General features: G+C 42.2%; 1 protein-coding gene across 1 annotated transcript; it reads right to left on the minus strand.

Moving 5' to 3' along the window:
* Window positions 1-20,883: 20,883 nt before the first annotated feature.
* gtpbp8 (GTP binding protein 8) lies at window positions 20,884-50,092 on the minus strand. Its single transcript, XM_075478934.1, has 8 exons — window positions 49,964-50,092; window positions 49,324-49,512; window positions 49,071-49,224; window positions 31,180-31,278; window positions 28,908-29,038; window positions 23,836-23,935; window positions 21,552-21,670; window positions 20,884-21,093 (listed from the first exon to the last, which is right to left on the minus strand). Exons 2-8 carry the CDS (start codon window positions 49,485-49,487, stop codon window positions 21,000-21,002), a joined length of 861 nt encoding a protein of 286 aa, XP_075335049.1. The 5' UTR covers window positions 49,488-49,512; window positions 49,964-50,092; the 3' UTR covers window positions 20,884-20,999.
* Between the last annotated feature and the right edge of the window lie 21,997 nt (window positions 50,093-72,089).

Consider the following 72,089-nt stretch of genomic DNA (forward strand, 5'->3'; position numbering starts at 1 on the left):
CATATCTGGGATGTTTGCGAAAAGCACCAAATATAAAACTGACCGGTGGAAGGAGCTGACAGGTGTTGTAACTCACTACCTGGCCAAAGAAATGGTATCGTTCAACACGGTCGAGAAGCCCACTTTCAAGGCCATGCTACACACCTTTGACAGGCAGTACGAGTTGCCAGGCCGCAAATATTTCTCTAATACGGCTGTACCCAATCTCTTCAATGAGGTGAGAAGTGGCATCGCAACCGAGCTGTGTCAGATAGAATATGTGGCCTTGACAACTGACATGTGGTCCAGCTGCAACATGATGCCATACATGTCCGTGACGGCACATTACATAAACCAAGAGTGGAGAATGCAGTCCAAATGCCTACAGACCAGCTTCATGCCAGAGATGCACTCGGCGGACAATTTAGAGGATGCTCTGCGGAGCACAATGATGGAGTGGGACATAGAGGAGAAAAAGATCGCCTGCATCACTACTGACAATGGGGCGAACATCGTCGCTGCCATCCGGCAGTTGAAATGGCCATGGCTGAGCTGCTTTGGCCACAACTTAAACTTTGCCATCAACAACTCCCTGACGCAACAGAGGGCGAATACAGACCGCACGTTTGCAGTTTGCCGAGCTGTCAACGCTGCCTTTTCCCACAGCTGGCTACGGCGAAGTGAACTTCGAAAAGCGCAGATGGAGATGAACCTCCCCGAACATTCATTGATCACGGTAATATTTTAAACAATTGTAACAACTTAAGACTATCATTTAAATTGTTATATAGCTTTTAAGATAATTAATAAATTAATGGCCAAATATAGTCTATGTTAGGCCAATTTTATCATTTTATTAAATTAATGTGCAGCTCATTGTTAGGCCAACTTAATGTGGATAACTGGGTCTGTGTCTTTACTGACAGGATTGTGCCACGCGATGGGGCTCCAAACAGCAAATGGTGGAGAGAATACTGGAGCAAGCACAAGCCATCAAACGAGTGCATGCGGAAGATAAAAGCCGCCGACCACTGCCCCAGCTGACATGGCAGGACATGAGTGTTCTCGAATCCGTGAACAAGGCGCTGAAGCCAGTGGCGGATTTCACCGACATTCTTTCTGGAGAAAACTATGTCACCGTGTCCTCCCTGGTACCCATGCTGGGCCATCTAGAAAGCGTGCTGGAGAGATGCGAGGATGATACGGAGTTGACAGCCAACCTGAAGAGTGTTGTTCTGGAGCAGATGGAGCGCAGATACGAAGAGACCACCCAGAGGATGCTGCGTAAAGCAACACTCCTTGACCCCAGGTACAGAGGCGACCACATGAGCCCCCCAGCACTTCGCTCTACAAAATCTGAGCTGATTGAAGAGCTCGTGGCTGAGATCATTCCCTTAAGGGCAACACAAGAAGGCCCGACGCATGGCGGAGAAGAGGAAGCGCTGCGGCAGTGCCCAAAAAAATGAAGCCGTCTTTGGGGAGCCTTTTAGGGAAGAGGGGGGCCAGAGAATGCACGCTCACTGACGAGCAAAGAGCGGAGGCAGAAATGGCCATCTACCTGCAGGAAAGTGCTATCGACGGGGAAGAGGATCCACTGAAATGGTGGAAAAGTAACCAGAGCAGGTTTCCTTTGATGGCAAAAATCGCTAGAAAGTATCTCTGCATATGCGCTACCAGCATGCCTTCGGAAAGAGTTTTCAGCACCGCGGGCAGTGTGATCACCTCAGTCCGCAGCTTATTAAAGCCAGACAAGGTCAATATGTTGTTTATTTTGGCCAGAAACATTGACATGTAAATATGTTGGAATAGGCTGCACACGTGTCAGCCCTCTTAACCTTTTAAGTTATTACAGTTTAGCGCGTTTCGGTACAGGCAAGTCATGCTTTATGTTTGTTTGTTTTATTATTTTTCTTAAGCTTATATTTTTATTATTCTTTCCTTTTGGTGTTCTGCTGTGATATCATAGGCCTATAGTGAAGTGCATGACGAATTATTTTAAAGCTTTTGCAGTAAAAAAAAAAAAAAGAAAGGTAAATGCCATAGCCATTGTGTTTCGGTTTGTTGTTCAACTTTTAATAAACGTGTTTATATCAACACCTTTGTGTCTATTTTATTTTGTAGCCTTTGCACTGCAAAGTTAATGCTTTAGCTGAAGTTGAACGTCATACCACATTTTCTGTTGACAATGAGCAAGTTTCCCGACGCACTACGAGCAGTTAGCGTGAATAACATGAAATGTTTGTCGTGGGAAAAACGAAGACAAGCTGTAACCTAGACATAATACCATAATAATAATAATAATAATAATAATAATAATAATAATAATAAATTATATAAGAATAAGCCAATTAGGCATATTTGTAGCATAGGCTATTTTAATTTTCATGCCTGACTAATTCATATTAATTATATATTCCTAAAAAAAAAGTGGGCGTGGCATCACGATGGTTACCATCCACCGTGATGGTGGGTCATAAATGACGATGGACGATCGGCACAACCCTACTTCAGCCAACCATACACCAGTTCTGTCTTCGGCCAGCCATGGCATTTCCAAGCCTGTGCTCCAAGATGCTTCCTTTCCCACTCCAGACCATTTTTCAGGTGTCACCAACAAATGTAGTGGCTTCCTGCTCCAGTGTTCTTTGGCAATCACTCATTCCCCACGCTTATTTTCCACTGACGCTTCCAAAGTGGAGCTTTAAGCAAGGCTTGTTTTCTTTCATCTTGGATGCGCTTCCCTTCTCTGCTAATAAGATGGCCTAAAAATTTCACTTCCTCTTTTACCCACTGTAGTTTTGAGAGTGAAACTTTGTTTCCTGTGTGGGCCAAGTGTTTGAGCAGTGAGACTGAGGTTTCTCGGCAATGTTGTTCTGTGTCTGCTGCTACCAAAATGTCATCAACATACACAAGCAATTGTGAATGAGATGGGATTGGAAAGTCTGCCAAACAGTTGTTTATGGCAGTGGAGAAGATGGTCGGGCTATCACAGAATCCCTGTGGGAGGCGTGTGCACGTGTACTTTTTGTTGTTGTACGTGAACCCAAACCATCCTCGTGACTCAGGGGACACTGGTATGGAGAAAAATGCATTACTCAAGTCTATCACTGTGAATCTGGTCTTGTCTGATTTTAGTTGATTTAGCAGTGTGTGTGGGTCAGGCACATTAGCTGCTGTGCTTTCCACTGCTTGATTCACAGCTCTAAGATCTTGTATCATTCTCCAGCTCTCAGAATCTCCTTTTCTGACTGGAAAGATTGGTGTGTTGCATGAGGCCTCTGGTGCCTCTTCCACTACCCCCGTTTTGATCATTTCTTCAATTACTGGTCTAATACCTGCCAGAGCATCTGGCTTGAGTGGGTGTTGTTTGATTCTGGGTCTGTAATGAGTTTTGGGTGTGATTATCACAGACGGCGCTGTTGTCATCAAACCCACATCTGTTTTGCCTTTTGACCACACCTCTTCAGGTACATCCTGCAGTTCAGGGTGATCAGCTAGGTCTATCACATATAATTCAGTTTGTTCATCAAGTGGATCATCCAAATGAATATGAGGTGTCAGGGTGGTAACCCATCCTAACTTTTTCCTCAGAAGGCCGTTACTCTCATTTCTCTCCCCCCTGGTGACTTTCTTTCCACCCCAGTGTTCTCTCCCCCCTGGAGACAAGTTGTTCTATGTCATGCCATGAGTCTCCTTTTGCTTTAGTTAAGGACATATGGGGAGTGCTCATCATCGGCGTCGCGAGACCCTTTTCACGGGGGCACGTGCCCCCCTGTAGATCTGAGGTGCCCCGGTATCAGTGACGTGCACAGGAGAAAAAAATAATATAGGCAAATATGATTTCATATTTCAACATGATTTTCTGTATAATTCGTCATTTTGATTGAAGTTTCCAAAAATGAAGTCTTCAGAGTCAATCATTCAGATTTACCAGACACCTGGAGATTTAGGCAAAAGGGAGGGGCGCGGGCGTTGCGGGGGGCAAGCAGCACGCTTCACTAGAAAAAAAAAAAAAACAAGCGCGCACGCGACCGGGCGGCAGAGACACTGTGGGAGTAGAGCGACTGCCCTGACTGCCTGGAAAGGTGAGCTTGAAATGTGTACACAGTGCCTAGGCTACAAGACATGATCACAATCAACTTCTCTCGAATCCAATGTCGAGTTTAGGACGTTTAGTGACCATAAATAATCTGACAGCCAGCTACTGTTTAGGTAGCAAAAAAAACACCGACAGCCAGCTAGCTTGCAGTCAACGTTTTACATGGCTCAGGTTGTTTTGTGGTAGGCTACCAAACTAAGTTACAGGCAGCTGATGACATTTCGTTTTATCAAGCAAGATGAATGATGGAAATAAAGCACAATTCGAATTATTCACCTGCATGTTGTGTTAAAATGCAGACAATTCGAAATGCCCACGGAAAAGAGAGAGAGACAACTTAAGGAGGCAGCTAATTTAGCTGCCTCCTTAAGTTGTAGTCCACTGTTGCTCCACAGCAACAGTGGAGAGGTCCTTCTCAAAGCTCAAGATTGTGAAAACCAGGCTTAGAAACCAGTGTGGGCAAGAACGGCTGTCCGACCTCCAAAGAAATAACTGCAAAAAAATTTTTGCTCGCGCGCTTTGTACACTCGCATTAGATTTCTGTGCCCCTGTTGTGCCCCTGTATAGTATTGGGTCAGCTGACGCCCCTGGTGCTCATATTCCATTGTAGTCGTTTTGACTCTTCAGGTATAAGTACACTGCAACCTGTTTTCCCCGTGCTTGCCATCTGTGTAGATTGCTCTGATGGTTACTCTTTGTGGACCTAGTTTGGAAAACTGCTTGTCAAATGTTTTATCAGGCCCTGGTGTATCTTTATACCTAATTGTGACATGAAGTTCTTCAGGTTTGTGTATGTAAGGCTCGTCCTGTACTGTCTGGGCTAGTGCTAACAGCTGTTGCCCCGTTCCTGCACTATCAGGTGATGACACGTCTAATGACCAGTAATAGTGAGGCACAGATGTGCCTTGTTGGACTAGTACTTGTTCAGGAGAGATTTCATCTGGTCCCACAGCCACCACACCATCAGTGGTTGGTACTATGGAAATCCGTCATTTTGCCATAATTTCTCTTCCTAATAAATTCACAGGGCACTGTGGTGCATACACTACATGTCCTTTTCCGCTCTGACCAGTTAATGGATCTCTGAACCATAAAGGACATGTCAAACTTTGAACATTTACTTGGCCATTTGCTGATTTTACATAAATTTTTTCGTTTGACATTCTAAATCCTACAACTTCTTGTTTAAGTACTGTTTTGTCCGCTCCTGAATCACAGAGAAATGACACTTTTTGTCCATTTACTTCAATGTCTCTTATGGGTTTTTGTTTTTGTGTGGAGAGGCTTAACATTATTTGTGGAATGTCATCCACATATAGGTCGCCTGGAGCAGGCCCTTTCGCAGTGGGCCGCTCCACCTGCTTGCTTCAGCTGGTATAATCGGGGTTGTATGGAGGCTGTGACTCAGATCCTCTGGGGTGGTCACACCCTCCTCCACTATAGCAGTCCCGTGCCAGATGACCAGGCTTATTACATTTCCAGCACTTCATTTCTCTTCTGAAACCTGGAGACTGTCTGTTCCAACCCTTTCCTCCACCCCGACCCCTGCCTCTGCCACCTGGGCGTCCCATGTAGAAAATTTGTGAATCACTTGCATCGTCTACAATGAAAGCAGCTGCTGCAGCCTTTTTCTTTTTGCCTGTTATTACATTTTGCGCATGTTGTGCCCAATTCATGCACTCTGTGACTGTGTCCGTTGAGTGATTCACGATGTGTTTTCTGATAAAATCTGAAATTGGGTGAGTAAAGCCGGCCATCAGGGTTTGCTTTAATTGTTGCTGGTAGGAGGTGTCTGCACCCCCTTCTTCTTGCAGTCCACTGTACTGCGTGAATACAGTTTCCAGGCAGCTCCTGTATTCAAATACATCCTCTGCTTCCTTTTGCTTACACTGAGTGATTTTGGTGTAGTTTGGTCGCACTCTAAATATGTCCCTCATGCGGCCATACACTGCGTCTCTCTGCTGCGTAAGTGCAGCTGCATCATGGGCTAGTGTTGTGTCATCGTTGGCTAACCCTGTAAACTCGCCCCTGACCCGAGCCCAGTCATATGTCAGACACCTCCTAAAGGTGACTTCCATTTCTGACTCGTTCAGTCTGTATGAATTACAGAACTGCCTGTGCTTGTTTATGAAATCCCCCACATTAACCCTTGCATCAGGCAAACCTTTACAAGCATCAGAACACTCAGCATCAGTCCATGGCCTAAATACATGTATGGTTCTGTTTTCATCGTCGTCCACACCAAAGTGTGGATTTGCCACTTCCATCATGGGATAAATCCCCATTGGCGGAGGGTCTGGTCGTGGCCCGCAATTGTTACAATCGTCGCCACCGTCAGCCACTCCGTATCTTTGTTTTAGCACTGTGAGGGACGGGTAGGTCCCAAACACTTCTGGCTTTGGTTTTTGCACTTTTGACCGTGTTTTCATCAAACTCTCTGGCTTACTGAATACTTCCTCTTCTTCTTCTGCCCTTCGTATTTTATGTTCATCTGAAGTGGCTCCAGTTTCATCATCAGGTTTAATTGCTACCACTGCTTGCAACGCTGTCTCATCTCTTTTTTTTTTCCTTCTCTGAGCTTGCTGGAGCCACACTGTTGCCATCTGAAGCTGCAATTTTTTTTCTCTCTCTGCTTTCCTCTCTTACTTGCTACACTCACACGGAGTTTGTCCACCAGCGCCTTACAATCGGCTTCTATCAATTTGCCCTTGAACCCATGTTTCTTTTCCCATTTGTCCAAACACATAACACTTTTATTACAGTATTGTTCCATATATTTACAATCCCCTTCTAGGGCAGGTTTGCTTGTGCCGCCCCCCATTATGTCAACTTGTCGTCTCGTACAGGCAACGTGCCTTTTTAGAGACCTAAAACATTTAATCCACTACTTTGTGTACTTCAACAGACCACGGACTTACGTTAACACCGTTAGGTTTCAGTTGGTGCTGCTGCTTCCACTAGTGGCTCATTCACTCTTTTTACTCTCCTTTACGGCGGAGATACGTGTATTAACCTCCTTCTGGCGGAGAAGCCCTTTTTACTCTCCCTTACGGCGGAGAGGCCTATTTTATCCTCTTTCTTGGCGGAGAAGCCCTTTTTTACTCTCCCTTACGGCGGAGATACCAATTTAACCTCCTTCTGGCGGAGTAGCCCTTTTTACTCTCCCTTGCGGCGGAGAGACCTGTTTTATCCTCCTTTCGTATACGTAGCCTTTCGTATACGTTTAACCGCGGTTATAGAGTCGCTCTCTTACCTTATTTCAGTGTTGTTTTGTCACTGGAGCTGTCTCTGGATTCCGTCAATCGTCATCCAACGAGGGAAGATCAGACAACTAATCACCGGCCTGGCTACGAATTCACGCCCCAGGTCTTTGTCAGGCGTCCTGGACGTTTGGCTGTCGACAGACTTCGGTGTGTCCTCTCCCTCCTCGGCAGACGGCGATGTGTTGGAATCCGGCTCGAAGGACCAAGAAATGTCGGGTCTAAAAGTTAACCAAGCTGGAACACAGTTCACTCAAGACAACCCCAGTGATCAACAAAACACACAGTGCACAAGATTGTATTTTTACTTGCAAGGGGAGCCGGACGGAGTGACAGAACTTACTCCTTCACCCGTGCTCAAACGACTCCGTCCGACTTTCCCCGTGTAGTTCTTTTTATTACACAGCTTAGTTACAATCAGCATACAGGAAACAATCTTGTGAGCAAGATGCAACAAATGTTTCACTGGGACATCTAGTTCCTCACGTGTTGAGTTGTTGCACATTCTCCTACATGGGAAGACCAGAGCACCCTGTTCCTCACAGTTCCCTTGAATTACTTTGTATCACACTAAGCAAAGTTCACACACTACATGTCTGTCTATAAAATGTTGTTTACTAAAAATGAAAATCTATATACAGTTTTCCAACATTTCCCTCCTGTTTTTCATTTTTAGTTACCACGAGTCAACATCAACCTAGTACCATTCACATAATGTGTTTTCAGTATTGGTGTCACTTAGACTGTAGCATCCTTGCCGAGCTCCTCCGGGTCATGTTGGACAAGTAAGACATAGTTAGAAAACAGCCCTGCCATCATATTGTTAATCATTGATTTAAGACAAGGAATAATGCACATTGTAAATAGGCAAAGCAGAAACATGACACAGAGAATAGGTATTGCAATTCGGATTAGGATGTGCCACCATGGTCCTGAAGTCAGCCAGGACATCAAGTCGAGACCTTGAGCATTATTGTCTTGACCTATGGCCTTTTGAAGGTTACGTAGGCCTTGCATAGCTACGGATACATTAGTTCCGATTTCGTCCGGAATGTAGGTACAACATGAAGTATTTATCATCACACAAACGCCACCAGAAGCTGCAGTTAGAAGATCTAAAGCCATTCTGTTCTGAAGAACCATTGTCCGCAAAGCATTTATTTCTCTGTTTTGACCTTCATGCACTATTGATGTAAGATTAATGAAAGCTCCGAGTCTATAGTCTATGGTTTCCAAACTGAGCACATTCTTGCCCACTCCCAGCCAGGGAAAGACAGAAAGCAAGACTTTGTTGCCCGTTGACCAATGTTTGTGTTCATCAGGGACATCTGAGCCCCAGACTGCATCATGTGGTTTGAACTCGGGAATATCTCTTTTACTTCTCGCACCCATCTTTAGTTGACCTGGAATTGCATTGATTATAATTGTATGGTCAGTCACGAATATGGGCGCGCACACGCCCGTCCAATTGGCTGGCAACATCAGACATACATCTCGTCCACACAACCACCATTCACCTTGCACCAAATAAGTGCCGTTTGAATTTGCATTTATTTTTACTGGAGCCCCTTCTCCACTGACCATAGTTTGATCACAGTCAGCAGACATATTAAGACTGCCTACAGGGACTGAACCATTCTCTTGGCAATAACACATGGCATGTTTTCCAGTTATATTCATAAACACTTTCTGTGGTCTTAGTTCCCCTTTGATGGTGTAGTTGTAATTTATCCAGAACATGGTGTCACATATGCCATTTCGTAGTCCCACTGCGTGGGAGACAGTGTCATTAATTTTGATACTTGAATGTTGATAACCCACGCCAGCAAAGCTCGCCAAACATTTACTTTGAGTTTTGTTCATTTGTTTCCCATACAATGCAGCTTGCTGAGCTGAGTGAGGCATAACTGAACACACATAACAATTGCTTCTGTTGTAAGTGCGAGTTAACACTTGCTGCAGCCCTCCTGCTCCTGACCATGTCCACAGCCTTAGGGATACACCTAAAAACAGTCCTGTAACCACCAGACAGAGTTTTCCCACCATTCTAAATGAGTGTGGATCAGTTGTTTTCTTCACTGGTTTGAGACCTAGTGTGAGCTATGTATCACACTGCCCTTTGTAGCCAGACTTCCACCACTACTCGTTGTCAGCTGGGAAATGTGTTACCATCTTGCAGTGGCTGAGATGTATCCACGTTCACTTTTCAGGACCTGGAACGGGCCTTCCCAGCGTGGACTTGACCAACACTTCCGCTTTATGACTTTTATCAGGACCCAATCTCCTGGTTTGGCATGTCGTTCCTGTGGAGAAATAACAGCATTCGGCAGATCATTTGCACTCACAATTTCTTTCTCTTGCAACATTTTGCACATCCATTCTGCCAGTGTGGTCTCTTCTACTGCTTTATTTTCGTCTGCTGCAAACACAGGTAATCGAAAGGGTCTGCCTTGGACTATTTCAAATGGAGTTAAACCATTCCCTGTGGGTGTGATTCGCATGTACAGCTTGACTAGGTCTAAACAGTCTGGCCATGCTTTCCCCGTTTGCTCCATAGTTTTCCTGAGTCTTAGTTTGATTGTCCCATTTGTTCTTTACCAGCCCAGCACTTTGTGGGTGGTAAAAACAATGATTTTTTTAATGTCATTCTCAAATGCTGTGCCATCCTGGACACAACATCATTGACAAAGTGGGTGCCATTATCACTATACAGTTTCTCAGGAATGCCATATTGAGGTACTATGGACTTACAGAGTGCCTTAGCTACTGTCAAAGCGTCCGCATGTTTGCTCGGAACTATTTCAACCCATTTAGAAAAAGGGCATATCAGGACAAGGCAATACTTGTAGTTCTGGCATTTGTTCAATTCGATAAAGTCCATATGTAGATATTGAAATGGGTGTTGAGCTTGCAGGAACTGACCACGTTTAGGTCTTACATTGCCCTGAGCATTGTGCTTACAACAAATAAGACATGCTCTGCAAAATTTATTTGAGTATGAATTAAATCCAAATGCATAAAAATGCTTCTGTATCATATTAACCATCCCTCCTGTTGAGACATGGCAAGGCCCATGGCTCAAAATGGCAGCTGTTTCATATAAATTGCGAGAAGTAAAAGAGATATTCCCGAGTTCAAACCACATGATGCAGTCTGGGGCTCAGATGTCCCTGATGAACACAAACATTGGTCAACGGGCAACAAAGTCTTGCTTTCTGTCTTTCCCTGGCTGGGAGTGGGCAAGAATATGCTCCGTTTGGAGACCATAGACTTGGAGCTTTCATTAATCTTACATCAATAGTGCATGAAGGTCAAAACAGAGAAATAAATGCTTTGGGGACAATGGTTCTTCAGAACAGAATGGCTTTAGATCTTCTAACTGCAGCTTCTGGTGGCGTTTGTGTGATGATAAATACTTCATGTTGTACCTACATTCCGGACGAAATCGGAACTAATGTATCCGTAGCTATGCAAGGCCTACGTAACCTTCAAAAGGCCATAGGTCAAGACAATAATGCTCAAGGTCTCGACTTGATGTCCTGGCTGACTTCAGGACCATGGTGGCACATCCTAATGCGAATTGCAATACCTATTCTCTGTGTCATGTTTCTGCTTTGCCTATTTACAATGTGCATTATTCCTTGTCTTAAATCAATGATTAACAATATGATGGCAGGGCTGTTTTCTAACTATGTCTTACTTGTCCAACATGACCCGGAGGAGCTCGGCAAGGATGCTACAGTCTAAGTGACACCAATACTGAAAACACATTATGTGAATGGTACTAGGTTGATGTTGACTCGTGGTAACTAAAAATGAAAAACAGGAGGGAAATGTTGGAAAACTGTATATAGATTTTCATTTTTAGTAAACAACATTTTATAGACAGACATGTAGTGTGTGAACTTTGCTTAGTGTGATACAAAGTAATTCAAGGGAACTGTGAGGAACAGGGTGCTCTGGTCTTCCCATGTAGGAGAATGTGCAACAACTCAACACGTGAGGAACTAGATGTCCCAGTGAAACATTTGTTGCATCTTGCTCACAAGATTGTTTCCTGTATGCTGATTGTAACTAAGCTGTGTAATAAAAAGAACTACACGGGGAAAGTCGGACGGAGTCGTTTGAGCACGGGTGAAGGAGTAAGTTCTGTCACTCCGTCCGGCTCCCCTTGCAAGTAAAAATACAATCTTGTGCACTGTGTGTTTTGTTGATCACTGGGGTTGTCTTGAGTGAACTGTGTTCCAGCTGGGTTAACTTTTAGACCCGACAATAATAATAATAATAATAATAATAATAAATTATATAAGAATAAGCCAATTAGGCATATTTGTAGCATAGGCTATTTTAATTTTCATGCCTGACTCTAATTCATATTAATTATATATTCCTAAAAAAAAAAAAAAAAAAAAAAAAAAAAAGTGGGCGTGGCATCATGATGGTTACCATCCATCGTGATGGTGGGTCATAAATGACGATGGACGATGATATCGTCCATCGGCACAACCCTACTTCAGCCAACCATACACCAGTTCTGTCTTCGGCCAGCCATGGCATTTCCAAGCCTGTGCTCCAAGATGCTTCCTTTCCCACTCCAGACCATTTTTCAGGTGTCACCAACAAATGTAGTGGCTTCCTGCTCCAGTGTTCTTTGGCAATCACTCATTCCCCACGCTTATTTTCCACTGACGCTTCCAATATCCCTTACATCACAGGGCTACTGAAGGATAAAGTGCTAGACTGGGCATTCTTTTGTTTTCATTCCATTGACTCTTTCACTTCTTTTCTGGAAGAGTTCAAAAGGACATTTGCAGAGACGGGGTGGCCTTCCAATGCCGTCCAGGGAGTCCTCTCAAATGCTTTAAATGATCAAATGAAGGACCAGTTAGCATCTAGGGAAGAGCCATCTTCATTTGAGAATCTTGTGATCTTGGCAATACACATGGACAGTCGGCTAGCTGAGCGAAGGAGGGAAGAACCTTTGCCTCCATCAACCACCCCCTTGGCAGCCCCACCATGACATCCTTACCTCTAACTCTGTATTACTGCCGTGACTGTTTCACCCTCTTCAGGGGAATTCCCTGAGCCCATGCAGGTGGGATGGGCAAGACTGAATTGCATCTACTGCAATTCAAAGGAGCATTTCATTGCCACTTGTCCTGTGCAGCCAAAAGACAGAGCCCACTAGTAGAGGCAGAATTACTGGTGGACGGAATACAAGAAGAAACTCCTCATCGTCTAACCCTACCGGTGACCATTCAACTAGGCAACATCACCCAGGAGCTTGTAGCTTTAGTGGACTCGGGGAGCTGAACAGAGCGTCCCGGACCCTGGTGTGTTCTCCCTGCTTCATCTTCCCCCGGAAACTCCTGCCTACTACACCCATCATGGTCTCTGCCCTAGATAGAAGTATTTTGACCACAATCACTCAAGACCAAACCTGTCCCTTTAATTGTCTCTGGAAATCATAGTGAAGTAATTGAGTTACTCCTGTTCCCCGTCTCTAGTGTTCCAATAATCCTTGGTTTTCCCTGGCTAGTTTTACATAATCCACACATCCTCTGGTCAGACCGTCGGATTGAGAACTGTGTCTCAAACTGTTTAAAATCAGCCCTCCAGTCCTCCAGACAACCCCTATTATATACTTTAGTTCCTTCGGTAGATTTATTCTTGGTTCTCACTGAATACCATGACCGGCACAGTCTAAGACAGGGCCTTATCACTACCTCCTCACCACCCCTATGACTGTGCAACAGATCTTCTAACTGATCGTCCTATCCTGAGCGCAACGCTACAGAGAGCTATATTCAAGAGTCTCTAGAGGCAGTAATTTTTAGGCCATCTTCTTCACCTGTGGGAGCTGGATTCTTCTTTTTGCAGAAGAAAGATAAGAGCCTGTGACCCTGAATTGACTAACGAGACCTTAACCAGATCACTATCAAGAATAAATATCCCATACCTCTCATCTCGTCCGCTTTTGAGCCCATCAAGGGGGCGACTATCTTTACCAAACTCGATCTCTGCAACGCTTACCACCTGGTCAGAATTCATGAGGGGTCCAATAGAAGATGGTCTTCAACCCACCCTTAGGTTACTTTGAGTACTTGGTGATGCCGCTCGGCCTCATAAATGCTCCCGCAATTTTTCAAGCCCTCATTAATGACGTTCTGAGAGATTATCTAAATCTGTTTGTCTTTGTCTATCTCAATGACATTCTGATCTTTTCCAAGTCTCCCGCAGAACACAGACAACATGTCCAGTTGGTACTTCAGAGACTCCTGGAGAACAGCCTCTACGTCAAGGCCGAGAAGTGTGATTCCACACATCCTCAGTAACCTTCCTCGGATATCTTTCAAACTTTTATTGTTGATTCATCCGTAATTAAAGCATCATCGCATCTCCACTAACCAAATTAACCTCTGTGAAAACCCCCTCTCCCTGGACCCCTGAAGCTGACTGTTGCGTTCCAACAACTGAAAGAGAGGTTCACCACTGCACCCATCCTTGTTCAACCCAACCCCAATCGGCAGTTTGTTCTGGAGGTGGAATCTTCGGACTCAGGTGTGGGGGCAGTACTATCCCAGAGGTCTGAGTCTGAGGGTAAGCTACACCCCTGTGCATTCTTCTCTCCACAACTCTCTGCAGCCGAAAATGATGACGTTGGTAACCAGGAACTACCAACATCTTTGGATGCTGTGGAGGAATGGAGGCACTGGTTGGAGGGAGCTAAAACTGACTTTTTGTTGTGTGGACCGACCATAAAAACCTCACAGAATGCTAAGAGGCTAAACTCCCATCAAGCCCGTTGGTCTTTGTTTTTTTGGACATTTCACCTTTTACATTTCTTACCACCTAGGGACTCGTAATGTTAAGCTAGACGCCCTGTCCCGACAGTTCACATCAGGTGAAGAGTCAGAAGAACCAGCCCCTCTACCTATCAAATGGGTGGGATCTCGTGGCAGATTAAGAAACAGATCTGCCAGGGGTTAGTCTCAGACCCAGATCCTGGCAGTGGACTCCTTAGTCATCTGTTTGTACCTTCTGCAGCCCTCTCAGCCGTCATCCATTGGGCCCACACCGCTAAGTTTTCTTGTCATGCAGGAGTTCATAGAACCATCACTCTCCTTCGATGCTATTTTTAATGGCCATCCCTTGAAACAGATACCAAGGGAGTATGTGGGCGACCGTGGCTCAGCGCGGGCGGTCCCGGCTCTGTGGTTAGAGTGGGTCGTCCAATAACTGGTTGGCGGTTTGATTCTCACTCCCACCGCTCAAAATATCAAAAAAGATTGGTGAACTAACAGTGGGAGGGGTGGCAGTCCACCTCCTTGCCACGGCCGAGGTGCCCTTGAGCAAAGAGCAAAGAACCGTACCCATGCTCCCTGCGCGCTGTGAATGGCTGCCCACTGCTCCAGTGTAAATGGCATCTGTTTCCATGAGTGTGTGACCATGTGCAAGTGCATGTGTGTGTTCAACAGGTGCCAACCTAGATGGGTAAATGCGGAGGGGTAATTTCGTGTATTTACATGTATCTACATGACAAATAATCTTAATCTTAGTCAATGTGTCTGCTTGCGCCGGAAATAAGAGTAGCAACCGACCACCTTCTGGACTTCTGCAACTTCTTGGTCCTGCTGTCATATATCTCTCTGGATTTCATCACTGGATTGCCTCCCTCACAAAGTAGAACTACCATACTCACCATTATCGACCGTTTTTCAAAGGCTGCTCATTTCAGTCATTTATCTTTATTGTCGTTGTAGCATGTACAACGAAATTAAAAAGTGTCATCAAGTCAGTGCATTAAAAAAAGGAAAACAGCATAGAAAAACAGAGGAATAAATAACCCACATACAAGCATACATGCAAGCATTATTGCACTGATCTAGAGTTTGCATTTAACTCTGACGAGAGTGGTTTACCAGTATGCCTAATTTGTGGTGAGAAAGGGACCTTTTTGAATTTCCCCCATTGGAGGATGAATAAAGTATTTTTCTATTCTATTCAACTCGGCGTGTTTTTTTAAATTATTATTATTTTTTTTTTTAAGAGTTCAAAATGTGTTCCATTCGATAAATATTCCATAAATAAAATTTTACTTTCTCTGTAGCACTTCATGGATTTCGTAAGCAACACACTATAGTTTTTTATACAAAGATGTCAAAAAGTATTTGTGTCCCAGTGTTTTCTTTTCCGTGGAAACTGGGTCCAAATGGCTCTTTGAGTGTTAAAGGTTGCCAACACCTACCTTAGACAAACTGCCACCATCCTCCGAGACTATGGATCTTCTGGTCAAACATGTTTTTTGGAAAACTTTTCATTAACATGTTACTTTTAATAGTACTGTGTGGACTGCTTTTATTGTAACCATCCAGCAAAACTGTTGATTCACATTAGTAAACCTGTGTTTTAGTGTGTGTGTGTTGATTTACACAAGTATAACAGTGATACTGAATGTCATCTGCTTGGTAAAATCATGGCATGACAAATGCAACATCCTCGCAGTTAGATGATATCAGGTGTCTATGGGGGCCATGGAGGAACAGCTCTGAGTTCAGGCCTCCAGCTGTTGTGGCGTACCGAGGTGGTAAGAACCATTCATCGGTTGTTGTTTCAGTCTGCTACCACAGGCAGAATAAGCACAGGTTTAAGGTACTACTTTGATTTCCTTTTCTACATATAATATATTAACAGATTAACAATGTAACAATATTAACATTAATTCATTATTTAATCAAGTATTAATCTGAAGTATTATCAGATTAAGAAAATAAGATTTAGTGTGATTTCCTAAAAAAACTGTTTAAGATCAAATTCACAAATAACAACTTGACTTCACAGGTTGGAGCCTTTCAGATTTTCAATCTGAAGAAGTTCTTTGACATCGTATAATAATATGAATATATGTTTGTGCAACAGAAGATTGTTTTCACTTTTTTTGCTGCAAATCAAACTCTTCTCATCAGCCCAACAGCAGCCTCCTCACAGTGAAACACGGTGGGGCCGTGTCATGCTTTGAGGGTGGTCTTCACCAGAAGGGCCTGGGAAATTGGATTGAATCTTAAAAATGATGGACAGAGCCATCCAAGCAAATTCTTTCAGAGAATTCAGACTGAGACAAATTTTTGACAGATCAGCGTGACAATGACCCAGAGCATATTGCTCAACCAACACTCTGGTAGTTTTAGGGGAAATATTGAAATATCTTGGAATGGGCTTGTCTAAACTGAGTTTTGAGTCTAAGAATATAAGTCCTTCAAAGAGCTAATTCCAAGCTGTAAGGCAACAAAACAGAAGAAAATGGCAAAGGAGGAGAATCCTTTTTAAAGGAACACTGAAAGCATGAACATTCAAATACAAATGATTTTAAAAACACCCCAGATCAGCCCCAACATTAAAATGCAGCATTTATAATTCAGAAGAGCGATAGCATAGCATAAATATTCCATTAGATGTAGTCGTAATTATTCATTTAATATATTAAGTTACTTAAAGGGTTTTAAAATGACACCCACTCTGGAAGGCCTCATGCAGTGATTCACCACGTATCCTTCCTTCTGTACGAGGTGACAGTAAGAGGAAGGGATCGTACCACTCTACATCTTCTGAGGGAGCCTTATCAGTCTTTACGTGTCCCAGCAGCTTTTATCGTTTTGTCTGACTTTATTCAGGCTGCAGTAAACTTTAAGTATGGTTTGCGTTATATCATGGCCATTATCTTAGAGATCTGCTTCCAGATAACAATCTGATCTGATATGTCCACATCACGCAGTGTGTCATTGCTCCACAGTAAAATAAGGAAATGGAGATAAAACATTTTGGTGAATTGTTCCACTGGCTGAAACATGTAACAGGAATAAAAACAGTGATTCAGCAAGCCTTTAAGTATAAAACCTTGATCTCCTGTCGCGTATCATCAATATAAAAGTTTATGGCAGAATGTTGATCATTTCAGTTTTCAGCTTCCACCTCCATTCAGAGCATATGTGTGCTAAAAAAAGTGCTGGATCTTCCAGCAAAGACAAAAATAACCAAGATACAAACAGCTTGTTCTGATAGAAAAAAAGAATTGGAGTGAATTATATCTAAAAACAGATCCCAAACACAACTGCTCTGTCATATCTAAACAAACTTTAGGAAATCTGACTTGTTCATTGTAATATATTTGATAAAAGAGTTTTTTTTTGTTAAGGTGAGATTATAAAGCAATTGATGCTGTCGTTTTTCTCGCTTCTGTTTAAAAATGTGGCTGATTTAACCCTCAACAAAAAGAAAACAACATGAAGACGAGTTTTCACCAAGAAGACGCATTTAAAAGTATTTAAAAGATCCCCTGCATTAAATCTATAAGTAGATCTGACAAACTACAGATCTGATTAATCACTCTGGTGGGATTCTTCATTCTGTTTTTAACAAATGAGAGAGATCACTGTGAGAAACGTCTGGTTCCAGCAGTTCAACACAGACACTTGTCCTGCTCAGAGATCCTCACCTTGTCGGTGCGGTTTAAACATAAATTCTGGAGCTGGGGGCAATTCCCCCCTAACATTGGTTGATCGAGTTCGTGAGCAACTGAGCAGTGGCAGAGGAGGAGACTTTAGTTGGGTTTATTAAAAGCAGAACACTGCAAATATACTTTAGATAGGAAACCATCTGAAGTTCAAGCACCAGCAGATAAACACCCATTTTTACTTTGATACCATTAAGATGTCAATACATTATGCATGTAATGATTAATTTTTTTATTCATATAGCGCCAAATACAACAAATGTCATCTCAAGGCACTTAGATAGTAAGTCCAATTCAAGCCAATTGGAATTCAGTTCATTGTAATCATAATTATTCATAAAATAATCCAATTCGTTCATATAGAGCCAATTCAAAAACAATTTCCTAGCTAAGGAAACCAACAGATTGCACTGAAACTTTTGTTTTTCGGTCCAATCTCCCGGCCTGAGCGTGCCTGAGGCGACTGTGGAGAGAAACGACTCCCTTTTAACAGGAAGAAACCTCTGGCAGAACCAGACTCAGGAAGGGTGGCCATCCGCCTCGACCAGCTGGGGTTTGAGAGGACAGAAAGGGGGGGAGGGGGCGGCGGCGGCACTGTAACACCATTCAAAGGATATCTGTTGGAACAGGGAAACACGAGTTAATGACCACAATAATATCACATATACATAAAGAGAGTAAAGTGAGGAAAGGTGTGACAGATGAGGCCCCCCAGCAGTCTAGGCCTATAGCAGCTTAACTATGGGATGTTTCAGGATTACCTGAGCCATCCCTATTCAAGGTAAACACAAGAAACTTGTGCTAACGAAAAAATAAATAAATAAATAAAGGACCAGACTCAGTGAGTAATTCCCTATACTCCCTATATAGATCTGCTCCTCACACCACAACAACCATCTTTTTACAGCCACAAGCTACCTCAGCCTCTCACCAACTGCACACCAGTCACAGCGGGGTGGGGATGCAAACCCTGGTTCGGGTAGGGGGTAATGAAAGTATAGAGGGTGCCAGAGGTGGAGGCAGAACAAGACACACTAGCAGACACACTATCAGATTCAACAGACCTAACTATAAGCTTTATAAAAAAGGAAAGTTTTAAGCCTGGTCTTAAAAGTGGAAAGGGTGTCTGCTTCCCGGACATTTACTGGCAGCTTATTCCACAATAGAGGGGCCTGATAACTGAAGGCTCTGCCTCCCATTCTACTTTTAGAAACTCTGGGAACCTCAAGTAAACCTGCAGTTTGGGAACGAAGTGCTCTGTTAGGAAAATATCTTACAATGAGATCTTTAAGATATGATGGAGCTCGGTCATTAAGAGCTTTATATGTAAGGAGAAGAATCTTAAATTCTATTCTGAATTTAACAGGGAGCCAATGAAGAGAAGCTAAAACTGGAGAAATATGATCTCTGCTGTTAGTTCTCATCAGAACTCTGGCTGCAGCATTTTGGATCAACTGAAGGCTTTTCAGAGAATATGTGGGACAGCCCAATAATAAAGAATTACAGTAGTCCAATCCTGAAGTAACAAATGCATGGACTAGTTTTTCTGCATCACTCTGAGACAAGATGTTCCTGATTTTAACAATATTACGAAGATGAAAGAAGGCAGTCCTAGAAACCTGTTTTATATGCGAGTCAAATGATAAGTTCTGGTCAAAAATAACTCCAAGGTTCCTCACTGTAGAACTAGAACCCAAGGAAATACCATCGAGAGTAACTATATAGCTAGACAATTTCTCCCTGAAGCGCTCAGGTCCAAAGATAACGACTTCAGTTTTGTCTGAATTTAGAAGCAGACAGTTCTGAGTCATCCAGGTCTTTATGTCTTTAAGACATGCTTGTAGTCTGACCAACCTATTGGGTTCATCTGGTTTTATAGATAAGTACAGCTGAGTATCATCAGCATAGCAATGGAACTTTATGCCATGCTGTCTAATAATGTTACCTAATGGAAGCATGTATAAAGTGAAAAGAATCGTTCCAAGCACAGAACCCTGAGGAACTCCATGACTTACTCTGGTGTGTGAGGAAGATTCTTCATTTACAAGAACAAACTGAAATCTATCAGATAAATATGACTTAAACCAGCCTAATGCAGTTCCTTTAATCCCAATAACATGTTCAAGTCTGTGTAATAAGATATTATTACATAATAATTACATATTATACATAATGATATAAAGAGGTTTTTCACAGATTCAGTTCATTCATATATTTTCCCCAGTTACCTGATTACTTGCATGTTTTGAAGCAGAATCACAATACTTGTCCATTCCACAGTGTTAACCTCTCAATAATAATAAAAAACAGCCAAAATAAACCCCAGCAAAGTAAAAAGTGTGGTATATTTTCCATGAATCCATCAAACGTAGCCTTTCAGCTCACCTTCCAAAATGCATGTATACAATTACAATTAATTGAATTCCAATTGGCTTGAATTGGACTTTATTATCTAAGTGCCTCGAGATGACATTTGTTGTATTTGGCACTATATAAATAAAAATGAATTGAATGTTGGTCTATCATGAAACACTGCACTGTAATCTATGGATTTTGTGTTGATATCTCCTTTTGGAATGTCTTTCTTAGCAGCCTGGGAAGTCCATCTTACTTTCATAGAGTGGTTTATCTCTCTTATTGTTTATCAATGTTACATAACAGTTATCTGTAGCAGGAAAGTTTTGTATAATTCTATGAACTCACCGATGTTTTGTTCATTTGTATTTTGATGCTGTTTCTACCAAAGCTCAAAGCTGCGATGGTGGTTTGTGCATCGAAGCAGACGACAGCTCAGAGTATCCAGCCTTCTTGGAAGGTAATCACTTTGTCAGGAAGGTGTCAGCTCAAACTCATTTTTAGGCAAAGCTAAAGATTTATTAAGATCTTTCTATTTCTGACAGCACAAGCTGAGAGTGCAGATGTTTAGAATGGATTTGCTTTTCAGATCCTGAGTTATAGTCGTGGAAAGTTGAAAGGCGTGGTTGTTAAGTGTTACCACGGGTTACATATGGCACAAAAAAGAAATTCAGTCAAACCAACAATAACTTTTTATGAGAAAATAAGAGCAGAGGAGCAGCTTCCAAGACAAACGATACGTTCTGATTTTTTTTTTTCAATCCACAGAGACGAACTCTGCCAAGTCCAGGTTGTGTCAGCAGCTGTGAGAGGTGTCCTTCAACCGGATGCTTCCCGTCACATGGGCAATGAAGCATCTCAACAGGTAGATTCCCAAATAATGGACGGAGCTGTTGCAGAAAGAAAGAACAGAAGCAGTCTATAAAATGATGATATGAAATGATGATATGAAATGCTGCCCAAGTAAACAGCATCCTCAAACTTCTGCTAGATTTTACAATGAATGGTCCACAGTTGTTATTTACCATATTTTACTAAACAGCTGTGTGACTAACAGAGGCTGACTTGGACTTAAAGGACAGGACTACTGGACTTCTGTTCAAGGGAAGGAGCTGGGTCAGTCGAGCCACATTCAGAGGTGGTTTGAGATATTGAGGCCACAGTATTCTAGCATTGTGAACACAAATCTGCCTGGCGGGGAGTTTCCAGGCAGTTAGAACAGAAGAAGAACCACGAGAGCAGCACAGATGCCTCTACTCAAGCACCTGGGAGTAGTTTGACTTTGTGGGATTTGTTGACATAAAAAAATAAATCAGCCTTTTGCTGTAAGAGAACGGAAGCTTCTCACCTGATCAGAAACGGCTGGGGGAAGCAGCTCGAGGTCTCCGTTTTAAGCACATCCTGAAGATTCAGCAGGTTTGTCAGCAGCGCTCCATGCGTGCACTTGTCAATCTTGGTTACCACCATCTGAACAGAACAAGAACATTTTGACATTCTTCTCATTGCATTTCATGTTTTGAACAACACGTTTTCATCGGTCTCTTCTTCATCAAATCAAAATCAAATCAAATTTATTTATATAGCACATTTCATGTACAAACAATTCAAAGTGCTTTACAGAAAATAAAAGCATTGCAGCAGGGAGTGGAAGAAGCATAAAAGAATATAAAGAGAAACTGTAGTGAATTCTGAGAGAGGTCGCCGAGCCGGTAGAGATGAGTGATGAAGGAGTCTGAAGACACGGACTTTAGTCGAACAAAAGAAATCTTTATTTCTATCGTCAGGTCCGTCTCATTTACAGAAAATGCATCTTCTGGGAGAGCCTGTGTCAAATGGAAAAACCCTCTGCTCTTGGAGAGAAAGTCCCTACGTTTTAAAGAAGATTCAAGGCCACTGGTCCAGGCGTAAAGCCAAGAGATATGGTCTGACTGTAAGGATGTCTCCTATCAAATCTACCTTATTTGGTCATGTTAAGTGTTTATTTTTCAGTGTATCTCAGTGCTTTGCGCGGAGGCGCGCACAACAATTATGCACTTGATGAAACTAACCAGCTGTGGACTCAATGAACTCAGTAAGGCCTGTTCCTCCATTTTGTCTGTGGGTCCATACACCTCAAAACAAATAAAATAATTTAAATGAATTTAAAAACAAGCAACAGTCCAGATAAATTAAAAGATATCGTGCAGTTTTCATGCATAGACACATGAGAACAGAAATGTTTTTAACCTGGATTTAAAAATGTCTCCATTTGGTGAAAGTTTAATCTCCACTGGCAGTTTGTTCCACTTGTTTGCAGCATAACAGCTAAATGCTGCTTCTCCATGTTTAGTCTGGACTCTGGACTGGACCAGCTGACCTGAGTCCTTGGATCTAAGAGCTCTGCTGGCTTTATATTCTCTGACCATATCACAGGTTTTCTTCCTTCTCACCATCACCGCTGGATCTGTCTGGGATCCCTTTCAGAGGAGGAGCAACGTGTCCTTCTCCTCGTCATGCCTAATGCAACGTGAGCCTGCTTTGTACGATGTTTATGACATGTTGAACAAAATGTTGATCAGTGGAAGGACATCAGTGATGACTGACAACAAAAGCTCAAGATTTAAGCCCTTGAGCAAGTTTTCAGTGTGTGATGGTTCTCACACAAAGCTTAATGGGGTTTAAAGGGAGAATGTTTTAGTCGCTGATATTGTAAGATCTTGACCTTCCAGTGTTAAGCATCCTGCATTTTCTAGGCCCAGCTCCCTCTTTCTATCCTCACATCAGCAGCATCAGGTAAAAAAAAATCTTGAGCAGGCGTGCATAGATGAGTGCATTCAGTGAGACCCAAAAGGTCAGCAAAACAAGGTTTCTAAAGTCGGGCCATTATTAGTTCAGTTCCACGTGGAGCTCAGTTCTGGGCTGTTTTAAAGTGTTTAGAACGAACACATCACATGGACAGGTTTGCACATGGATGCTTTTATTAAGCATTTAAAAGATCACACAAACACTCATCATGCTGTGGAGCCATTTAAAGTCCAAGCTCCGGGTTTCTTTCTACTTCAGCACTTCATCTTTGTCCCAGTGTGGTATAAAGTTGGAGAAGCTTGCAGCATGAATAATTGACTGCAGAGTGCTTCATTAAAAGGTTAGTGCGGCGCTGTTTCAGAGCAGTTTTTAAATAGCAGAGTGGAAGCGTTCAACATTAATCCAGTGTGGATGTAATGATGAGGACCCAGAAGAAGAATGAGGAATAGAGCTGGTAAATGGTATCTGTGCCCAGCAGCGTGGACACCTGGCTTTCCAGCATGACCAGACTCTGAGCAAACTGGATGATTACAGGAAGTCTACTTGTGTGTTTTAACATGGAACTCACATGAAGCTACTATTTCCAAAGTCTATAGGTAGTATTTTAATGTTTATAATGTCTGAGTCATATAATATTCATGAATGTGAATAAATATAAAGGGATCGGATGAGTGAGTCTGACTTTTCTTCAGCAATCGTTTGCTTTTTCACTGTCCAACAGTAATATCTACAAATATTCTGTTTTTATTTCACTTGATAAATGGATACTGGTTGTCCCCATATCCTGGGCTTCTGAGCAGGGATCATATGCAACATGGCCCTATAAAGGTAAAACATCAGTTTCCCACCACATATGGACATCTGATCTCCTCGCACATCTCCAGAGCAATCAGGTCAGCCTTCTGAAGACCAACGCTGCCGTCCACCAAGAGGAATGTCCTCACAAGACTGAAAAACAAACAGATATGTGTTCAGAGTAAGTCAGAGCAGGATATGACTGGTTGTCTGCGGACACACTGTTCACTGCCTTGGCATTGAACCACATTTTAAAGGTGATTACCACAACTGAAAAACACTGACAAACTGTAACAGACAGTGAAGTCATTTAACGGCACCAGCTGATGGACCGGGTCATAAAACAACAGGTTAAAGGGCTCCTCACTGCCCTCATTTACGTCTCCAAGATGGAATATGAGAGAAAAAATGAAAGAGAAGAGATGGTGACATCCATCAAGAGAGAAACATCCCTGTTTTACATTTACTGTTCTTATAGTTTTCCAAATCACGTAAAATCATGAGAAAACATCAGCTCAGGCACTGCTTTTAATGTCCATGCTGTCAGATCTGGTGACCAATCAATGGGCCTCATGCAAGAACATTTTCGTATTTTTATTCTAAATTTCTCTCACTTTTTTCGTACGAAGGTCTCGTACGAACACGCCGCGTCAGATTCAACAAACGCTCTTAACTTTGGAAAAAGTGTGTAAACGACCCGCGTAAATGATAAATACGCACGGGTGGCATTCAAGTGCACGTGCACGAGGATAGTAAATTTGCAAACTCCACGCCCAAAATGATACCATATAAGGATGTGCTTCCTCTGTCCTGTGCCAGGAAGTGTTGAGTCATGAAAACGGCATCAAGACACAAAAAGAACAACTTTAGGGGCTCTGAGACTGAAGTTCTGCTTTCAGAGATCCAAAAAGGAAAATCTGTCATTTTTAGCAGCGTCAGCAGTGGAATTACGGACCTGCTAAAGCGAATAAATGGGAAGTTATTAAGAGTGCTATTAATTCCGTGTCAGCTGTAGTTCGTAATGTCACTGAAATAAAAAAAGAAATGGTTTGACATGAAAATGGCTTAAAAAAAAAAAAAAAAAAAAAGGTCTCGCCATGGCCAGGTGCTCGATGACTGCAACTAAAGCCGTGCAATCAGGGGCGCTTTAGCAACACCCGTGGCCCCGGGGCTACATTTTTTTGGGGCCCCCTCACAAGCTACCTGTCAACCCTTATCTTGCCGTTATGTCGGGAAAACGCCCTTAGAATATTTGCGGTGCAAGCGCACAATTGATGCTACATTTGGTTCAGCGCAGCTACAAAAGGTCCGACCACAGAGGACTGCTGCTTGCAAAGGACTGCTGGTAACCTCCACAAGTCTCGTAGCCCGAGATAAAAACCACACACCGACACACACACACCAATGTAGGCCACTGTACTGCCACAGACACTGACGCCAACACACACAATATAAAGACAGAAAGGTCTGTAGAGCATCTCTCTTTTTCTTCCGTTTTTGTGCACCGCTGACATGCAATCTCTTCATCATCTTGTAATCTAAATCTACTAGCCTCGTAGCTGCTTCTGTCCGAGTGAGTGCCGTGAGAGACGTTAAAAATTGTAACATTTTACACGCCGTAAAGGGTGTCAAGAAGATAATACAATGTAACCGCAACATTCCGAGGCCTCACTTCTCAACTTGTTGGAGTTCGATTCGTTTCGGACCACCCACCATGCCGCTTACAACAGGCTACCTACTGCGCGTTCATTTACGGTATTTTTCTAAACTTTATCTAACAGTACATTAATGTAGGTCCACGATTGCGATAGTTTATTATTTTATTAATATTACAAGGCCCCTCACAAAAAAAAAAAAAAAATATTATTGTTTTTTGTTTTTTTTTACAAGGCCCCTCACAAGGCCCCTGGTTGGCTGTGGCCCCGGGGCTTAAGCCCTCCCTAGCCCCCTCATTAAGGCGCCGCTGCGTGCAATCAGTTGTTGCCTCATCATGATGGCTCTTTGATGGGGCGGTCCATGAGGGGGGTCTTCTGGCACCACACCTTCTGGTCTGCCTGGGCTGGTTCAGGTAGTAGGAGACCCTCGTTCATGGCAATATTGTGCAAATCTGGCATGCCTTCTCTGGGCTATAGAGCAGTTTGCCCCCCCCGCTGTATGGAGACACACCCACCTGGCCTTCAGCTCAGTGCGCTCCACAACTCACGGGTGCTTTGATGCGTATATGTGTGCAGTCTATTGCTCAAATTATGTTTGGCAGTCCAGCCAAAGTCCCTCTTAATCTGTACTTGTTGGACAGCGGTGTATGGGAATCTGATGTACCATGGGTGATAAACTGATGAGAGCTTTGATGACCAAGGGGAGCGCACGACTCACAGAGGACTGGGACACCCCCGATCTGTCTCCAATCTCCCTTTGAAAGCTTCCAGTGGCCAAAAATCCAAGGGTGGTGAGGACCTGGACGTGTGGTGGAATTGGGTTTGATCAGCGTGTTTCTCTCTGGAGTTGTGGCTCCAGCAAGCTGCATATTTGCAGCAGCACAGTCCTTGGTGATCTAAATCGTGATGTCAGCCATTCGTGTGTCTCCGCAAGGATATCTACACGGCTTCGGAGCACACGCTCTCTTCCAAGAGCCTGACACACTAAGGCATCCAAAAGTAACAAGTAACGCTTCCCATTGACCTTGTTATATACAGAGTCAAATTAACCTTCAATTAGTGCATAATTTAAGTCAAACAGAATACTGTCAGCCTTATAATGGGGTATAGTGTATATTTATTTATGTTTGCTTCAAAGTAATTAAATATACAATCCATTAGTCAAGCAAACTTGATTGGAATAACAGCGGACTCCTACGACAGGTCTGGATCACTCGTAAATTCTGTTCGTACCTGAAAGAAACTTAAAATACGAAAAGATTGGCGAATGCGCAAATTCTCTTAAATCACTGGTACGCACGACTTAAAGGGGAACTGCGGTATTTTCAACATTAAGCCTCTTTTCTGAGTCGTCTGCAATTTTGATTCTTCTCAACCTGCTTCAGAATGGCAAGTCATGTGCATGTCCAAAAAGGTCCGTAAAAGCACAATAAACGTTTGAAAACGGACTTTTATTGTGCTTTTACGGACCTTTTTGGACATGCACATGACTTGCCATTCTGAAGCAGGTTGAGAAGAATCAAAATTAGGCAAATACCGGAGACAGCAGTAAACATCAAAAAAGCGGTGAGGGGGGTTCTAAAACATTGCAGACGACTCAGAAAAGAGGCTTAATGTTGAAAATACCGCAGTTCCCCTTTAAGAACAAATCTGTGCGTACGAACGGTTGTTGCATGAGGCCCATTGTTTGCAGGTTCTAACTGCAGCAGGAGCCCTTCTGGAACATGTGAGAACGTGCAGAGCTTCCTGGAGAGCACAACATTTACCGTGATGAATAAAACTCTTACCTGGAAGTATAAATGTTTCTCAAGATTACATCCTGATGCTAAGTGTTGATAGTACACACAATCAGAATTTACGAACACCAGCTTTCTTGTATAATTATCAGTGAAATACATAAAAACCTGCACATACAGTCCAGGAGCTTCAGTTAATGTTCACATCAAATATAACGATTCACTTGTGAGAGTACCTTGAACCTATAGGGTGGGGTTGTGGCCCTGAACATTTCTAAGTGGTCATCTCAGGTTTAATTTTTAACATAGCTCATAAAATCTGTTACCTTCAGGTTGGACAGCAGAAGCAGTTTGTAAACACAATGTTTAAACGAGTTAGGACAGACTTTCTCATTTCAAAGGTCTAATACATCCAGCACCGCAGAAGAGCCAGAGCTAGAATAATAATAATGATCTAGGAGCTCCTTGATAAAGCAGCAGGTGTTGACATGTCTGCGTGCTTGTGTTTGAAATACCCTTTAGATTTCTTTATATTGAAATATACTTTAGATTTCTTTATATTGAAATATACTTTAGATTTCTTGATACTGAAATTTACTTTATATTGAAATATACTTTATATTGAAATATACTTTATGCTGAAATATACTTTAGATTTCTTGATACTGAAATTTACTTTATATTGAAATATACTTTAGATTGAAATATACTTTATATTTCTTTATATTGAACTATACTTTATGCTGAAATACACTTTATATTTCTTGATACTGAAATATACTTTGTATTGAAATATACTTTAGATTTCTTTATATTGAAATATACTTTGTATTGAAATATACTTTAGAATGACTGCCCACCGCTCCTGTGTACAGCATCTGTCTGAGTGTGTGACCCTGAGCATGATAGTGTCAACAGGTGGCAGCCTGGATGGGTTAAAGCGGAGGACAAATTCCTTGTGTATGCATGTGTGTATGACAACAAATCTGATCTTAAAATGACATACTTTATCGTATTATCATCAGCTCCATCTGCAGAATTATGCCCGATGCAATCCTGTCAACATGCAACAGTCTCCATCACCTTTCTACGGACTCACTGAGGTTTTGTGAAGCTGCATGGATGGAAAACACGTGAGCACACTAATGTATTGCAGCTAGACAACCATTCACCTGTCGTCCTCACAGAATCATAAACCTTTGAATGAATTTGACCTCTGAACAGCCCATCATCATAAAGTGACATCTGTCACGCTCCTTCATTTTATGATTCATTTCCCGGGGAAGGTTACTTTGACCCGTCAGACTTAAGTCACGTGTGTGTGAGGGCTTTTCATTTTGTTTTGTGTGACTTGTTGTGGAGAAAAGAGCCGTCGGACTCGTCTTGGTCAGCCTCTGATGGGGAATTTATTGATCAGAACAACGTAGAGCCATGCACATGGCAGCATGTACAGAGACTCCCAATAACCTTAGTTTGTGAGATCCTTTTCTACTTCCTGAAATCATTCTGTGCGTATGCGGCCTCAGCCCAATCTCTGTCGGGCGCCACTGTTTCATAGATTGCTGCTACATCTTGGTCATCATCGTCTAGAGTAGACAGAGACATTCTGATCCTCAACAATGTGGTTCGAGCAGCCTCAAGGCCCTGTTCTCCCCGCAGACCCTGATGCAGAAATGAGGCTCTGAAATACTGTCTTCCACTGGCAGCTACCATCAGCTAAAAAGAAGGACTTACTTTTTCCTGGTGTAGAGGTAAGGCTCCACCATGTCCACAAAGTCTCTGGGTGCTCTGTGTCCGTAGCCTGGCATGTCCACCATGCTGAAAGCTTTGCCCACTCTGAAGAAGTTCATCTTCTTTGTGTGACCCTGAGGTGGGGAACAGATGTTAAAACGTGTTAAATAAATAATAAAAAATGAAAAAGACGTCTCACATATGTTGGCTTGCTGCACACAGACACACATTTAGTGTCTGTGCATTTGTTTTGTTCACCTTGATGATCAGAACAAAGATGCTGTGTGAGAACTGGACGTTCTGAAGGACTTTAAACAGAAATATTTTAGAGGGGGCTTAAACCAAACCTACATCAGGAGTCTGCTGCTACACATGCTGTAGAATGCTGGCTCGTTTATCTACAACCCCCCTTTCCATCTTAATATTCCAGTAACCTGCTACAGAATATCTATTCACTTCCCTCATTGAAAAACCTTTGAATACATATACAAATGTTTTATGGTAAAAGCTGAACTCCTGCCTCCTGCCACTCCGAGACCAATGTCAGAGCGTAAAACCCATCCATCCATTTTCTCTACCCACTTAATGCCTCTCAGGCTCATGGGGGGCTGGAGCCTATCCCAGCTGTCATTGGGCGAGAGGCGGGGTAACCCTGGACGGGTCGCCAGTCCATCAGGGCAAAACCCATTTCCAGTTTCCTTTTTGATACCAAAGATAATGAAGAAAAATTAGTTGGTCTGGGGTTAATCACCAAAATGTTTTATTGACCCTTAATCCCTCGTTGGTCTGTGCTTCCCATCTGCATTACAGAATAAATCATAGTTAAAACACAACTAGTATATTCTTGCTTGGAGTAGCACATTCATTGTGGGTTGGTGAGCAACACGGCTACCATGGATACCAGACACAATACAATAAAAATACATTAGAAATGAAATTCAGCTTTATTTCTGTAGCTTAAAGTCATTTACTCATAGAGCAGTTCATGTTTTAAAGTTAACACCTTAAAACATCAGATTTTTCGATAGAAATAGAATGACCCTAGAGTGATTAACCAGCTGACAAACTATAAATATACCCCGACTGAGGACGCTCATTGAAATATGCAACTGGACCCCCACCCCCCAAAAAATCCCTTCCCCTCCTCTTTGTGCTTTCCCGTGTTTGTGTGTCACATTTTTTTTTCTTTTGTATGTTTGTTTTATTGTTTGTTTTGTCTTTAGTCAGTGCTCAGTTTTTTGTTTTTTGTTTCTCACATGACTATTCTATTTAAATTGCTTTGTTTGGGTCCTTTTAAAAAAAGAAAAAAAATTACTCTGTATGACCTTGGCATTATTACCATCTATATACCCAAGGTGTTTGATTTGTTTTCTTTTATTTTACTTTCTAAATACCCAAGGTGTTTTTATTTTTAATTTACTTTCTACATACCCAAGGGGGTTTGTGTGGTTTATTTTATTTTACCACCTGCGTACCCAAGGGGTTTGTTTCATTTTTATTTTACTGTCTGTATACCCAAGGTGTTTGTTTTGTTTTGTTTTTACTTTATTTTATTTATTTATTATTACTTCTACTCTTTATGTTAGGTGTGCCCGCACATTGCTGTTGATATGAAAAATTCAATAAAAATATTTCTGAAAAAAATAGAGCGACCCTTCTTGTAATAATCCATCATAGATGACTTTAGAAAAAACACCATTTTTAAGCCTCAATCAGCCGTGACACAAATCTTAGGTTGTTGCAGTTTAACGTGGAACATCCTACAGCGCCCATGCTTAGAGGGCACCTCAGCTCTTAGAGGGTTGACATGTTCAGGCAACAAAGATCAAAGAGAAATAAAAGGCGTTTTTCAAAGGTCTATATAGTTTTCACAGCAGCACTAGTCACACGCAGTTTTGTAGGTTGGATATGTGAACTCAAAGCAGACAAGACAGACTTTTACATTAATATTTCTAATTATAGCATCATTCAGTAACCATGGTAACATGTTTTCCACATGAGGTTAAAACAGCGTGTTGTGTCCTCCTTCTTGTCCGGTTCCTACCAGCCTAACATTGTTTGTGACAGATGAGCAGCACTTAAACATTCTTATCACTGTTTTCCAACACATGCACTAAAATGCAGTGCATTAGCAACCAAAGATTTCAAGCCTTGAACTTCTCTATGCTGAGCACGCACACACACGGACACACAAAAGAAATCCATGTGTGTAGAGGCAGGCAGAATGCAAAGCTCCAGGCCGAAAAGATATCCACGCACTGATCGGACTACTTACTGGAGTTTTGGAGACTCGGACTTCTACCTCAGGAGTCAGAGAAAATAGAGCTTTGATGAGGGACGACTTGCCCACATTGCTTCTGCCAATGAAACACACCTGGAAAAACAAAGAAAGCAAAATCACCCCCAGACATTGACAGTGAGTTCCAGTATTCTGCTGTGCTGTGTTTTCAGAGCTGTGCATCAATTGAACCTGCACTTGTAATTTGCTGATACTTTCGGCTTTTGCACATCCTCCCAACCCATTCAACATCTTAACAGAGCTACCTGCCCCGGCTGCTGTCGTGTTGCCTCAACGGCCGCCGAGTCCCACAGGACACAGCTCAGACTCATCTATCTCTCCAACACAAGACAGATGGATGGAGGCTCTTGCTTCCAGCGAACTGTGAATACATCATCGCCTGACAGAAGCAGAGTGGTAACTAAGTCGGCATGCCAAAGAGAGCCCGCCGCCCTGTCAACACAGTGTTCCATTCTGAGCCCTCTGCTGAACACTGCTGTCTGTGAGGTTATAAATCTGCTCATTTATTATCAAGTGTCAACTCCGGCTCACTTATGCATGAGGCTGCAAGAGGGTAAAGAGATATTATGCTACATTTTTTACAGGCTGGGTCAATATTTTAGAGCAAAGACGGACCTGCTTCTCATTTAACATCCCGACTCAAACCATCTTCTTCTCTTAGGTTTTCTGTTTGTGGGCCTGCTGAGGAAGCCAGTTGGAAAGCTTGCAACATCTTACTGGCTCAGTTTAATCATTGTATGCTCATTAGCTGCTGGACCTCCACTTATTACTTTTACACAAACACCCAGAAACATATATGAGAGTTTAGAGAAGGGCATCATCAGACCTCACTGCAGTGTGAGAACTGAGAAGAAGATTTAAAGGAAGCATACAGTCCAGTCTGCACTGGAGCCAACACAACAGGAAGAAGTGGAAGAAGATGGAGATCGAGAGGAAAAATAAGAAGATGTAGTGGTAAATTAACAAAGTTGCAGCAAATGGAAAATAAAGCCGAGAAGTGAAAAGTAAAATGTAATGCCAACAGTAGCGGAGGCCACTCCCTCCCACAGAGACTGTGTTGAACAGAAAACAGCAAAACAACAGGAAACGCTGCTTCTGGGCAGTAAATGAAGCTAATGAAGAACACGCAGCTTTTCTTCTGGACTGGACAGTAAAAACTTGCATCGTTATGTTGTACCTATAACTGTTTTCTTCATTTTTACTGCAACGTTTGTGCTAAAAGAAAAGCAAATTTCATAATGTAAACTGTATGTGTGTAAAGGTGGAACCATGACCAAGTATCAGTGGAAAAATCTAAATGAGTGTATGATCATCTCCCGTTTACATATGCAGATGGGCTGAGCCACAGCTGGTTCAGAGGATACGTACATGCAAAGAAAGCTAATCCAGTTATTGACTGAAGTATGTTCAACACCACAAAGCTGTGAGCTAACATTCAACATATTCTATTGATTCTCACCTCCTGTGTGGGACGTCATTACACATGTCAACAATGCTTCAATCAACGCACACGACGTCTTTCTCTTTGAAGAAAACAAAAATGCTTTGACATGTCAACATAGCTGCAAAAAGCAAAACCTTTGACAACATGTGACAAACAGCTCTGCAGCTGATGTAGCTCAGAGCCTTTGGAGACAGACTGCACTCTAATAGAACAGCACTCTGTAGCACTGGTCTGGACGGGGCTGTGTGGTCTGCCCTAAAGCTAACAGAAGAAGAGGAAGCAGCCGCTGTTGCTTGGAGAAGCATGAGAATTACAACAATGGTGGAAGCTCCTGGCAAATGAGCATTAACTTCACCACCACAGACCTCCATGAAGAAATATATGAAATTCCAAAGAAAAGAGCCAAAACAAGAAGAAATATTGGTCTAGCTTTTCTTTTTTTGGAGACAGCTTGTGTGCAGTAAAGGACCAAAAACATGCAACTTTTCCTCTGCACTGATGAGTGAAACGTTTGGATGGTAAAGTGCAGCTAATGCTGGAGCTATACATTTTCTCACCGTGTGTGCATTAATGCAGTGCTGATCCGCCTCTGTTTGGTACGTAATAACAACCAAACAGCGCTGCGTTAGCGAGCAGGTCTTTTTTAACCATTAAGGCTGAACTCATATGTGAAAAGGGCTACACTGTTCATCTGTTAGCTAACCTGTTTGTTCTAGAACCTAAAAATAAAAACAGTAATGTGCAGAGGGGGGCTGTGTCCTCATGAACAGCCCGCTTAGTATCGGCAGACGGATCAGAACCAGGGTACGCCTGTCTTATAGTTCTTGTTTTTCGGCTATTCAGTTGATTTTTTTGAGTTAAATGAAAACAGTGAATCGACAGGCTGGTGAAGAAGAGGTTTTTGTTTTCCCCTTTCTGCTACTCAGGAGGAAAAGGAGAAGTCAAGTTGAACACAGATGAGCAGGTGGGATTTTAATCACAACCGCATTAGTCCAAGAGCCCAGATTTTGTGTGATGAGTTAATTAGCTAACTGAATCTAGGCATACAGGTTAACTGGGAACAAGGAAACAAACTGAGGAAATAAAACCAGACAGGACACAAAAGGAAGATCAAACATGAGCCAAACAGAAAACCTGAAGTCTGAAATCCAGAGTTACACAGCTACAGCGAAAATGTAACACACTTTTTTTTCTAAAGACATGAAAACACGCTCAGCATTTTTCAGTTACAATGAAAGGAGCCAGTAGTCAACATGCCACAGAGTCTGGTCACCCAGTGACAGTAGATATGTATGAGCCTGTGCATACTGTATGCAAATAACCTCCAACTGTTGTGCTTATGTGCATCTCTGCACTTAGATTCAAATCCTTTAAATGGATATTATTGTCTTTATCCAACGGAAATCATTTTGGATTTCTGGGTACTCTCAGAGACAGTCAACATTAATGACCAAGTGAAAAAAACACTCAAACTGAGGATACCTTTTCTTTTTCAGGACTAAATGAATCTCAGATTTTGAACAGGAATAAAAAACAATCCCATTGCCTGGTAGGACTTTACAGTGAAAAGTGAAACGCTGTACTTTAATGTATCCGATGCATGTTGGCAATTTCAAAATATATTCTATAATAAAGTTCAACTGAGTTTGTTTTGTCTTTCCCAACACAAAGCCTTTTTCTGGTGGATGGGTGGTTTTATTCTACCTGTTTGCAGCTGACACCAGCCGGTGCTCTCTGGCTGTGGCTAAGAGGTTACTGTAGCTTTGAGTCAGAAGCTAAGATGTTACTGTAGCTTTGAGTCAGAAGCTAAGAGGTTACTGTAGCTTTGAGTCAGAAGCTAAGAGGTTACTGTAGCTTTGAGTCAGAAGCTAAGAGGTTACTGTAGCTTTGAGTCAGAAGCTAAGAGGTTACTGTAGCTTTGAGTCAGAAGCTAAGAGGTTACTGTAGCTTTGAGTCAGAAGCTAAGAGGTTACTGTAGCTTTGAGTCAGAAGCTAAGAGGTTACTGTAGCTTTGAGTCAGAAGCTAAGAGGTTACTGTAGCTTTGAGTCTGAAGCTAAGAGGTTACTGTAGCTTTGAGTCAGAAGCTAAGAGGTTACTGTAGCTTTGAGTCTGAAGCTAAGAGGTTACTGTGGCTTTGAGTCAGAAGCTAAGAGGTTACTGTAGCTTTGAGTCAGAAGCTAAGAGGTTACTGTAGCTTTGAGTCAGAAGCTAAGAGGTTACTGTAGCTTTGAGTCAGAAGCTAAGAGGTTACTCTAGCTTTGAGTCGGAAGCTAAGATGTTACTGTAGCCTTGAGTCAAAAGCTAAGAGGTTACTGTAGCTTTGAGTCAGAAGCTAAGAGGTTACTGTAGCTTTGAGTCAGAAGCTAAGAGGTTACTGTAGCTTTGAGTCAGAAGCTAAGAGGTTACTGTAGCTTTGAGTCAGAAACTAAGATGTTACTGTAGCTTTGAGTCAGAAGCTGTTCCTGTAGCTTTGAGTCAGAAGCTGTAACTGTAGCTTTGAGTCGGAAGCTAAGAGGGTACTGTAGCTTTGAGTCAGAAGCTAAGATGTTACTGTAGCCTTGAGTCAAAAGCAAAGATGTTACTGTAGCTTTGAGTCAGAAACTAAGATGTTACTGTAGCTTTGAGTCAGAAGCTGTTCCTGTAGCTTTGAGTCAGAAGCTGTAACTGTAGCTTTGAGTCAGAAGCTAAGAGGTTACTGTAGCTTTGAGTCAGAAGCTAAGAGGTTACTGTAGCTTTGAGTCAGAAGCTAAGAGGTTACTGTAGCTTTGAGTCAGAAGCTGTAACTGTAGCTTTGAGTCAGAAGCTAAGATGTTACTGTAGCCTTGAGTCAAAAGCAAAGATGTTACTGTAGCTTTGAGTCAGAAGCTGTTACTGTAGCTTTAAGTCAGAAGCTGTTACTGTAGCCTTGAGTCAGAAGCTAAGAGGTTACTGTAGCTTTGAGTCAGAAGCTAAGAGGTTACTGTAGCTTTGAGTCAGAAGCTAAGAGGTTACTGTAGCTTTGAGTCAGAAGCTAAGAGGTTACTGTAGCTTTGAGTCAGAAGCTAAGATGTTACTGTAGCCTTGAGTCAGAAGCTAAGAGGTTACTGTAGCTTTGAGTCAGAAGCTAAGAGGTTACAGTAGCTTTGAGTCAGAAGCTGTTACAGTAGCTTTGAGTCAGAAGCTGTTACAGTAGCTTTGAGTCAGAAGCTGTTACTGTAGCTTTGAGTCAGAAGCTAAGAGGTTACTGTAGCTTTGAGTCAGAAGCTGTTACAGTAGCTTTGAGTCAGAAGTTTTTACAGTAGCTTTGAGTCAGAAGCTAAGAGGTTACTGTAGCTTTGAGTCTGAAGCTAAGAGGTTACTGTAGCTTTGAGTCAGAAGCTAAGAGGTTACTGTAGCTTTGAGTCTGAAGCTAAGAGGTTACTGTAGCTTTGAGTCAGAAGCTAAGATGTTACTGTAGCTTTGAGTCAGAAGCTAAGATGTTACTGTAGCTTTGAGTCAGAAGCTAAGAGGTTACTGTAGCTTTGAGTCAGAAGCTAAGAGGTTACTCTAGCTTTGAGTCAGAAGCTAAGATGTTACTGTAGCTTTGAGTCGGAAGCTAAGAGGTTACTGTAGCTTTGAGTCAGAAGCTAAGAGTTTACTGTAGCTGTCAGAAGCTAAGAGGTTACTGTAGCTTTGAGTCAGAAGCTAAGAGATTACTGTAGCTTTGAGTCAGAAGCTCAGATGTTAATGTAGGTTGGAGTCTGAAGCTAATATGTTACTGTAGCTTTGAGTCAGAAGCTAAGAGGTTACTGTAGCTTTGAGTCAGAAGCTAAGAGGTTATTGTAGCTTTGAGTCAGAAGCTAAGAGGTTACTGTAGCTTTGAGTCAGAAGCTAAGAGGTAACTGTAGCTTTGAGTCAGAAGCTAAGAGGTTACTGTAGCTTTGAGTCAGATGCTAAGAGGTAACTGTAGCTTTGAGTCAGAAGCTAAGATGTTACTGTAGCTTTGAGTCAGAAGCTAAGATGTTACTGTAGCTTTGAGTCAGAAGCTAAGATGTTACTGTAGTTTTGAGTCAGAAGCTGTTACTGTAGCTTTGAGTCAGAAGCTAAGAGGTTACTGTAGCTTTGAGTCAGAAGCTGTTACAGTAGCTTTGAGTCAGAAGTTTTTACAGTAGCTTTGAGTCAGAAGCTAAGAGGTTACTGTAGCTTTGAGTCTGAAGCTAAGAGGTTACTGTAGCTTTGAGTCAGAAGCTAAGAGGTTACTGTAGCTTTGAGTCTGAAGCTAAGAGGTTACTGTAGCTTTGAGTCAGAAGCTAAGATGTTACTGTAGCTTTGAGTCAGAAGCTAAGATGTTACTGTAGCTTTGAGTCAGAAGCTAAGAGGTTACTGTAGCTTTGAGTCAGAAGCTAAGAGGTTACTCTAGCTTTGAGTCAGAAGCTAAGATGTTACTGTAGCTTTGAGTCAGAAGCTAAGAGGTTACTGTAGCTTTGAGTCAGAAGCTAAGAGTTTACTGTAGCTGTCAGAAGCTAAGAGGTTACTGTAGCTTTGAGTCAGAAGCTAAGAGATTACTGTAGCTTTGAGTCAGAAGCTCAGATGTTAATGTAGGTTGGAGTCTGAAGCTAATATGTTACTGTAGCTTTGAGTCAGAAGCTAAGAGGTTACTGTAGCTTTGAGTCAGAAGCTAAGAGGTTATTGTAGCTTTGAGTCAGAAGCTAAGAGGTTACTGTAGCTTTGAGTCAGAAGCTAAGAGGTAACTGTAGCTTTGAGTCAGAAGCTAAGAGGTTACTGTAGCTTTGAGTCAGATGCTAAGAGGTAACTGTAGCTTTGAGTCAGAAGCTAAGATGTTACTGTAGCTTTGAGTCAGAAGCTAAGATGTTACTGTAGCTTTGAGTCAGAAGCTAAGATGTTACTGTAGTTTTGAGTCAGAAGCTGTTACTGTAGCTTTGAGTCAGAAGCTAAGAGATTACTGTAGCTTTGAGTCAGAAGCTGTTACTGTAGCCTTGAGTCAGAAGCTAAGAGGTTACTGTAGCTTTGAGTCAGAAGCTAAGAGGTTACTGTAGCTTTGAGTCAGAAGCTAAGATGTTACTGTAGCCTTGAGTCAGAAGCTAAGAGGTTACTGTAGCTTTGAGTCAGAAGCTAAGAGGTTACTGTACCTTTGAGTCAGAAGCTAAGAGGTTACTGTACCTTTGAGTCAGAAGCAAAGATGTTACTGTAGCTTTGAGTCAGAAGCTGTTACTGTAGCTTTAAGTCAGAAGCTGTTACTGTAGCTTTGAGTCAGAAGCTAAGAGGTTACTGTAGCCTTGAGTCAGAAGCTAAGAGGTTACTGTAGCTTTGAGTCAGAAGCTAAGAGGTTACTGTAGCTTAGAGTCAGAAGCTAAGAGGTTACTGTAGCTTTGAGTCAGAAGCTAAGATGTTACTGTAGCTTTGAGTCAGAAGCTGTTACAGTAGCTTTGAGTCAGAAGCTAAGAGGTAACTGTAGCTTTGAGTAAGAAGCTAAGAGGTTACTGTAGCTTTGAGTCAGAAGCTAAGAGGTAACTGTAGCTTTGAGTCAGAAGCTAGGAGGTTACTGTAGCTTTGAGTCAGAAGCTGTTACAGTAGCTTTGAGTCAGAAGCTAAGAGGTAACTGTAGCTTTGAGTCTGAAGCTAAGAGGTTACTGTAGCTTTGAGTCAGAGGCTGTTACAGTAGCTTTGAGTCAGAAGCTTTTACAGTAGCTTTGAGTCAGAAGCTAAGAGGTTACTGTAGCTTTGAGTCTGAAGCTAAGAGGTTACTGTAGCTTTGAGTCAGAAGCTAAGAGGTTACTGTAGCTTTGAGTCTGAAGCTAAGAGGTTACTGTAGCTTTGAGTCTGAAGCTAAGAGGTTACTGTAGCTTTGAGTCAGAAGGTAAGATGTTACTGTAGCTTTGAGTCAGAAGCTAAGATGTTACTGTAGCTTTGAGTCAGAAGCTAAGAGGTTACTGTAGCTTTGAGTCAGAAGCTAAGAGGTTACTCTAGCTTTGAGTCGGAAGCTAAGATGTTACTGTAGCTTTGAGTCGGAAGCTAAGAGTTTACTGTAGCTGTCAGAAGCTAAGAGATTACTGTAGCTTTGAGTCAGAAGCTCAGATGTTAATGTAGGTTGGAGTCTGAAGCTAATATGTTACTGTAGCTTTGAGTCAGAAGCTAAGAGGTTATTGTAGCTTTGAGTCAGAAGCTAAGATGTTACTGTAGCTTTGAGTCAGAAGCTAAGAGGTAACTGTAGCTTTGAGTCAGAAGCTAAGAGGTTACTGTAGCTTTGAGTCAGATGCTAAGAGGTTACTGTAGCTTTGAGTCAGAAGCTGTTACAGTAGCTTTGAGTCAGAAGCTAAGAGGTTACTGTAGCTTTGAGTCAGAAGCTGTTCCAGTAGCTTTGAGTCAGAAGCTAAGAGGTTACTGTAGCTTTGAGTCAGAAGCTAAGATGTTACTGTAGCTTTGAGTCAGAAGCTGTTACAGTAGCTTTGAGTCAGAAGCTAAGATGTTACTGTAGCCTTGAGTCAGAAGCAAAGATGTTACTGTAGCTTTGAGTCAGAAGCTGTTACTGTAGCTTTAAGTCAGAAGCTGTTACTGTAGCCTTGAGTCAGAAGCTAAGACGTTAATGTAGCTGTCAGAAGCTAAGAGATTACTGTAGCTTTGAGTCAGAAGCTCAGATGTTAATGTAGCTTTGAGTCTGAAGCTAATATGTTACTGTAGCTTTGAGTCAGAAGCTAAGAGGTAACTGTAGCTTTGAGTCAGAAGCTAAGAGGTAACTGTAGCTTTGAGTCAGAAGCTGTTACAGTAGCTTTGAGTCAGAAGCTAAGAGGTAACTGTAGCTTTGAGTCAGAAGCATAGAGGTTACTGTAGCTTTGAGTCAGATGCTAAGATGTAACTGTAGCTTTGAGTCGGAAGCTAAGAGGTTACTGTAGCTTTGAGTCAGAAGCTAAGAGGTTACTGTAGCATTGAATCAGAAGCTAAGAGGTTACTGTAGCTTTGAATCAGAAGCTAAGAGGTTAGTGTAGCTTTGAGTCAGAAGCTAAGATGTTACTGTAGTTTTGAGTCAGAAGCTAAGAGGTAACTGTAGCTTTGATTCAGATGCTAAGAGGTAACTGTAGCTTTGAGTCGGAAGCTAAGAGGTTACTGTAGCTTTGAGTCAGAAGCTATGATGTTACTGTAGCATTGAGTCAGAAGCTAAGAGGTTACTGTAGCTTTGAGTCAGAAGCTAGGATGTTACTGTAGCTTTGAGTCAGAAGCTAAGAGGTTACTGTAGCTGTCAGAAGCTAAGAGGTTACTGTAGCTTTGAGTCAGAAGCTAGGATGTTACTGTAGCTTTGAGTCAGAAGCTAAGAGGTTACTGTAGCTTTGAGTCAGATGCTAAGAGGTTACTGTAGCTTTGGGTCAGAAGCTAAGAGGTTACTGTAGCTTTGAGTCAGCAGCTAATATGTTACTGTAGCTTTGAGTCAGAAGCTAAGAGGTTACTGTAGCTTTGAGTCAGATGCTAAGAGGTTACTGTAGCTTTGAGTCAGAAGCTAAGAGGTTACTGTAGCTTTGAGTCAGCAGCTAATATGTTACTGTAGCTTTGAGTCAGATGCTAAGAGGTTACTGTAGCTTTGAGTCAGAAGCTGTTACAGTAGCTTTGAGTCAGAAGCTAAGAGGTTACTGTAGCTTTGAGTCAGAAGCTGTTCCAGTAGCTTTGAGTCAGAAGCTAAGAGGTTACTGTAGCTTTGAGTCAGAAGCTAGGATGTTACTGTAGCTTTGAGTCAGAAGCTAAGAGGTTACTGTAGCTGTCAGAAGCTAAGAGGTTACTGTAGCTTTGAGTCAGAAGCTAGGATGTTACTGTAGCTTTGAGTCAGAAGCTAAGAGGTTACTGTAACTGTCAGAAGCTAAGATGTTACTGTAGCTTTGAGTCAGAAGCTAAGATGTTACTGTAGCTTTGAGTCAGAAGCTAAGAGGTTACTGTAGCTTTGAATCAGAAGCTAAGAGGTTACTGTAGCTTTGAGTCAGAAGCTGTTACTGTAGCTTTGAGTCAGAAGCTAAGATGTTACTGTCGCCTTGAGTCAGAAGCAAAGATGTTACTGTAGCTTTGAGTCAGAAGCTGTTACTGTAGCTTTAAGTCAGAAGCTGTTACTGTAGCCTTGAGTCAGAAGCTAAGAGGTTACTGTAGCTTTGAGTCAGAAGCTAAGAGGTTACTGTAGCTTTGAGTCAGAAGCTAAGATGTTACTGTAGCTTTGAGTCAGCAGCTAATATGTTACTGTAGCTTTGAGTCAGAAGCTAAGAGGTTATTGTAGCTTTGAGTCAGATGCCAAGAGGTTACTGTAGCTTTGGGTCAGAAGCTAAGAGGTTACTGTAGCTTTGAGTCAGCAGCTAATATGTTACTGTAGCTTTGAGTCAGAATCTAAGAGGTTACTGTAGCTTTGAGTCAGATGCTAAGAGGTTACTGTAGCTTTGAGTCAGAAGCTAAGAGGTTACTGTAGCTTTGAGTCAGCAGCTAATATGTTACTGTAGCTTTGAGTCAGAAGCTAAGAGGTTACTGTAGCTTTGAGTCAGATGCTAAGAGGTTACTGTAGCTTTGAGTCAGAAGCTGTTCCAGTAGCTTTGAGTCAGAAGCTAAGAGGTTACTGTAGCTTTGAGTCAGAAGCTAGGATGTTACTGTAGCTTTGAGTCAGAAGCTAAGAGGTTACTGTAGCTGTCAGAAGCTAAGAGGTTACTTTAGCTTTGAGTCAGAAGCTAAGAGATTACTGTAGCTTTGAGTCAGAAGCTTAGATGTTAATGTAGCTTTGAGTCAGAAGCTCAGTTGTTAATGTAGCTTTGAGTCTGAAGCTAATATGTTACTGTAGCTTTGAGTCAGAAGCTGTTACAGTAGCTTTGAGTCAGAAGCTAAGAGGTAACTGTAGCTTTGAGTCAGAAGCTGTTACAGTAGCTTTGAGTCAGAAGCTAAGAGGTTACTGTAGCTTTGAGTCAGAAGCTAAGAGGTAACTGTAGCTTTGAGTCAGAAGCTAAGATGTTACTGTAGCTTTGAGTCAGAAGCTAAGATGTTACTGTAGCTTTGAGTCAGAAGCTAAGAGGTTACTGTAGCTTTGAATCAGAAGCTAAGAGGTTACTGTAGCTTTGAGTCAGAAGCTGTTACTGTAGCTTTGAGTCAGAAGCTAAGATGTTACTGTCGCCTTGAGTCAGAAGCAAAGATGTTACTGTAGCTTTGAGTCAGAAGCTGTTACTGTAGCTTTAAGTCAGAAGCTGTTACTGTAGCCTTGAGTCAGAAGCTAAGAGGTTACTGTAGCTTTGAGTCAGAAGCTAAGAGGTTACTGTAGCTTTGAGTCAGAAGCTAAGAGGTTACTGTAGCTTTGAGTCAGAAGCTAAGATGTTACTGTAGCTTTGAGTCAGCAGCTAATATGTTACTGTAGCTTTGAGTCAGAAGCTAAGAGGTTATTGTAGCTTTGAGTCAGATGCCAAGAGGTTACTGTAGCTTTGGGTCAGAAGCTAAGAGGTTACTGTAGCTTTGAGTCAGCAGCTAATATGTTACTGTAGCTTTGAGTCAGAATCTAAGAGGTTACTGTAGCTTTGAGTCAGATGCTAAGAGGTTACTGTAGCTTTGAGTCAGAAGCTAAGAGGTTACTGTAGCTTTGAGTCAGCAGCTAATATGTTACTGTAGCTTTGAGTCAGAAGCTAAGAGGTTACTGTAGCTTTGAGTCAGATGCTAAGAGGTTACTGTAGCTTTGAGTCAGAAGCTGTTCCAGTAGCTTTGAGTCAGAAGCTAAGAGGTTACTGTAGCTTTGAGTCAGAAGCTAGGATGTTACTGTAGCTTTGAGTCAGAAGCTAAGAGGTTACTGTAGCTGTCAGAAGCTAAGAGGTTACTTTAGCTTTGAGTCAGAAGCTAAGAGATTACTGTAGCTTTGAGTCAGAAGCTTAGATGTTAATGTAGCTTTGAGTCAGAAGCTCAGATGTTAATGTAGCTTTGAGTCTGAAGCTAATATGTTACTGTAGCTTTGAGTCAGAAGCTGTTACAGTAGCTTTGAGTCAGAAGCTAAGAGGTAACTGTAGCTTTGAGTCAGAAGCTGTTACAGTAGCTTTGAGTCAGAAGCTAAGAGGTTACTGTAGCTTTGAGTCAGAAGCTAAGAGGTAACTGTAGCTTTGAGTCAGAAGCTAAGATGTTACTGTAGCTTTGAGTCAGATGCTAAGAGGTAACTGTAGCTTTGAGTCTGAAGCTAAGAGGTTACTGTAGCTTTGAGTCTGAAGCTAAGAGATTACTGTAGCTTTGAGTCAGAAGCTAACAGGGTTACTGTAGCTTTGAGTCAGAAGCTAAGATGTTACTGTAGCTTTGAGTCAGAAGCTAAGAGCAGGGCTCTCAAGTTTTCAAGTTTGCTTGGAGTGAGATTCGGGTGGGGCAGGGGCCGGGTCGTGTGCGCGGGGGGTTTCTTTAGTTTTTTTGGGGGGAGGGGGGTCCCTTGCAGTATCCCATCGCCATAAACTAGCTACTTAAAGAACAAAGATATTGTTTTATTTATACCAAAATCACAAATCTTCACTTTTACACTAAATTCTGCTATATTTTAAAATAAATTGTTTTAGGTATGCAAAGTCTTAACAAACAAAAAAACAGACAAATGAAATTAAGAAAAACAAACATAACCCCAAATGGGCCCCTTGAGCAGTCCCTCTCTCTGTGTGTGTTTGTTTATGAGTGTTGTTGTAAGTGTTTGTGGCAGATTTTGATGCTTGATGACTGATATTGGGGACTCCCATTTAAAGCACTGTGGCTCAATGTCAGCCATTTTCACGGTCATGATGGATGACAGAGTTCCATTCAGAGCCAACGTGTTCCTGGTCTTGGTTTTATTGAGCCCCACCATGGAAAAAACTCTCTCTGCATCAGCATTTCAGTGTGGCAGAACTAATACCAGTTTGGCAATTGTAGATAGCCTTGGGAATCTGCTCACCTTTGAAAAAAATTAACCACGGAAGCCTAATTACACTCCTACATATTTTTCATTTTTCATTAAGTTGCTCATGTCAAAGGGTGTGTGCTGAATATTTAGACCTACTACTCCAACGAACACTTTAATCGGCAGGTATTGGTCTTTTACAAGGAGTAGGAAAACTATAGTAACTAATAAAATATTCAAATAAATGAAGATATGACCTGCTGATGATCCTGACGGTTCTCTTCAACCTCCAGCTCGTCTACAACTTCTGCACGCATTCAGAGCATAATAGGCTATGTCCGCTGTGCATTCATGGGACGCGTGCTTGCAGCTGAAAGCTATTTCAGACCTCACCCGGCAACAAGAAATTCTGTTTTCTGATTGGCTGAGAAATTCTATTTTGTGATTTTCCGATGGGTTGCTAAATCAAGACAGCTGTACCAGAGCTATAGTTCTGAGCTGTGCGAGCGCACAGTAACCTGCCATTGACTCGTTTATAGTATAGGCCATTAGAATTTCTGTGCGACGAAGTTGATCATTTCTCAGCGTGAGAAATGGCATGTGTGGCGTGTGAGCGTGTGAACTTGTTGAAATGCGTGTGTCTCACGCTCATTGCGTGAGACTTGAGAGCCCTGCTTACTAAGAGGTTACTGTAGCTTTGAGTCAGCAGCTAATATGTTACTGTAGCTTTGAGTCAGAAGCTAAGAGGTTACTGTAGCTTTGAGTCAGATGCTAAGAGGTTACTGTAGCTTTGGGTCAGATGCTAAGAGGTAACTGTAGCTTTGAGTCAGAAGCTAAGAGGTTACTGTAGTTTCTAGTCAGAAGCTAAGAGGCTACTGTAGCTTTGAGTCAGATGCTAAGAGGTTACTGTAACTTTGAGTCAGAAGCTAAGATGTTACTGTAGCTTTGAGTCTAAAGCTAAGAGGTTACTGTAGTTTCTAGTCAGAAGCTAAGAGGCTACTGTAGCTTTGGGTCAGAAGCTAAGAGGTTACTGTAGCTTTGAGTCAGAAGCAAAGAGGTTACTGTAGCTTTGAGTCAGAAGCTAAGAGGTTACTGTAGCTTTGCGTCAGATGCTAAGATGTTACTGTAGCTTTGAGTCTGAAGCTAAGAGGTTACTGTAGCTTTGAGTCAGAAGCTACGATGTGACTGTAGCTTTGAGTCAGAAGCTAAGAGGTTACTGTAGCTTTGAGTTAGAATCTAAGAGGTTACTGTAGCTTTGCGTCAGATGCTAAGATGTTACTGTAGCTTTGAGTCTGAAGCTAAGAGGTTACTGTAGCTTTGAGTCAGAAGCTACGATGTGACTGTAGCTTTGAGTCAGAAGCTAAGAGGTTACTGTAGCTTTGAGTCAGAAGCTAAGAGGTTACTGTAGCTTTGAGTCAGAATCTAAGAGGTTACTGTAGCTTTGAGTCAGAAGGTAAGAGGTAACTGTAGCTTTGAGTCAGAATCTAAGAGGTTACTGTAGCTTTGAGTCAGAAGCTGATATCTTAGTTCAGGAAAGCTGACAACAGTGGTCCTCCTTCCTGTCTTCTTCCTTGTTGGGTATCAAATCTTCATGCATTATCTTACATTAAACCCAGGAAATTTAAAATTTATGGGAATTTACAAATTTCTAATGAGAACTGTATTTAGATTTAGCAAAATGTTATTCAATATGTACGTGAAACAACAGATAGTTACAAGCAAAAAGCAAACAAAGTAACACAACTGTAAAAGCATAAAAGTAAAAAATGGTTAATTCGCTGTCAGTTTAAATCAAAACGCTTGTTTCTAAGCCGTCTAAACACAGGAAAACATTTTGGAGTCAGGATGTTAACTAAAAATGACTTAAAGCCAACATCACTCGGTTGCCCTCCTCTGTATATGGGACTGATAAGTCTGTGCAACAGTTCATTCTGGTGTACGTTTGTTAGTGTTTGCCTCCCTCTTCTGCTCCCTTGGTCTGTTCCAATCATTCCAATCACTGGTCTTTATTGTGTGTGCTCCCAGCCTCCCGTGTTAGTTTGTCTTAATTCACTGTGACAACCAATCCAGCAAATGGAGATCCTTTGTCATGTTTGTCCCAAGTCTGTCATGTTTTTGAATCTTTTTCGTGTTTTTGGATTCTGCCTAATTCTTGTTATTCAGATTCCTCAGCCTAACTGACTGATCTGCAGTGTAACACCCAGGCTTGAATAAATCTACAGTTTGAACATTCCTGTCATGCATTCGAGTCCTGATAGTCGAGTTTCTGTATGTAACTTAGTAAGTCCTCATCCAGGAGCAGTGTTGGCCCTCGCTCCTCATGGTTCCAACCAGCATGCCTGACTGGACCGGTACCCCAGCACCTGCTGCCTTAAACCTGCAGCCGGTCTGCGATCTGGGCAGCTGTGTTTTCAGCGAGCAGCTTGGAGGCTGTTTTTTTTCCTCCCATACGGTCTTCATGTGAATTAGATGAATTTAGCCACACTGCTTACATTTGAAAGGCTGTAAACCAGCATGTGATATTTTTATAGACTCAGTGGCCCTCATTTATCAAACTTGCGTAAGACGAAAAACGTGCGTAGGTCGTGTGTACGTTCTTTTCTGCGCAAAGGTTGGCATTTATCAAATCCATCGTGAACGCAGGAAAGATGAAATCGCCACGACAGGTCTGAGGCCGTGTACGCACTTTTACATTTTGACTTGCGGTGACTGCAACACTGCAGCGTCACTAGTGCGTGCTCAGGAGTCGCAACAAATCCCTAGGTTAAAATTACAGACTTATCACTTCAAAGAAGGCCCATGTTTTATTTGACTTCAACATAAATATATACATAAACGCAAATTAAATAAATTAAACAAGTACAACTCCGTAATTGGAAGAGTGATGGCTCATTATTCAACCGCGCACCCTCACACCGAACAGGAGGCGCTTTAACACTGCGCATTCGCGCACGCGTGCCACTGTGGAGAGGTGTACAGGGCTCCTAAAGCTGGATCTGTCTCTCGGCTGCGGGGGGAACCCTATACGCCCGAAAAGGTATGCAATATTATTATTGCATGCGGGGATCTCCATAACATTGCCCAAAAAAATGGAGTGCCATTTCCAGATGTACATCCAGAGGACCCCGCACCCAGAGATCCCTACCACCAGCCTGCACAGCCAAGAGCGCTCAGGAGGAGAGAGGAACTTATTCAGCGATTCTGACTTTTGGTAAGCATTCTGTTATTCAAGGAAAAAAGAAAGAGAGCGTCGGAGAGCTGCGACCTTCTTTTTTGGCCAATTTCATATCGGACCACTTCTTCCTGATCTTACTGGAGAAAAAGTAAAACATCGCTCAATTTTAGATTTAATTTAATCTGGAGTTTATCACATTTTATTGACCATCACAGTACGGTAAAATACATAACTCGTCCGGTCTGCGATTTACATCGCCAACGCTGTTGACAGCGTTTCTTTGCCGCCTTTCGTCTATCCATGTCGCAAATTCTAGAGGTGCGGCCTCTCAGCCCCCTTTTGTAGAAGGCGTGGTTAGGATCATTACGATGGATTTCAGCCGCCGGATTTATCAACAGCCGCTCGGTCTTACGATGGGATTGGTGTGGTACGCATGTTCTGTAAATCTCACTTGAGCCTCTGCGTACGACGAGTTCTCCGCTCATATCTACGATGCTTTCTACGATGGCTTGATAAATGAGGGCCACTATGTGTGGTCTGTACGTACGGATTAATTGTAGCCCTATTACGCTACTTTGGAACGTGAACACTTTACTGGTGAAAGTGCTTTTTGTCTGTGAGTTTTCTGTATTGAGGCACTTGTTTAAACTTCTAAAAAAAAAAAAAAAAGGTGGCCAAGGCTTTTGTTTCACTCCCACAGATCAGACTATTCTCTCAGATTCACTTGGAACAGGGGTGTTAACTTCATGTATGATTGTTTAAAGAGATAATTTGATTTTTTGTTTTAACACCTATAGATGCTGATGATTTTCAGTTTATCTTTGTTGCACATTTTCATTTTTATTCACATTAATATAAAATAACTCTTTCTTGAACTGGTTCCATACAGATTATTTTCTCTGACTGAGCTGGGTTGGAACAGCTGAAGTTATACAGGTGTACATACTAGCTGACATATTTGCAGTATGAGTTACTTCATGGTGAAGTGAAGTAATGAGAAGTAATGAGACGCAGCAGGTAGGGCTGGGCGATTTTGAGAAAAACAATAATCTCGATTAGTGTTTGCTGTATCTCGATATACGATATATATCTCGATATCTATGCAGGAAAAAATAATAATAATAAAAAAATTAAAAAAAAAAAAATCACACCAAATTCAGCAAAGTTTTTTTTTATTGAAGTGCAAACAGGTAGGCAGCCAAGTGCCTAGAGGTAGGTACTAGTAACAAAGTGCTTGTGCACCATTTTTAACATTATCAAACCAAGGAAGAAATATATTGCCTTATTGTAATTATAAACATAAAATCTGAGGGTAGACAGTTATATAGTGGAGCGCAGTGTTTCCCACAGATGTGAAGGCAATGTGTGGTGGATTGAAGCAGCAAACATTCAGTGTAAGAGTGTTAAAAAACTACTTTATTTGATTCACAGCTGCTAGTGTTTTGACCTCAACAACCCAACTACATTTTTTTTTTTTTTTTTTTTTTTTTTTTAACGGCAAACTTGCGACTAGTTAACTTTATAAAGAAGGCGTAATCGCTTGTTTGCTATGGGACGGGACGGGACGGGACAACATTGTATTCAAAATATAAAATATTTTTATAGGACTTTTTAACGTGTGATTTTATAAAGGTGCACGTGATACCAACCTTTCGTGAATTTCTCCAGCCGTCTTTCGGTTGAGCCAGAGCTATAGAGCTAATCTAACGCGACGCTGAAGCTAGCAAGCTTCCAGGGAAGCACGGAGGGGAGGGGCTGTGTGTGTGAATAGGCTATGCGAGAGAGACGCGAGGGACAGAGAGAGATGGAGGCAGAGCAGGGAAAGGAAATGCAGCTTAACGAATACGAGTATTTTTTTTAAATAGCGTTAAAAAAATAATAATAACGAAACGCCATATGTGGCAGCCGGTGTTGAATCTGTGGCGCACCGCCACGAATTAGTCTATGTGTGGGAAACACTGGGAGCGGACAGCTCCACAGCACAGAAGGAAAATCAGAGTGGCGAAATCTTGTTCATTTAGGTTCTACAGCATTAACTCGAGAAATTCGATATGTCAAAATCTTTCTCGATTTCATAAAACATCTCGAGAAATCGTAAAACTCGATTAATCGCCCAGTCCTAGCAGCAGGTGGGCCTTTCGTCTTCTTTGGTTGTCGTGGACAGTTTAAAGGGTCATTGCAGTGTGTTGCGCTACAATGTGCCTTCAGGTTCTGCGGGCCGGCAGTGCTTTTTGCCTCTCTGCTCTACAGTCTTTGTGAAAGCGGTGGTGGCGGTGAGAGATGCTTGGAGTTCCAGAAATCAGCGTAGACGTGAGCAGATGAGACAAACTCTCACCAACACACATAGAATATTTACTGACATGTCCATACTTTAGATAGAAAGATTTTACCATTTGAACATGACACATTTGTTAGCAGCTTGACTGACCTCTGGCTGTTTCAGAGCAGGTGCATGGTCCATCCTCTCTGCAGAGGAGTAGTAATCAATCTTATGAGAAACTGAAGAGCAAAAGAGCTTCTCTGCCTCCAGCATGTCCTCCAAACTGGGATGGAAGAGCTGAAACTCTGTCATGTCCACAGACCTGGAAAAGTAGTTCCATTTGGTTAATCCAGCTGGGAGTATGCGTTATACACTCTGTATTCAGCCATCCTCTTTATGTTACAGACATAAAGCACAGTACCTGTCCAGGTATGGCTCCACCTCACTGAATGGGTAAAGCAAGCTTTGCATCTTCTTGGGAGGAAGTGTGGTGGCCTTTTGAAGAGAGGCCAGTTTGTGAATGCTCTGTTGGGCCACAGCATGAACTGTCCCAGGCTGAAGCCTCAAACACAGCTTGCAAAACATCCTCTCCTGCTGATGTCAGACCAACCTGCGAATAAAGGAAGAGTGTACAGTGTGATGAAGTGTTAACCTGCAGCCCTGCTGTCAAACTGACTCAATTATAGTGAACAATCAGCATTTTATTATGGCTAAATAAGATGTGCTCACCATTGTTCATAAAGCACAACAAATACAATTAACCAAATACCTTGTAAAAGATTAAGTGTGGATTACTTTAAAAGGGAAACATGTATGATATGTGGTGTTTCTACAAAAAGACACGAGGACAATTCAAATATGAAAAGAAAAGCTAAACTGTTAAATTCAGTGTTTCACCTCATCATACAACATCTGGTAACATATGTGCATGTGTGGGTAGGTGGCATTAGGGTCAAGTGAACCTACTGGGCTAGCATGCTAGCAAAACATTAGCGTGACACAAACACTATGATAACAGTGACGGCTTGCGTGTTCATATATGAGTTACTGAAATAACTTACCTCAATTCTTCTTTCTTCGTGCTCTTATTGTAACAGAACCAGGCGAAGTATGCCCAAAATGTGTCGCCATCTGACCTAACTTTGAGTCCTACTTCACAAACTGGCTCTTCGATCCTCCATTTTGGGTGCAGCAGTAAAAGAAAACGGAGTGAAACAACGCGACGTTGCTACAGGTTCCGCATGTTTTCATGATCGATAGAAATATATAAATATGTATATAGATATATACATATATGTATATAGATAGATAGATTGTTTGTTTGTTTTTTAATCTAAACTAAAAGATGTGCCCATGTTCATAACTTATCATGAAGATGATAATAGTATATTTTCTAAGACTCAGTGTGAGAGAATCAGACAATGAAATAACTATGGAGGCCAAAACTCGGGGGAGGGGGTATGGTAACACCCCTTCTCACATCACAGGTCATTGGAGCCTTATCTATGAGCATGAATCCTCTTTTCGATTCAGCTGCATTTCTCACTGTAATGTATGGCTGGAGAAACACACAGAAACATTCCTGTATTCCTGCTCCCTGGAACTCCTCCATCCTTTGGGAACGGTACTGCTCCTGCTGTCACATATGTCCTCCATCACCCTCTCTGAGGGGATTATTGAAGATTATAATACTGACGTATAAGCAGAGCACGCCAAAGAAATGTCTTAATAAATTAAGCTATAGGAGGTGGCAGTGATAAGATGACTCTGGGCCTCTCTCCCCTCTCTGCATTCTTTTACACTGAGTCTCCCAGAAGAAAATGGACCTCCACCGTCATGCTGAAATGGTGGTTGGGTCCATGAACACACCTTGTTCTTAGTTTCTTCCAAAGAGTTATTTTTCCCTATTTTACTTTCTTTTGAAGAAGCTCTGATATTTACCCAGGGCTGACTCATGGTTTGACAAACAGTTTTCAGTGGAAATGTGGGGCTCTTGCTTCTGCTGTCTGTAAGGCTCTCCCACACTCTTCTCTCCCCACATGGTGGCAGTGTAGACTGCTGAAAGCAGCACTCAGACTAATACATTGGATATTTGCCTTTACCACCTTGTGCCAGTCCTCCTGCTGCTCCATCTGGGTTTTCTATGACCTCATGTGATTCACGGTATGTTCACTGAACAAATTAATTCACAGATACCCAATTACAGCTCCCATATTCTCCCTGTCTCTTTGCATCGGAGTCTTTTAGACGGTAGGCACTTTTTCAATAAATCCCCAATTTAAGAGAGTGTGGAATTCATGTGCATAAGTGCCTGATTAAACTAGAAAATGAATCATGCAATTCACAGATTCTTTCAGTGTGTCAGTCTTTCGTTGTCTTTAAGACGTGTGTCTGACACCCCATTAAATGAGTGCAATGTGTTCAAACGAAACAAGGGGAAAAGAAAAGGAGGGCAGTGCTGCTCATGCTGTTTAGCAAATCAAAGTCTTCAAGCTGCATTACTTTTTGATTTTGTTATTTCACAAGAAGATGGTGGCAGGAGTAGAATCACCATCAGGTGGATGTTTTTTTAAATGTAGACTATTTATAAAGCTTTTAGCACCACAGGACCATGAACAAAACCTTTCAAACCGCTCATCACAGGGCTTTTTAAAAGGCGCTTGTGTGAGAAACAAGACAATGAAGGATAAATAACGGCCGAGGGGATAGATAAATGAGTGAATGTACTGAGAGGGAAGGGCTGTAAAAGGGACAGAAGGAGGAGGAGAGCAGAGTGGAGGGCGGCCATGGGTACTCCCACGACTCCAACATCCTATCCTTCACTGTGAGCCACAGGATCAAATGCCAGACCAATCAATCATCCTCCTAACAGACATCTACAGTGCAGGCTATGATGGCATTTACCTCCCCAGGGTGCATATCAATAAAATAAAAAAAGATATCATACAAAATTGATTGTCTTCCCCCCACAGCATGCACACCCACACCATTAAGCCAGCCATGTGCCATCATCATTTGTTTCTTTGGTGTTCATTTGCCCTCTGTCTGTTCTTACTTTCATACTTTTTGCTCCTTTGTCTGTTCCAACCTCTCATTGTGTGTGACTGATGTCCAGCAGACATGCTTTGCAGATCTCTTTTTAACAATGTAGCCCAGCTGCAATGCTGGCCAGCCACCAACACAAACAGTTCTACGATGCTATCTCACAAGTATCACCATGGACCTCTTTGACCTTTCGGAGCCTTTAAATAGTTAATTTGCATGTTAACCAGGAAGAGCTCCCCAGCCCCCCACGCCCACCCTCTTTTACCTCCCACAGCGACATGACAGCACTACAATGGGACGTGTGCTGCCAGAATACCAAAGCCTTCATCATCCGAGCTTTGGTTTGTCAAGGAGGGAGTATATAGTAGTTTATCAAGTCAAGAGGTCAAACTGTCAATGCACCTCAGACAAACACCCTCAGATGTCAAATGCACTCGCTGCTAGGGCAAAAAGACGACTTGAGTTCAACACGTGCAGTATTTGTTCTGTCGCCCATCTGGCAGAGCTGAAAGCTGTCCGGCCCAACACCTGTGGCAAACAATTCCAGGGAAAAACTCTTCTTGTGGAAGCAAATGCTGGATATTCTAATCATCACTCGACCCCCACCCCCTCTCCAGTGTTCACACTCCCATAACTCTCTGTCTGTGATAAGTAAACATGGCTGCCCTCTCTCTCTCTTAAAAAAGGGTCAAAAAGAAACCGTTACAAATGAGGTCATTTACTCTGCTGTAACCTCAATCAATGTTATTCATATTCCTCATCAGACTCGAGCTGAGACTGTGAAAAACTGAGTTAAGCTAATAGCACTAGCCCTGCAGCTTCTATTAAGTTTAGCAAAAAAAGCATTACTCATGAGCTACTGTGATGGGAGCTTCACTGTGCCCTCTATAGGATCCCAGCAAGCCGCCAGCTGTGTCTTTCCCTGTTCCTATGTGTTGCCTAAGCATCTCCCATGAATACAGCATAAATATTTTGGCAGGTGTTGCTGGGAGGATATTAGAGCACAAGCACCAAGCGCTCAGGGATATCGATTTTGCTTTAGCAGCCAAGAACCTTGGCTCTACTGGCATCAATATGTGGAGGAGAGTAGGCTGAATGAGGAGAAATGACCTTGAGCCAGGAAGCAATCTTGATAAATAAAGCCCCAGGAAGGAAAGGCAGGGAAACAAAACACAGAATGTCACAGCGCAGGTACTCAAGGGTGACAGAAATGCAACACACAGCAAGTGCTGAAAGCATGTGATGTCTGAAAGAACCTAATTCCCTCCAATTGTTAGGGATGTGGAGTTGCAATAATTTAGATTCAAAGTGGAAACTACCACACAGTTTTAAAGATATGCAATATGCATATGAAACTTAATGAAGATAAGACAGAGGTAGTGATTTTTGGCAGTTCCAATGAAGACTCTCTCTCCGATGCTTGCTCCTTGGCTCAGTATGTCAAGCCGGTTATTTCAAACTTAGGGGTCAAGATGGATGCTGGTCTTAAGCTGGAAGCTCACATTAGAGCTGTTGTAAAATCCAGTTTTTTTCACTCAAGGCAGCTAGCCAAAGTAAAACCCATTCTTCCTAGACAGCACTTTGAAACAGCAATCCATGCATTTGTGACCTCACGGCTGGATTACTGTAATGCACTATATATAGGTGTCAGTGATTCATGCATTTCCCAGCTTCAGAGGGTTCAAAATGCTGCTGCACGACTTTTAACAGGTACACGAAAATTTGACCATATTTCCCCTGTTTTAGCTTCTGGTTGCCAGTATATTTTAGGATTTATTTTAAAATCCTTTTATTTGCTTTTAAAGCTCTTAATGGGCTTGCCCCTCCCTACCTGTCTGAGCTGTTACATTCTTACACACCCTCCCGTTCCCTCAGGTCAGCTGACCAGTTGTTTCTGAGGGTCCCGAAGACAAAGCGCCAGCTCAGAGGGGACCGTGCTTTTTCTGTGGCAGCTCCCAAGCTATGGAATGACCTTCCTTTGGACATAAGACAGGCCTCTTCACTTGTTGTTTTTAAATCCCTTCTTAAGACCCATCTTTTTTCTTTGGCCTTTGGCACAATCTGAGATGTTTGACTTTGTTTTATTGTGTTTATATTTTAATTACTTTAGTACTGCTTTTATACTTGACCCTTCTATTTTATGATTGTGTATAGCACTTTGGTCCTGTGGGTGTATAAAATGCTTTATAAATAAAGTTGGTATGGTATGGTATGGTATGGTATGGTATGGTATGGTATGGTATGGTATGGTATGGTATGGTATGGTATGGTATGGTATGGTATGGTATATGCTTTCATTGACCTGCTTTCTTTTATTCTATGTATGGGATTATTTTTGGAAATCACCATTAGTAGCAAATCTATTTCTAACACAGTTTTGGTCTGTGTTAAATGTAGAAAATGGGTTCCAGTTGTATTGTTCGGAGTAGAGCTGGGCTGCAAGCAGGAGGATAGTTGTTGATTCGGTTGCTCTGAAGGAGGCCATTCACAGTACTGCACTCAGTTTGAGCATGAGTTAATGAGAGATGCTCAACCCTATCACTTTAAAAAAAAGTTCAGACAGAAATAGTTGGACTCAGCCCTCTACTTGATGTCAGAAAGATGGGGCAATCTATTTTGGACTTCTGATGAGGCACACTGCTTTATTCTCCATCCAAACTACATTTCCGATAGCTTCACAATCCTCCACTCCCCACGACCGTCTGAGGTCAGCACCGTGCGAGGTGAGATGTGCAGAGGTAAGAAAAGAACCAACTGAACCTACATCATTAGTCCTCTTTTTTTCTTTTGAAACTCAACTATTTGCAACCTTTAATGAACAACTGAATGGGAAGTTAACAGTGTCTTACAGTCTTAAAATCCCAACAAGTCTTCCAAAAAGCAACCAAATGCATTGCTTGTTCATACTCTACAATATGACCACCATGGGCATCCTCAAAACTACTACCCCTACAGGCCGGAGGAGGAAGTTTCCCTTAACAAGCCACCAAGTCCTCTTTGCAATTATGTGCAGTGCTTTCTACAGTGAGACACACGTCAGACACCCAGTTATAACAACCGTATTTTCACTTTTGGGATACGGTAGGTCAATTAGACATTCGCTGTTTCTCCTGATAAATCCAACATGTCAAACAGAGGAAGCTCGGCTCTGCATCGCTCAGTGTGTGTCGGCACACATGAGGTGAGACCAGACTCACATGCTCAGATGCATATCAACAGCGGATAAACTTTGACCCCCAGTACACGTGAGGTGATGTGCAGTGAAAGTGCGTCAGTCCCAGCTTGACGATGTATCTGTGAAAGAAGCTTTCATTTGATCCTGATGATTGCTTTGGTTTTGTTCTGTTCTCTGGTTTAGTTTTTCTTGGTGTCTTTGTCTCTGATCCGTGTCTTGGTTCAGTTCCTGCTTGAGTTCTGTTATTAGTTTGAGCTTTATTCTTTGTGTGTTCTGCTTTGTCTTCTCTGTTAGATGTTGTTGTATTCTTGTTTTTGAGTTTTTTTGTGTCCTGTTTAGTTTATAGCTTTTAGTCATCATGTGTTTAAAGGATAAGACCGGTTTTTTGACATCGGGCCCTTGATTTCACATTATAACATGATGTTCTACTCACCCCTGCTTGTTGTTGGTCATTTGGAGCTGTTCCGAAGATATTCGAGAGGCGTCTGGCTGCTCTCTTGAGATATTCGGCCATGAAACGGTTTCCTATGGGCAAGTTTATACAGGCACAAACTATGCTTTTTATAATTTATTAATTACTGTACACTAGCACTGATAACGAGGAGGTGCGTCGCTTACTTAAAAAAATCCGGGTTACTGTAATTTTGAATTTTTGTCGTAAAGTGGGTGTTACTGACGTCATCGTCGTGCTACTGCCACAGACAGCCCACAGACCTGCTGCCTATTTATTCATTCGGCTAAAATTCAAAATTAGTAACCCGGATTTTTTTAAGTAAGCGACGCACCTCCACGTTATCAGTGCTAGTGTACAGTAATTAATAAATTATAAAAAGCATAGTTTGTGCCTGTATAAACTTGCCCATAGGAAACCGTTTCATGGCCGAATATCTCAAGAGAGCAGCCAGACGCCTCGCGAATATCTTCGGAACAGCTCCAAATGACCAACAACAAGCAGGGGTGAGTAGAACATCATGTTATAATGTGAAATCAAGGGCCCAATGTCAAAAAAACGGTCTTATCCTTTAACTCTTTGTATTCATGATTGTGTTTCTCCTGAGTTTGTACTTCATGTATGTTCTGTTTAGTTCTGTTTTATTCTTGTCCTTACCCCATAGATGCACACCTGTTAATCACTCACCTGCTCGCACTCCACTTATCAGCCCTCCTGGTATTTTTCTGCTTTTATTTTTCCTCTGGTCCTCTCAGTCATTTGCCAGTTTGTTGTTGCAGCTGCTCCCCAATGGTTATTCTTTCTGGTTTCTTGCTTGTGCTTAGTCTTTAGTTTGTCTGTTGTTTAGAGTTTCTGGAACTTTGCAGCATCCTTATTTGGATTTATAACATCAAGACCATCCACGTTAGGATACCTCTGCCTCCGGCCTGAGTCTGCTACGTCCACCAACACTACAATCGTGGATTACCACATACACCATGTCACCTGTCATGTTACCTTTCGTTGTCTTTATTTAGTCCATACTATCAAAGAGACAATTAGGAAAAACTAAAGAAATTATGAAAGTAACATTTCTTATACTGTCCTGAGGCAAAACCTTGGCTAAATGCTTATTTTCTCCGTCTGTTAGGAAATGGGTTAGGGTCACTTGTTTTATTTATTCATTTGTTTATTCATACACTTTTCCTGTTCAGCATCATGGCAGCAGAATTGTAATCTGAATCCCGTGTTATGCCAAACACATTTGCTTTTCCATGGGAAGCTTTATGAATGTAAAGCTCCCCTTGATTCCCAAGTACTGCTTATTCATTGATTTTTGCTACAATACCTTGTATATGATAGTGCCTAACCTGACAAGGAAAGAGGGAGATCAAAGAAAAAGAAAGAGAAACAAGACAGAGAAAGAAAGAAATGATCGGAGAAGACAATGAAAAACCAGACAAAACCAGACAACTGGCTGCTATATCTGTAGAAACCAAACAGAAAACATCCTACGACCCCTGTGGGGAAACCAGGCGTAGAACCATCAGGGACACCTACAGGTAGACAAACAGAGAGAAGAAAAAAACAAAACACAAACAACACCAGCAGCATGTACATAGGGTTAGGGGGCAAAACATGCAAAATATATGGGACAGCTTTCACAGGAATTGTGCTCAGGTATGAGTGCAGAGGGCCCCAAGACCCAGGCCACCAGCAGTCCCCACGGAGCCCAGAGCCCTCGCAGCCATTCACCCAGAAGACAGCAGAGGAAGCCCCGACCACCCAGACATGAGTTGAGCACAGGACCCGGGCACCATGAGCCCGAGCGTATCATAGACGTTTTGCAATATTTAACTAATCTTATATTTGTTTTTTTATGCTATCTGTCTCAGGTCAACTAAAAATGGAGTTTGACTGGTGTTTACATGCTCCAAGAGGAGAAAAAATGGAGAAAATAGGCAAACGAAAATAGTTGTTCTTCTGTGCTGACAGGCCTGAATCTACTAAATCAAACATGTGTTTATTCCTCTGATGTGAACTCGTTTCTTCGTCAGTGTGGAAATGAAATGTGAAAATACAGTGGCACTGCTTCCTAACAGGCCTCAGCTGGTTATCAGTACAGTGCTGTGCAGCGGTGTAGGGTAAACTTTAGATTTATTAGGTCATGATTCAGGACTTAGACTGCTCCCAACCTCGACCACTGCCAGTTCCTCCTTTTTTCTATTGCTCTCCATTTACTCTTTGGCTCTTTCTCTCTCTCACACTCACACACACACACACACACACACACATACAAACCAAAGCACAAAATCACAATCCTCTTTGTGCCTCTGCCTTTCTCTCTTTCATTCCACAGAGATGATTTATTTTGTTTCTCCTCTCTCCTCCTACAGTCCTCATCCGCCCTCGGGGTCAGCACCGAGCTCCATCACTCTGTCTGGATTCTTAATCCCCACACTGGAGACTCCCGTGCCAATACAGAAGAATAACAGATTAAAAAACACATCCCAAGCCCTGAGCATCTCCCTTTTCTCTCACTATGTCTCTCTGTCTTCTCCTTCCTCACAACAGATAAGTGGAAAAATAAACTTGGGGAAGCTAAGCCGGAGTTGAGAGGCGAGGCACTGACAGAGAAGTTTCCAGCACGGTGGTTAATGAAGGTGATGCAGCAAAGCAAAGCACTCTGTGGAGCTATCTCTGAGTTATACCACTAAAGCCTTGGGAGGCGACCTGACTACAAGCAAGACAGCTTCTACTTGGCTGCAATTTTTCTATAAGGAAGATATATGGTTGACCCTCGGGCAAAAATCCAAATAGCAACGCATAAAGGAAATGAAAGAAAAAGTGTTTTTTTCAAAAACAAAATGGATGACGGGCTGCACGGTGGTGTGGTGGTTAACACCGTCACCTCACAGCGAGAGGGTTCCAGGTTCATCTCCCGGCTGGTTCTCTCTGTGTGGAGTCTGCATGTTCTCCCTGTGTATGCGTGGGTTCTCTCTGGGGACTCCGGCTTCCTCCCACTGTCCAAAAACATGCATGTTAGGTTAACTGGTGTCTCTAAAATTGTCCTTGTGAGTGTGGTTGTGTGTCTCGTTTGTCTCTGTTTGGCCCTGGGATGAACTGGCGCCCTGTCCAGGGTGTACCCTGCCTCTTGCCCGATGACCGCTGGGATAGGCTCCAGCCCCCCCATGACCCGACCGACGGATTAAGCGGGTATAGAAAATGGATGACAATTTCACATTCATGGGGTCAGTGTTAAGATATGGTATAAATGGAACGGAGGCAATATTCTGGGTAATGCAGTCCGCTCATTTGTGTGTGAGGCTCCCGTCCCTGTTGTGTGGGGGGAGGAGGGAGGAGCAGGGGTGGTGTGGAGTGCTACTAGACAGATAATGGCTGTGTCGGTTTCACACTGCTGTCCTCATGAAAGCTGGACTTAGAGGTGGCTGAGAGGGAAGAGCCATGTGCTGATGCCTGAGCACATGCTTTTGTTGTGCTGCACCACTCTAACCTTACTCAGAAGTTGAGTGCCTAGGTGCTACAAGGCAAAAAATGAAATCTTAAACTTTTTAAAAACTGATGAAAGACTAACCACAGTTTTTGTTGTTAATGAAGTAATGGCAAAAAAAAAAGTACTTTGTATTTTAAACTCCCACAGCCACACATAAAAATATTTTGGAGCAAATGTCAGTCTTAAGTGCTTCGTTTCACAAGCTACAAGTTCTCAAGAGGAGAAAGGAGGGGAGTGGAACACTTTCGACCATAGGTGATTATGTTTGACACTGTCAATAATATCACACTTTACCAACCAATTAACCTATGACTAGCCCATTAATGCTGTCATTAGATGTTTATGTTTATGTTTATGCATTTGCCAGACACTTTTATCCAAAGCTACTTACAAATGAAGATATGTTTGTATCTAATGTGCCACTGTAAATCAGCTTCACAAATATATCAGAAAGAATTGATAACGTATCTCAATAAGCAGCTAACAGAAGCAGTAAAGACTACACTCCATCCATCCATTGACATCTGCTCCTCCAAGGTTGGGTCGTGGAAGCAACAGGTTCAGGAGAGAAACCCAGACATCCCTCTCTCCAGCGATACTCTCCAGCTCCTCCTGGGGGATCATGAGGCATTCCCAGGCCAGGAGGTACTCATAATCTCTCAGGTGAATTCTGGGTCTGCCCCAGGGCCTCCTCCTAGCAGGATGTGCCCCGGAAACCTCCAAAGGGAGGCGACCAGGAGGCCTTCCAAATGCCGGAACCACCTTAGCTGACTCCTTTCGATGCCAAGGAGCAGCAGCTGTGTTTCGAGCTCCCTCCGGATGGTGGAGCTCCTCCCCCATCTCTAAGGCTGAGCCCAGCCCCCCTCTGATGGAAATCCATTTCAGCCGCTTGTAACCGAGATTCTGTTCTTTCAGTCACTACCCAGATCTCGTGACCACAGGTGAGGGTTGGAACAAAGATGGATCAGTAAACTGAAAGCTTCTCCTGCCAGCTGAGATCCCTCTTACCACAATGGACCAGAGCAGCACCCTCATTACTGCTGACAAAGCCCCAATCCTTCTGTCCGTTTCTTGCTCTGACCTCCCAGATAGCAAGCTGACATTGAAATGATATTGTTTTTCCATCTGAATCATCAGAATGGTTGACATTGAAATCTTGATGCAAAATAAATGTTGAATCACTATTGGCAAACTGATGAAAACCTGACACAACATAATGTTAACCGCAGTGATATTGAAACAACATTGATACAAAGTTATCCTTAGTATGATTGATGCATCATTGATATTTGGTTTACCGGGTGATAAAAGTAATGTTGAAAAGTCATTGATGAAAAGTCCCATTCATTTCGGAATCAATTTCAGGTAAGAAAGCACTTTGATTTAATCTTTTGAATGCTGAACTGCACTACAAAGTTAAATGTATAGTTTACATGGTGCATAGGCTAGATACTGTCATAGCATTCTGTTGTAAATCAATCAGAATTCCTCCGATCAACAACACTGCAAGTTGTCAAAAGCAAGTTAACTGCAGGCTTCATAAACACCCTGACGAAATAGTCAGTTAGGCCACTGCAGGGCATACAAGGGAAGAAAGAAGCAGTTCACTAACAGGGTTACCTATCAAAATGTGGCTAAATCTGGTTCGTAACACGGATATTGTGCCAACTGTCTTCTGCCGGCGGAGGTCTGCTCATTCGTCGCTTTCAGAGAAAGTTTTCATTTTATCCACGGCTTCAAAAGATCTCAAATCAGCACCTTACTTTGTCGTAGTAGCGTAAGAGATCCCATGGTTCTTTCCTTCTGATGCGTTGGTGTCGAAGGCTGTGTTTCCGTGGTAACCAGCGGGATGACGTAGAATCGACTTCTTCTTTATTCTTCCTCCTTGGATGGAAAGTGGCGGCTTGGGCCGGGCTGTATAAGCTGGCACACACTCGCGTGTATTGGACCAGACTTTTATACAAAAGAAAGGGGAAGTCTAAAAAAAATGGTAATTAATAGTTACAGAGAGAGGACAAGAGAGTTGCGGAGCGTAAGGGATATAAGAGAGCGTGATTTCATGCGCGCCTCTCTTTTAAGCTGGAGATCACATGTCAGCTTTCGTCCAATCAGAGTTCAGCTGGCTTTTGACCCAACGGAAAAAAGGGGGGTTGACCAAGCTGAATTTATGAGACAAAAAGGGGAGAATTCCTGCTTCTTCCTTATACCGTATTTAACTCATATGACATTGATTTTAGACAATATAATGTTCCTAACAGACAATAATGTTGCATACGAACAGGCATAAACACACATATGAGCATGGAACAGTTAACAGCATACAATACTTCATATTATCATGATAGAAATGGTATGACAACTTTTGGTTACTGTTAACTAGAATAATCTGCAGCTCTTTGAGTAATACCTGTGGAATTAACACCATTGGGTTATGCTTTGCACATAATGAGAACATTAAACATCCATAGTTGAAATTGTCCTTGGTCATTAGGCTGACATAGTGAAAAGTGTCCGTTATCCATGTCCTTTGGGGGGCGCTGTGGCTCCACGAAAGGGATTCTATTAAATCCAGTATTCCATAACTTGGTAAATACTTCATGTAAAAGAATGGCGAATGTTTCAAAATGATCTGTAGATTTATGCAGTTCCGATTTTAACAGTTTTATTCCAAGAAAAGTGATGATTAGGGTTGATTCTATTCTTCTAAAAAAAGTGGAGAGTTGAACATTACTTGGCTGGTACTGAGGGGGCTGCTTACATCTGCTTCCCTTATCAGGAGGTGTCCTGCATAATTTATTGTTCGTAGCTGGTTTGGGGGAGCGAAGACTCAAAACACAAAGGACCCCATTTAGTTGGATTCACATCTGGCTCCGTTATCTCCTTTGGGTAATCCGTTGAAAGGGTCATAAACAGTGAAATGTTTTCGATGTCAAGACATTTGAAAAAGGGGGGAAGGTTAATGTAAACATCTCCGTTCTCTGTCTTTCCTGAGACGCTACACCGGATAGCTAGTAAGCGGCTCCAGTGCCCTATACTCCTTCAGCATCCCCACAGAATCCTTCGAGGAACACAGTTGTAAGCCTTTTCCCAAGTCTACAAAACACATATAGACAAGATGGTCAAACTCCCACGATCCTCTCGGTACCTCTGTGAGGGTAAAGATCTGGTCCACTGTCCCACGACTTGGGAAAAAACCACACTGTTTCTCCTGAATCTGAGGTTCAACAATTGGTCAGAGCCTCCTCTCCAACATCCTGGAGTAAACTTTTCTGGCGAGGCTGAGTAGTGTGATACCCTGCAGTTGGAACACACTCTCTGGTCATCTTTTTTCAAAAATGGGAACCACCACCCAGGTCTGCCACTCCATGGGTGTGGTACCAGACCTCCAACGACATTGATTTGTCAGCCAAGACAGCCCCACCACATCCAGAGCCTTTAGCATCTCAGGGTGAATCAAGGTGATGGACGAGTCTTCTCCCCCTACCCGAACCAGGGTTTGCATCCCCACCCCGCTGTTACTGGTGTGCTGTTGGTGAAGAGGCTGAGGTAGCTTGTGGCTGTGGGAGAAAAAATATAAAAATAAGATGGTTGTTGTGGTGTGAGGAGCAGTGTTGGCTGGCATTAGGGGGGTGACTCTGGGACGCCAGTGGTCATTGTCTAGCCTCCTGGAGGTGTCGTGGGCCCAACTAGACGAAACACTGATGAAAGGAGGTTCCCACCTGATGACCCCAATGATATGTTGGTCAGCACTGCTCACTGGTCTATATAGGGAGTATAGGGAATTACTCACTGAGTCTGGTCCTTTTATTTATTTATTTTTCTTTAGCACAAGTTTCTTGTGTTTACCTTGAACCCATGTACCCAGACTCTGCCTCCTCAATGGAGTACATGCTAGCTAGATTGAGGAGATCCTCAAAGTTCTCCTTTCACAGCCTGACAATATCCTCAGTTCCGATCAGCAGTTCTCCACCTAGTCAACCACAACCTGCTTCAGGTGACTCCCCCGGACAACCAAGCCCAAAAGGCCTCCTTCTTCAGCTTGACGGCTTCTGTCACCGCTGGCGACCACCAGCGGGTCCCCAGGTCACCACCACAACAGGCATGACAACCTTCAGGCCACAACTCTTGGAAGCTGCATCCGCAATGGAGGTCCTGAACACGGTCGATTCAGATTCCATGTCCCTAACCTCCCCTCGTATGTGAGAAAAGTTGAAGACCTCACAGACAGGGGCCTCCACCAGACGATCCCTTTTCATCCTCACTACTCATTTGGGCTTACTAGGTCTGTCCGGCAGTCTCCCCTGCCAACTGTTCCAACTCACCACCAGGTGGTGATTAGTTGACAGCTCTTCTGCAGATCTGATGACACAACTACAAAGTCGATTGTCGATCTTCAACATGAGGTGGTCTGGTACTAGGTACACGTATGAACCACCTTATGCTTGAACATGGTGTTTGTTATGGACAATCTATGACTAGCACAGAAGTCCAAAAACATACCACCACTCAGATTCACATCAGGGAGGCCATTTCTCCTAATCATGCCTTTCCAGGTAACTCCATCATTGCCAACATGGGCATTGAAGTCCCTTGGAAGAACAATGGAATCCCGAGATGGCACCTCCTCCAGGACCCCACCAAGAGACTTAAAGAAGGTAATCTGAGCTGCTGCTTGGTGCATATGCACAAACAACAGTCAGAATTGTCCAGGAGAGCTCAAACAGATTACCTTTTTAAAGGACAGTTTTGATGTCCTTGACGGAATTTGTAGCCCTGTCAGGACCAAAGCACAGTTTAAATACAGATCATAGTATCATGTTAAACAAAAAAGATGTGTGTGTGTGTGTGTGTGTGTGTGTGTGTGTGTGTGTGTGTGTGTTATCAGCATCATTGTTCAGTCCTTCACACCCCCGTAACTCTATGGGAAGAGAACAAAGTGCAAAGAAGGACACTCCTTGAACGCCATCAGCCTTCCCTGTCCTCCCTTTCTGTCTCATCCCATCTCTTCCCTCCGGACCTACAGAAAGTCTTAAGACCCTGACAGCAGGGCATCCCTCTCCTGTGGCTTTACTACGGTCAGAACTTACACTGCTGGCACATTGTGACTCGCTGGACTCTGACAGCACAGCCTGAACACAATGTGTTTATTGGACACGGCTTCATGTGGAGCTTCACCCCTCCCACCCCCACCCACATGGGGCCCCTGAGCCCCGTCTGTGTGGTGCCGCTGGCAGGTGGGGGGCTTGGCTGGACGGTGAGGTCATCTGTTTGAGGACAATGAAGAGGCAGAGGAGAGGGTACAGGCCAAAGTGAGTAGCTAAAAAACATGGCGTGCAAGGAGGGAAAGAGAGCAGGGAGAGTGTATCTGCAGGAGCAAAGAGGATTAGGGTTAGAACTGTGTTGACATAGAGAGGGATGGGAGGAGGTAAACAGTGAACAAGAATAAAACCTTGTTCAGGTTCTTTGGGGAGGTTGGTAGAAAACATTTTTGCGCTACACTTCTGTAACTTCTGTAGTCAGCAGCCATTTGATCCACAGTGTTATATAGTTCTGTTATAGACATCCCTCATCCATGACAAAAAATGTCTCAATATATGTATATATTGAAAAATAATTTAATATGATAATATAATTATTATAAATCATTCACAGTTATAATAATAATACATTTGAATTGCTCTAAAATGGAACAGAAATGGAACTGATGTTTGTTGGTGTTAAGTACTTGAAAAAATTGAAAAGGCCAATCCAGGACAAAAGAATGACTTCCTCTGTGCATACCAACACATGGTATCACCTGGTCAAGCGCCTCGACACCCTGGTGAATATGCTGTTTATCAATCTAGTGCTTTCATGACTACACACAAACATGACTTCTAGACCATCTATGCATATGTGCTGCTGAAAACCCAGAATCAGATGATCATGTTCTGCAAGGAACTGTCAGCATGACGTGAATCTCTGCGTAGGGGATCAGATTTCTCATGCTGTTTCCAATTGTTTAAAGCACTTCACACTTTGCTCATTTTGTTTGAACACATTCCCAAAACAAAAGTTAGAATGAATCTCACTGATAAGAAGGTAAAAGATGGGAGAGCCATCTTGACAATAGTATTTGCTCCTCATGACATCATGGACTATTGAGTGAGATCATATGTTGATATCAGGCTCATCTACTCACCCATTTCCTCTTTCTGCTTTTTTACCGGGGGGACCGGGAACCTTCTTGTTGTGACGCAACAGTGCTTTGGTGTCACTCCACCGCCATGCTGCCTCAGAATAAGAATAAGTTAGCAGAGCCTACATCTTCAGTAAAGGAAAGGAAAAAACACCACAGCTGTTGTAGGCTCACATTCTCATTGTTAAAATCGTCTTTAGCACAGATGGTTGTCCACAATCACCATTGTAGCTTTCAGCACATTAGCAGGCTGATGTACAGATGAGCATATAACACAAAGTACGGCGAAGGGGAAAAGTTAGATAATAGAAGTAGCCGTTTAGATTTTAGACTGTTGCTGTGGCTGCCTCCTGCAGGGTCGTGTGTGCTGGAAATAAAACAGCTTTTGAAGCATCTTTCAGGAGATCTTTAGCCACAGAGACACTGTTTATGTAGTCTGCCTATGATATCTTTTTGGTCCTGACTTTGCATTGTGTGTGTGGCACTCCACTCTGAGTGTGGAATTTCATTCTCTTGGAAAGAGCAACACACTGCCCTCAGTCTTGTTAGAGAGGTGATTGATTGAGCAGGTCTGGCAGTCCTGAGCCCCCTGTGCGGTTCATTTGTTACACATTTATAGTTCATAATCCATCTGTCCGCACCATTTCACATTCCACTCCATTTTTCATTTTGTTTTATCAGGGGATGTCATTTTTCTATACATCTGTGATAGATTGTTTGGTGTCTGCAGTCATTAATTGGCCAAGTTACTGGGAAGACTCACATGTGTTTATCATTATAGCCTCAGTTTGTGTTAAGATCTCCTCATCATTATTCACATTGGGTGTCCACACTGAGTTATGGACTAAATCAATTCAAGCCACTTCCCAGATAAGTTTGGGGGCATGATAACGTTCTAAAATAGTAGCATTTGATGTGCATTTGACATGACAGCAAGAAAACATCTTTGTGTAGTTTTAGCTGTTTTTGTATTTCAAAGTGCAGTTTATCCATGCTGCTTATGACCAGCAGGTGCCAGTAGAAGCCCACGCATGACTGAGACGTGGCTGCGTCAGCGCTGCAGGAGCTCCTTGGACATGGAGACATGGGAGGTAGACCTACTTGTTACTTAGGCTCTTCCCATTTTTTTTTTTTTACAATCTCCACAATTCCTCGCTCCATTTTCCCAGGTCACTTCATTTATTAATTTGTTGATTTATTTCTTATTCTCTATTCTTTTAGTTTACTAAACCCAAGGTAAGATCAGACTATCAAAACTCACAAAGGCAGCTTGAAGAAAAGGTCTTCAGAAAGAAAACAGTTGTGCATTGTTATTTTTAAGAGATTATGAGCCCCACTCAAGCCAATGCAAAACCACAAATGCTGTATAACATTCAGTTAGCATTAAGCTAGCAATAACACAAACTACAGGGCAACATTTATTTCAGATGCAGAGGCCAGCCTGTAGCGGAACTTATTGACCCCAATATGTGGTTGACTGATATACAGGGTTGTAAAGATCTGGGATTAATGTTGACCTATTTCCCAAAGAGGGATTTTCAGATTTATCAGCACAGCTTCTTCAGTTGTACTTCAATGCTTAACCTTTGAATCAGGAAAACTCCAAGTTACTCTTTAAAAAAAGTAATCACAAGATGTATCACATTAATGATGAAGAGATTATGAACTGATCAAAATTGCACAGGGTTATATGGATGATTTATCATGTTTAGAGCCAGTTTTGATTTATTCAAACTGTCGCCTTTTTTATTCTAGAATAAAAGTGCCATAATGTTTTTTTTGCTGTTATTTGATTACATTAGTTTAAAAGTAATTAGGCAAAGTTAGGGTAAAGACATACCTGAGGGGAAAATTAATGGAAAAGTTTTTCCCTCTGTCTTACATCTACGATGGCTGTGGAAAGCATAATTTATTTCTGGACCTTAGGTCAATACAACACAAATTCAAGACATTATTTATAGATGATATCAGGTGCAGCACTGCAAGCTATTTTATGTTTCACAAATGAATAAGTTCATCCTCAGCCTCCTGTTTGTCATGCCATGACTCAGCTGTAGCGTTCAGCACTCTGATGATGATCAGATTGAGGTGCTCCACAGAAAATAGGAAAATGGTGAAAGCACTTTTAGGTATCAGGCAGTAACCCATCTGCATCCCCCTCAGTGGGTGTTGTAATCTGTATGGATGACTGACCTCCATGTGTGTGTGAGAAAGTGTCAGAGGGAGAGAATCCTCAAAGCGAAAGGAGGGAGGTGTATAAAGAGAAAGAAGGAGCAGGTGGAGAAGGTCCAATCTTTCTTTCTGTGCTACTGAATGCACACTTTGGTGCCGCTGAGGCCCCCGGTGGCTCGTTCCCCTTCTTTGTCCTCTTCGCTTCAGAGGTCAGCAGTGCTTCTGGAGGTGATGAGGATCCTCTTTGGTCCGGTACACTGTCAGCCATGATGGAATAAATCGGTCCTGCAGCCTTAAACATTATCCCCAGAGAGCTGCGCTGGTGTACTGAGCTGCAGTTCACATGGGGACGATATGAGGTTAGGAACATTTTTTTGGGGGGTTGATGAAAGTTATGATAATAACTGATGAAGAAATTCTTTCACTTGGTAAAAAGGTAAAGGAACATGACTGAGAAGTACAGAGCTGGAATAAGGATGTTTAGCTAAGCGTGAAAACTGAAGGCAGGAAGCTAACCTCATTTTTGGTCCAAAGCAGAGAAGAAGGCCGTTAAATTCCACTCAATAAAACATGAGCTGTCCCCCTCTGCCATCTCTTTGTATACATTATCAAACGAACTGTCAGGCATATTCAGGAAACCAAAGTACTGCAGCCTCAAATGGTTTTAAAAAGACATCTGAGGCTTGTGTGAGGGAGTTTATCTGGAAGCAGTGCAAGGCCTTTTCCTTTTACATTCACTGTATCTGTAATGACTTGATAATTATGGCGTTGTTTAAAGCTGCATTCTAAAACCCAAAGGGCATCTGAAAAAGTTCAGAATTGTTAGTTCACTGAAACCTTTTTAATTCATTTAAATGATTTTATTTGTTTCTCTTTATATTCTTTTATGTATTTTTAATGCTTCTTACTCTCCCCGCTGCAATGCTTTTATTTTATGTAAAGCACTTTGAATTGTTTTGTACATGAAATGTGCTACAAAAATAAATTTGATTTGATTTTGATTTGAAACCTTTATTATCATCTTCAGAAAAACATTAGAAATATGACATGAAAACCATGTAAGCGGTTAAAACTTCAGTCGTTATTGTAAATTATTGATTAGTTTTGCCCTTTATTCAAAAGTTATCATGAAAATAATTATATGTCTGTGTGTCCTGAAAATGATGAAAAGCCTGATGTAATATGAGCACCAAAAGTTAAAAGTTCCCCCCAGGTCTTAAAGGGGAGATAAAGGCATGTGTTCATTACAGTTTCTTTGGCTTAAATGCCAAGTTTACTTATCTAAACTTTAAACTTTGAATAAAAGGCTCGTTAAACACAAAATTTGCAATCTTTTTAAATGTAGCACCGCGTTAGTTCTGGCAGACCACGTTAGTCAACGCGCCCTTTGCCTATTGGCTGACGCCGACCCAACCCTTATGGCTGTCCACAACCAGCTGCGCTCAATGGGTAATCAGCTGCTGCTCGCAATTGGATGCTGGCATTTGGGGCACTTCATTTAAACTAGGTTTGCTGTCACTGCTTTTTTTTGCTTTCTGCTTGCACCCACCACCTCCCCTGCTCCACCGACTTCTCATTGCCAACAATGTCATACTGTTGTTCATTGTTGCTTGCTCTGTTCTAGGGGGTTTGTTGCCTTTACAGCAAATGGAAGGCACTCCACCTGAGGATGCTGCTGTTCCCTGTCTTGGCTTCCATGGAGCTCATGGAAAAGTCGGGAACTTCCTCCGAACAGAGCCATACCGCCAAACACAATTATATGCATTCAGAATAAGCTTCTGAAATTCATCTCTGTTTCTCGTCTCGTTTTGACGAGAGTGGTTCTGACAGAAATTTTGTCTTACGAACCACTCAAGGTGGGTTTGTGTATTCATCTGAAGATACACTTGTTTTCTGCCTTCATTTGTCAGGCTTCCTTCTTTGTTGCTGTTGTGGGACATTTTTGGGCTGCAGTCTTTGGGTTAGGTAAATTCCTGAGAGCTAGTTAAAGAGTTAGTTGGAATTAAAGGGTTCCAGTATGACAGATACTTTCAATAGAAATGCACAGAGGAAAAGAAACAGAGGAAAAACTTTCAAAATGCTTGATTTATTTCTCAAAGGCAACTAAGAGTTCCCTGTGAAACCAAAACTATGGCTTATATATCTTGTCTCCTAGTTATTATTTTTTTTCTGGACAAAGAGAAGCACAGTCTCAAATTTGTCCCCTCTAAGATACAATCGAGATTTTATCAAGTTCTAAAATATATATGACTTCCTAAAACACGTCCCATGAACTCAACCTATCCTTAGTCCAAACTTTTATTAGATTTGATGGACGACTGATTGAGTTTTAAAGCACTTTAAGCCGTCCTCTACGGGTCCAGTATGCTACATGTATCAGAAACTCATTTCCTCTTCAGACACTTTTTTTACAGAATGACAGATATTTTGTGGTTAGAGCAAAAGTTGATTTCTTATTATGTTGCTTTTGGTATATTCTGTCATGTCATATCATGTCTATTTATTTCAAGCTTCTTACATGTCACATTATGTTTGCACAAAGTGTTTTGGGGTGGGGTGACAGCACAGGTGCTGAGTGACATTCCTCAACAATGTGAGAGGACTTGCATCTTTTTTTTCACGTGAAAAGACTCAAATGTTAGAAAAACCAGATGATAAAATTACTTTTTATGTTTTGTTTCTTGGAGTATCTTGTTCACCTGTTGGAATGCCAAGCTAGTCTAAACATAGCTACTTCATTCAATGCTGATGTTGTGCCATAGCTGTCCATCAGAAATATTTTTTCCTTTATCCTGAAGCCTCCAACCGCAGCTTACAGGCTCCATCAGAAAATGCCTTCACGATGTAGAGCAGTTATTTTGTTACAATTGGCAGCTATGAATCTGAGCGAGTGGCCATGACGTGGAGTCTCCCAGAGGTCAATTCTTGGACCTCTTCTGTTTAACTTGTATATGCTCCCTTTGGGTCAGATATTCCAGAACTTTAACATCAATTAACACAGTTATGCAGACGATACACAACTTTACGTGTCTCTGTCACCGGACGACTGCAGCCCAGCAGACGTACTGTGTCAGTGTCTGGAGGAAGTAAACACCTGGATGAGAGAGAATTTTCTACAATTAAATGAAGACAAAACTGAGATCATTCTGTTTGGGAGCAAAGAGAAGAGGGTCAGCGTTGGTAGATATCTTGAGACTCTGGACCTTACAATCACTGACCAAGTTGGTAACCTCGGAGTGTTGATAGACTCAGATCTGACTTTCAGCAGCCACATCAAAGCTATCACCAAGGCAGCTTTTTACCACCTCAGAAACATCAACAGAATTAAAGGTTTCCTCTCCCAAACAGACCAGGAGAAACTCATCCATGCATTCATCTCCAGCAGACTCCATCACTGTAATGCTCTTTTAAAGGGGAACTCCGGTATTTTCAACATTACGCCTCTTTTCTGAGTCGTCTGCAATGTTTTAGAACCCCCCTCACCGCTTTTTTTATGTTTACTGCTGTCTCCGGTATTTGCCTAATTTTGATTCATCTCAATCTGCTTCAGAATGGCAAGTCATATGCATTACATTACATTACATTACATTACGGTCATTTTGCAGACGCTTTTAACCAAAGCGACTTACAATAAGTGCATTCAACATCGGTAGGCAAAAGAACTTCAGGTCACAATGCATGTCCAAAAAGGTCCGTAAAAGCACCATAAACGTCCGTTTTCAAAATAATCAACTCACCGGAGTGGTTACTGGTGTGCACTGGTAATCCATATCCAATTTCGTTGTGAAAAGTTGCTTCTGTCGTGTTTTATTTGGCAGCTCGTTCATGCTTGCACTATTTTCTTAGCGGTGGCGGAGTAATATCAACGAACATCCAGTACAAAATGTCAAATAAAACACGACAGAAGCAACTTTTCGCAACGAAATTTGATATGGATTACCAGTGCACACCAGTAACCACTCCGGTGAGTTGATTATTTTGAAAACGGACGTTTATGGTGCTTTTACGGACCTTTTTGGACATGCGCATAACTTGCCATTCTGAAGCAGGTTGAGAAGAATCAAAATTAGGCAAATACCGGAGACAGCAGTAAACATCAAAAAAGCGGTGAGGGGGGTTCTAAAACATTGCAGACGACTCAGAAAAGAGGCTTAATGTTGAAAATACCGGAGTTCCCTTTTAACTGGACTTCCCAAAAAGAGCATTAAACATCTGCAGCTCATCCAGAACGCTGCTGCTGGAGTTTTAACCCGGACTAAGAGATCTGAACACATCACAGCAGCTTTAAAATCTTTACTCTGGCTTCCAGTCAGTCACAGAATAGATTTTAAAAGCCTGCTGATGGTTTACAAATCCCAGAACGGTTTAGGCCCAAAATACATCTGTGATATGTTCAGAGAATATAAAGCCAGCAGAGCTCTTAGATCCAAGGACTCAGGTCAGCTGGTCCAGTCCAGAGTCCAGACTAAACATGGAGAAGCAGCATTTAGCTGTTATGCTGCCAACAAGTGGAACAAACTGCCAGTGGAGATTAAACTTTCACCAAATGTAGAGATTTTTAAATCCAGGTTAAAAACATTTTTTTCTTATGTGTCTATGCATGAAATCTGCACAATATCTTTGAACTTATCTGGATTGTTGCTTGTTTTTAATCATTTAAATTATTTTATTTG

Source organism: Odontesthes bonariensis, chromosome 12 (genome assembly GCF_027942865.1).
Source record: "Odontesthes bonariensis isolate fOdoBon6 chromosome 12, fOdoBon6.hap1, whole genome shotgun sequence".
Lineage (NCBI taxonomy): Eukaryota > Metazoa > Chordata > Actinopteri > Atheriniformes > Atherinopsidae > Odontesthes > Odontesthes bonariensis.

Bases quoted from the DNA above. Each gene is read 5' to 3' on its own strand.
- gtpbp8 (XM_075478934.1), bottom strand. From the start codon at position 49,487: ATGTTTTGCAAGCTGTGTTTGAGGCTTCAGCCTGGGACAGTTCATGCT. The intron at 23,936-28,907 runs GTAAGTCCTTCT...TTTGTTTTTCAG, and splicing joins TACCTCTACACCAGGAAAAA to TCTTGTGAGGACATTCCTCT. The intron at 21,671-23,835 runs GTGGGAAACTGA...TGTTCTGTTCAG, and splicing joins AGATCAGATGTCCATATGTG to ATGGTGGTAACCAAGATTGA.